The sequence below is a fragment of the Sciurus carolinensis genome, chromosome 12 (genome assembly GCF_902686445.1).
Source record: "Sciurus carolinensis chromosome 12, mSciCar1.2, whole genome shotgun sequence".
Taxonomy (NCBI): Eukaryota; Metazoa; Chordata; class Mammalia; order Rodentia; family Sciuridae; genus Sciurus; species Sciurus carolinensis.
The window spans coordinates 61,930,549-61,995,686 of NC_062224.1; the positions used below are offsets into that span (position 1 = coordinate 61,930,549).

The 65,138-nt window shown below is 43.3% G+C and overlaps 1 protein-coding gene and 1 pseudogene across 1 annotated transcript; both read left to right on the top strand.

Moving 5' to 3' along the window:
• Positions 1-2,438: 2,438 nt before the first annotated feature.
• Parp1 (poly(ADP-ribose) polymerase 1) lies at positions 2,439-50,237 on the top strand. The gene is made up of 23 exons (XM_047521314.1): positions 2,439-2,713; positions 6,389-6,554; positions 23,269-23,384; positions 24,861-25,075; positions 26,556-26,655; positions 28,593-28,709; positions 29,416-29,592; positions 31,828-31,975; positions 33,411-33,551; positions 34,264-34,506; positions 34,822-34,887; positions 35,126-35,258; positions 36,024-36,219; positions 38,056-38,184; positions 41,045-41,128; positions 42,753-42,875; positions 43,459-43,587; positions 45,651-45,749; positions 46,232-46,384; positions 47,366-47,493; positions 48,351-48,412; positions 48,897-49,011; positions 49,388-50,237. The coding sequence occupies exons 1-23, from the start codon at positions 2,594-2,596 to the stop codon at positions 49,467-49,469; spliced, it is 3,042 nt and encodes a 1,013-aa protein (XP_047377270.1). The 5' UTR covers positions 2,439-2,593; the 3' UTR covers positions 49,470-50,237.
• A 1,622-nt stretch (positions 50,238-51,859) lies between these two features.
• LOC124961370 (glyceraldehyde-3-phosphate dehydrogenase-like) lies at positions 51,860-53,300 on the top strand (annotated as a pseudogene).
• Positions 53,301-65,138: the final 11,838 nt, after the last annotated feature.

Consider the following 65,138-nt stretch of genomic DNA (forward strand, 5'->3'; position numbering starts at 1 on the left):
GTGCTTGAGGAACAGCCTGTGAGGCTGCCATAGAACTCTCTATGGCAGAGGGAACCATAGAGAAGGTGCAGCAAAGAAGTGTGAGAAGTGGCCACGGACCAGATTCGAACAAGGGGGAAAACTTGGATTTTATTCTAAATTGTTGAGGAATCTCTGGAGGGTTTCGATCATGGAGGTGACACAGGTTGAGATATACAGTGATTGCACATACTTTCACGGAGAAAAGACCGCAGGAGGGCAGGTATTCAGAAGACCAAGGTGGCTGTGACAGCCGTGCTGATGGATGGTGGTGAGAAACCATCAAAGTCAGGATTTGGTGACTTAAGACAGAAGAGGAAAGGAATGAAGGTGACACCAAGGTGTTTGGCCAAATAATATGGAGAATGGTGGGCCGTTTCCTGAGGTGTGGAGCGGGGGAGAAGGTTTGACTATAATTGAAGCATATAATAAGCCAACCTTCAGAAATACTGATCAGGCAATTGGATAGGATTGATTCTGCTTAGGATTCCAGGGCCAGAATTCTTAAGCATTTGTGTATGTGCACAGGATCCCTTTAGTGGTCTCGGGAGGCCTATGGTCCCCTTTCCAGAATAAATATCAGGTAGGAAATTACCTGAATGCAATGGTATCTTCCAGACACTATCAAGTAAGCTATTCTAGAACCTTAAAACAGAAAGCCTCACAAATCAAATTACAATGCTGGAATTGAGGGTTTTTGAATTAGTTTGGAACATCTGATTTAAACTACTTTTAAAAAGGGAACTTGTAAGGATAAATTAACACACACAGGATAAGGTTCAGGTAGGTAGAGGGAACATTTGTTCATCTATGTGGCAACAGCCTGTCCCACTTATGGTGAGGTTAGAGAACCACACTAAGGATGCTCTTGGTGGCTCAACAGAAGGTACTGTTACAAGAGTCCTAAGCCAGTGGAAGAATTAAGTCTGACCACTTTCCCCATAAAACCAAATGAGGCAGAAATGGGAAAGGAAGCTTAATAGATATGGCCACATTGGGAAGGCAAAGTGAGATCAAACATCTCAGTCTTAATTTCAGGGTACTTACATCAACTTCAGGTTGAAATAGAGGAAGAACGGGGGAGGGGCTAGATATAAGCATAATTTAACAGTCTTGGTCAAATTGTGGTCTGGTTCATCATTATCTCAGTTCTGATTCTATGAAGTAGCTCCACAGAAATCCTTATCACTGAGGACAATCTCCAGTTGCCACTCAGATGTTTATCAATCCAATCTGTGATCCTGGAAAGGGGTGCAATTTGGTTCCCAGGAGAAGCTTGCTCCTGCTTAGTAGGCAGTCTCATCATGCCTGCAATGCTCTGCTACTCCTAGAAGGTATAGGACAATAATTGGAGTTATCTTCGCCCTGCCCCAAAAAGTCTGGAGGAGGAGACTTTAAAAACTGGCAGCTAAATGTCCTTGTAAGTCTTGAAAATAGTTACTCTTATCTTGGTGTCCTTACTCTTAAAGGGGGACAAGATACATTAGGTAAAAATAGGGCAAATAAACCTTGTATTACCAGTTTTTAGAAGTACACTTGGCCAACAGCTGTAGCTTGCCAACCAGCCTATTGAACTGCCATAGATTTTATCTGCATTTTGGAGGCAGCTCATATAGATGACAGAAAGGAATCATTGGGTAGCCATTTAGAGATGACGGAATGAACATGTCTTTTGGCTACTCTCTAAATAAAACTCTTACTTGTTCCATCATATATGCCACTTATTCCATTTACCTTCAACATAGCGAACAGGTTACTAACTTTTAGGATTAAACAGGTGTCTCCCAACCTACTTGCCTACTCAACATCTGTATCTCTTGAACTACATGCTTCTTTCTTCAATACTTCTTATAAGTTGCATTCATCCTGTTTGTTTTTCTTGTTCTCCAGAGCAGAACTGCACAATCTTAAATATAGCACGCTCACCATACAATGTATTAAAATGAAAAAAACAAAAGATATAGAACTGAAAAAAGAAACACGTCATATTTAAAAATAAATTTCTACATTAAATAACGAGTTCCAGTAGTAGCAGGTCTAGCAATTATCACAATTTCAAGCAGTGATTATCTTAATAATTTGGGTTCTCTCCAACTCTAAAGTGGTATGAAAACATCTGTGACGTGCAGGCGTGGTGGTGCACACCTGAAGTTCCAGCTACCAGGGAGGCTAAAGTGGAAGAATCGCTGGAGCGCAAGAGTTCAATGCGACTCAACAGAAAAAATACAAGAAAAATCCGCGATGACTGACTGCAGCTTCTGCAGCTACCAGTCGAGCTTAGAGACACTGAGACCCGCACACGCGCAGGACACGTCTCCCCTCCCGGCCGGCAGGGGGCGCGCACGCCGCCGACCCCGCCCCTGAGCGCGGGCGCTGGGGGCGTTCCCGCCGCCAGACATCAGTAATCTATCCCGGAGCGGCGGTGGTCGGCGTGGCGTGCTCGGCAGCAGTTCTGGACGCCTGAGTGCTTGCAGAGAGCGGACCGCCGCGGGCAGAGTGGGAGGCAGCTGCATCCGCGGTGTGGGTCGGAGTTGCGGCGTCTGGTTCCCAGAGCCGCAGCGGCACGAACGAAAGGATGGCCGAGTCCTCGGATAAGCTCTACCGAGTCGAGTACGCCAAAAGCGGGCGCGCCTCTTGTAAGAAATGCAGCGAGAGCATCCCCAAGGACTCGCTCCGGATGGCCATCATGGTGCAGGTGCGGGGGTTGGGGGGAGGGACGGAGCCCGGCGCTCGGCGCAGCCCGGGCGTCCGGGGCTGCTATGTGGGCGGCGGGATGGGGCGCGTGGCCCTGCCTGGTTAACTGTGTCGGGGCAGGAGGGCGGAGGACCGTCCCGGAGCGAGCCGGGCCTGTGGTGCTGCCGCCGCCCCCCGTGGCCCGCCCGATCGACCCTTCCGGGAGATTTGGGAGATTTTGCTGATCTTGCAGGAAAAGCCCGGGAAATAAGAGTTTTCAGCTGGTGGTACCATTCGTTCTGTAAAAACAAGAAACCGCTTATATCTGGGTGGCAGAGAACTTGGTTTATTGCCATTCGCCTCGGGGAAGAAAAATATGTGTGCTGCTCTGATTATGACCTACCTTGTTCTGGAAGATTTTTGTCCTACATGGGTGGTGGCTACTGGCATGTGAGGATTTTTTTTTTTTTTTCTTAAACCTATTTTTGACTCTCATTTCAACACCCACTCGCTCTCCTTTTTTATTTTAATTATGCAAAACTGCAAGGCAGTTTCATTTCCACATAGTGCATTCGCTTTGGGCCTAATTTGTGATTGAAAACATTTTCCTCCAACTTTGCAGGTTCACAAACTCCTCCATGCTTTGCAGCTGCCTGGTTTGAGGAAGAGTGGCGCCTGGGACTTCTCATCTAGGTTCTTTGAAAGATTGGGGGTCCCCTCCCAACCCCTAAGGCTTGGGAATGTAGTTAGGGAAGTGACCAGGTGCTACAGTGAAGTGAGCTAGAAGGCCTTTGCCAGTGCCAGAAGTTCCTGCCTCAGGTTTCCAGTTTTCTGATGTCTGCCTTTAAAATTTTGGTTCTCTACTGTCTCATTCCTCCCATTCCAACCTACACACTATTACCCAAGCTCAATGCTAATGGTCAAGGTAATTGATTTCCCTCTCTGCCCTGTACTGTAATGTGTTTCAGGAATGACCTGAGAGCCCTCAATGGATTTTTCTGTACTTGGGTAGAGGGCAGGAAGACGTTTATCCAGTGGGTACCAAGGGCCCGCTGTACTGTTATTTCACAGTATGGACTGAGGCTCTCATGGTATCTTCAGGACCTTCCTGTCTCAGTACCTGGTACACAGGACTTATTCATTCTGTTGACACGTGCCTAGTAAGCTCCAGGCACTGTTAGTTAACTAATACCCATAATTACTGTTGGCGACAAAAATCAGGCACTGCTAACACCTTTTGCTTTGCTTCTGACATTCAAGATAGAAAGAAAAAAAATTTTAACTTAGAAGTTAGGGAAGACAGATGTAAATTTTTTTACATCAGAGAATCCTTCTGAGTTTGGTAAACATCGCTGTACAAGGTGGGTGGACTTGGGCACCAACCAAGTGTGGGAGCTTAAGAGTTCTTATTCACAGAAATGGGGTAGAAAAATGAGACTGGAGAAGTAGACAGGACCTAAGATTTGAAGAGTGTGTCTCTTTCCTAGGGTCTTTGATCGTTACCCTGAATGTATAGGCCCCATCTTAATTTCCCCTAGTGCAGGGGATCTTAACCTGGGTCTGTGGGTGATTGAATAGAACTCAAGAGCTCCCCAAGTTTAGGCAAGAAATAATTCACATCTCGTCTTTACTCATCTCTAGATTAAGTTCATTATTTCCTCCAGTCATGAATGTAAGCAGCAACAAAGCAATGATGTATTGCCTGACATTTTTGTCACCAACAACACATTTCCATATCACTTTACACCTGGGGATTGCTCAAATAACATACATACTCCTTGACTACTTCAGAATTACAGTAGTTACAAGAGTGATTACTAGTAAAGCTCATAGGTTAATGTACCCCAAAAGCGCTTTTTTAATGTTTTGATAATTATTTCAATGTAGTTTCCTGTGTTTATTATGTATTAAAGGGACATTCATAGGCCTCACCCACCATTCAGCCAGATGATCCTCTTAGTGGGAAGGACAGGCAGAAACCCAAGTATAATCAGTGTGTTGAGAAAGAAAGGAGGAGGCTGGGGATTCCAGGAAGACTCCTGAGAGGAACCTGCAACTGATAAAATTTAGCATTCTGGACCCTCCTTCCATTTATTTGATAGTGAAAGAAATTCTTTATTATTCAAAGTAAGCTTGATTTTTCTGTAGTTGTAATTGGAGGTTTTAATTCAGAATTTAAAGTTGGTCCTATAGGCTGAGCTGTGAAAGCCAGAAAGAAAGAAGCCTTTCTTCTTTGTGCTCGAATTTAAATACCTTCTTTTACATTTGTATGGGGGGATTGTTCTCCCCTCAACCAATACCTGATACTTTAGCTTCAGGCAGTCTTAGAGGGAGGAGCTGGGCCCTCGGGTATTTCCACTGGGAGGGTTGGTGGTGGGCCTGTGAGTTCTCCGCCCTGAGAGGGTTTGAGTATTCTTGGCACACAGCATGGTCACTCTGTCTGTGTGTAGGCAGGCAGGTGGTGTGGCCTTATTACACAGAAGAAAATGTTAGTTTGGGAGCTCCTGGTTGGGTGAGGACTCAGATCTATGATGTATGCCCAGTAAGTGCACAACCAGCATATTTGCTTGAATTTGACTTGTCAGATCATTCCCAGTCCTAAGGTCTTAGTCAAAGCCTTGCTTCAGTCAAGGGTTTTTTTTTTGCTGAAGGATAGGGTTCTTTAAGTTTGTACTGTGAGTAGTTCCTTGGGCAGCACTCTCAGATGCCCAGTACTCAACACAGCACCCAGATCAAGGAACAGAAGGTATGAGGCCCCAGCAAAGCCAGAAAGAAATGCCACAGGCATGTGCCCTTTTTTGCACGAGGGTAGTCTGAGCATTGCAGAGGAAGGATAGACCAGGGGTGCCAGGGCAGGCAGAGCCAGGTTGAGGCCACTCACTGTAGGTGTCCTTACTTGACAGCCAGATATTTGGGGATCTGCATGAACTTCCTGGTGAGATCAGGTGGAGTGTTTGACAGCCAGAACATGAGTTTGCTCTCAGGAATGCCATTTGTCATCTAGTTTGGGGGGCCCATCTTTTCTCTTTTCCTCCCTCCAAATTTAGGGGAGGAAATGATCTTTCTTTTCCTGAAGCAAGATAATTCAGTCTCAGGGGGCCCTCTAGCCTGCTGCCCTCAACTGTTCTTGATGGAGCTTCCCTCACAGAAGCTAATTCATTCCATTTATCTGCCTGACTGCTGCAAACTTGACACTTTTTTCTGACACATTTTCTCTGCCCTGTTCATTATCTGGTTCTTGTTCCTCATTATTGTTAACTACAGAGGCATTTAAAGAGCCCTTTCTGGGCTGCCTAGGCCCTTTGAGTCCAGAGGTGGCTGGTGTGGCTGTCTGGCTTTTCCCAGCAGATGCAATGGGGCCAGGACACTGAAAGGGTGCCTTGTGCACATTTCACTAGGCTCTGCAGCAAATCGCTAATGTGGAATGGCACAGGGCTAAAAGGCAGAGATCTGTTGTAGAACACTACCACTCCGTGGCAATAGCCAGCCACAACAGCCTCTCTAAGCTGTTGGAAAAGATTTTGACAAAGAACATGGGATAGAAGTGCTTTGTGGGACATGTGGGGGACGTAGGCCGGGTCATTTATAGAGAAGGAAACAGATTGACTATGTTGACCCACACTGAGAGCTGGGGTGGTCTGGCAAGCCCGATTGGGGGTTGACTGCCCACTTACCTGCTGATTCCCCTGCCTTTCAGTCACCCATGTTTGATGGAAAAGTCCCACACTGGTACCACTTCTCCTGCTTCTGGAAGGTGGGCCACTCTATCCGGCAGCCTGATGTCGAGGTGGATGGGTTTTCTGAGCTGCGCTGGGATGACCAGCAGAAAGTCAAGAAGACTGCAGAGGCTGGAGGAGTGACTGGTAGGTACACAAAGGGAGGGCATGGATGTGTGTCCCCCATCCCAAAGCTTCCAGAGGGTCTTTTCTGAGGGAGCAAAGAAAATGTCACCCATCTTTCCCTCTGTGTCTCAGGTAGCTCAGGAACACCTTGCCAGTGTGTTATAGCAACAGCTCCTCAGCCTGCCTTGCCTAGGGCATGTTTGGCCTTTCACTTTTTACATGCTTGAGATGTAGCCCTCAATGACTATTTAGTTTTTTTTTTTTTTTAAGACTTTGTTTTTGGGACTAGGGAGATAGCTCAGCTGGCCCTGAGTTCGATTCCCCAGTACCGCAAAAAAAAAGAAAGAAAAGAAAATTCACAAAGACTTTGTTTTCTAAGAGCAGCTTTAGTTTTACAGCAAAATTGAGGAAAATACAAAAGTAGAGTTCCCATGTACCCTCAACATCCCCCACCTCAGTAGTACATGTATTATAGTCAGTGAACCTGCATTGAGACATTATTATTCAGCATTTGTAAATTCACTGCCTTAAAAATCCTCTGTGCAAGACCGGGGATGTGGCTCAGTGGTAGAGCACTTGCCTGGAGTGCATGAGCCCCTGGATTTCATCCCCAACACCACAGAAAAAAAGAGAGGGGGAAAAAAACCCTCTGTGCTGTGCCTTTTCATCCCTTCCTACCCACTAAGCCCTGGAAACCACCGATCTTTTTACTGTCTCCATAGTTTCTTCTGATGTCTTAGCCTGTGTCATGTCAGGTTACATAGGAAACAGCATAAAGCAAAGCAATTAAATGCCTTATTAGGAGATGAAATACTGAGGCAGCAAGAGAGAAGATAGAGGGGGAAAGAATAAGGTGATATCCATGGTATAATCAAGGGATTGGTTCCAGGACCACAGAGGCTCATGACCCTTATGTAAAACGGTGTAGTATTTGCATACAACCTGCACACATACTCCTATATACCTGAAGTCATCTCTAGTTTACTCACAATACCTAATAAAATGTAAGAGCTATGCACATGGTTATTACACTGTAGTATTTAAGGATAACGACAAGGAAAAAGGTGTTCATGTTTGATTAGACATGACCTGCTCCTTATCCCTTGCCCAAACATTTTTTTATTACAGTTGATTGAATTCGTAGATAGAAAATCCACAAATGGCCAGCTGTGTATGGCAGTATGTCAGACTGACCACAGCTTCATAAGAAACAACCAGTTGCTTGGTCATGCAAGATCCCTCCAGACAGGTCTTCACCACCAAACTTCAGGAAGGCCCCTTGAGGAGGAAGGAGGAAGTGTTATCACCCCTGTTGATCCAAGCTCCCCCGAGTGCAGTTGTTTTCCACGTGGAGTATGGTTCTCAGCCTCTTGGGTAGTCAGATCTCGAATTAGAGTCTTCTGAGTTTATTTTTGTGGTGATTGTTGTTTTGATTTTGGGGGGTATATACTTGTTGTGGTTTTTATTTTGTATCAGAAATTGAACCCAGGGTCACTCTACCGCTGAGCTCCAGCTCCAGCACTTTTTTCATTTTTGAGACAGGGTCTCGCTAAGTTGCTTAGAGCCTCACTAAGTTACTGAGGCTGGCTTTAAACTTGCAATCTTCCTGCCTCAGCCTTCCATATCACTGGGATTACAGGCATGCACCCCCTTGCCCAGCAACTCCCTAGGTTTGATGGAGTTGACCTATTTATCAGTACTGTAACCTGGCCCTTACCCTGAGATAGTGGCAGTGTTAAGGAACAAGACTGTGGCCCCAGTAGCCATGGCCTCCATAGAGTAAGTAGCCCAGGTCTGGGAAGGGGAGTGAGCCCAAGGAAGTAGACGAATTGGGCCAGGACATGTAGTTTTATGGTTTCTTCTTTTTTTCACTTAAACATTTAATCTATTTGGAATCTGCTGGTGTGGTGTGAGGCACACCTCCTATTTTACTTTTTCTAGGTGGCAGCCAAGTTTTTCCAATTCCATTTAGTGAATAATTCTCCATCTTCCCCACTGATTTAAGGGGATTTTTTATTTACATAAATCTGTTTTGGGGTCCTTTTTAAACCCCTTGCTCAGTCCTCCATAGCCCTCCCCTCTGTCAACAGCCCATACCAGAGTGGTACACTTATTACAATCTGCGAACCTACTTTGCACATCATTATTACCCAGAATTCATAGTTTACATTAGTGTTCACAGTCTGTGGGGTTCTTTTTTTTAGTTGTTGATGGACCTTTATTTTATTCATGTATTTGAATACTTGACTGTGCTGAGAATTGAGTCCAGTGCACACATGTGAGGCCAGTACTCTACCACTGAGCTACAACCCCAGCTCCATTCTGTGGGTTTTGTTTTGTTTTGTTTTTTTTTTGGTACCCAAGATTGAACTCAGGAACACAACCACTGAGCCACATCCCAGCCCTATTTCGTATATTATTTAAAGAAAGGGTCTCACTGAGTTGCTTAGCATCTTGCCATTTCTGAGGCTGGCATTGAACTCACGATCCTTCCTCAGCCTCCTGAGCTGCTGGGATTATAGGCGTGCGCCAGCCACTGCACCCAATTATACCTTGGGTTTTGATGAATGTATTTTGAATGTGTCTACCCTTATAGTGTCGTAGATTGATTTCACTGCTCTGAAAATCCCCTGTGCTCTGCCTATTCATTACTCCCTCCTCCTCCTTAACCCATGGCCATCACTGATCTTTTTAACCATCTCTCTCATTTTGCCTTTTCCTAAATGAAATTTAGTTGGAATCTTATTGCTAGACTTCTTGCACTCGGAATAGACATTGAAGATTCCTCTGGATGATAGCTTGTTTCTTTTTAGTGCTAAGTAATACTCAATGGATGTACCTTATTTTATCTGTTTACCCACTGAAGGAGATGTTGATTACTTCTGAATATGGGCAGTTAAGAACAAAGCTGCTATAAATATCTATGCAGATTTTCATGTTGATTTGTTTTTGACTCCTTTGTGTAGATGCCAAGGAGTGTGATTGCTAGATCTTAAGGTAAGAGTATATTTAGTTTGGTAAGAAACTGCCAAACTGTCTTAAAAAATGGCTGACCCATTTTACATTACCAGTAGTTGAATGAGATTTTCTGTCACTCCACATTTCTGCTGGTATTGGTGACATCCATGTTTTGAATTTTGACCATTCAAGTAGGTATGTAGTATTTTATTATTGCTTTATGTTTTCCTAGTGCTATAATGATTTTTTATGTGCTTATTTGTCATCTGTATGTCTTCTTTGGTTTAGATCTTCAACCCATTTTCAACTGAGTTGTTTTCTTACCACTAAGCTTTGAATTCTTTTTGTTTTTAGGGGCAGGGCTTGTGGCTCACTGGTAAAGTACTTGCCTGGTTCTATTTTCGGTGGGAGGTTGGTGGGGAGTTATTCTGTGTACTTTTGGTAATGGTCACTTATCAGATAATGTCTTTTGCAAATATTTTTTCTCAGTCTACAACTGATCTTTTTTCTCAATGTCTTTCACAGTATAGAAGTTTTTTAATTTTAATGAAGTCATGCTTATCAGTTACTTTCATGGATTGTATTTTGAGAGTTTATCTAAAATACCAGCACCAGATCAGAGTCATCCAGGTTTTCTTCTGTTATCTTCTAATTTTATAGTTTTGTGTTTTACGTTTAGATCTATGATCCATTTCGAGTTATCTTTCATGAATTTAGTTTATTTGGGGTTTGGGGGGTTTTTTTTGTTGATGGTTTTTGCCTGGGGGTTGTTTGTTTTGTTTTGTTTTGCTTTGTTTTGTTTTGTTTTGTTTGTATGTGGATGTCCATCTCTGCACCACTGGTGAAAAGATTCTTTTCTCCATTATTGCCTCTACTTCTTTGTCAAAGATCAGTGGGCTGTATTTATGGGGGTCTATTTCCAGGCTATCTGTTCTGTTACCTGTTTATGCTTTAGCCACCCTATCTTGATTGCAGTAGCTAACTTTTAACGCCTTCAAGTGGGGGTAGTGTCAGTCTTCCATCATTGTTCCTCTTCAGTATTTTCTTGGTTGTTCTCAACCTTTTTCCTTTCCTTGTAAACTTCAGAAATTGGTTTCAGTGTCCACAAACTAACTTGACTTTAAATTTTTATTTTTATTTTTACAATTTTTTTGCTATGCTGGGAATTAAACCCAGGGCCTCAAGCATGCAGACAAGCACTCTACCATTGACCTACATGCCCAGCCCCATCTTTAAATGTTAAGTCACTTTTCATCTGAGGAAATCATCTGAGACTGTGTTCTCACTTCCTCCCTTCCTAAATTGGCCCAGTTTCACCTGTTCTCATGACTCCAGGATGTTGCTCCTTTCTTCCCTAGGGAACTGTTTGTATCTGTGCTAAAGTGTGCCTTCTCTCCCTGCTCCTTCTTCCAGTTGTTAATTTTATAATATGAAAAGACATATTACTTTTGTTGTAAATGTATGTTTTGTGAAACCATCATAACTAAAATTAAGATACTACATACTAATTGCCCAGGGATGATTTGTGGGGGGATGGGATGTTGTTGTTGTTTGTTGTTGTTTTGCCTAGGAATTTTTAACCCAAAAGACTTAACTTGCTATTTTTAATGAAAAGTTTAATAATGAAAAGTTTAATTCATCCTAGAGCCTATAATTTAGATTAATATTATGAGGTGTCTTCTTTATAAAATATTTATTGTGCCTGTTATGTTTTAATATTCATTTTCCTGTCATTTTGGGGTTTTGGGTTTTTGTTTGTTTGTTTGGGGTTCTTTTTGTTTTGATTTTTGTAAAATGTAGATAACACAAAATTTTGTCATTTTAACCGCTTTAAAGTGCACAATTAATGACATTAAATATGTTCACCACCATCCATCTTTAGAACCTTTTTGGCTTTCCACACTGAAACTCAGTACCCATTAAATAACAGCCCCTCATTCTTCACTCTCCTCAGCCCCTGATAACCACTCTTCTTTCTGTCTGAATTCTAGATACCTCATATGAGTGGAATCATGCAATATTTGTCCTTTTGTGACTGGTATTCTCCAGGTTTATCCATGTTGTAATGTGTCAGAATTTCCTTCCTTAGTAATAATATTCCATTTGTTGTATGTATGTACCACATTTTGTTTATCTGTTTGCATGTCAGTGAAAATTTGGGTTGGTTTCCACATTTGACTGTTGTAAATAATGCTGCCATGAACAGGTGTGTACAGATATTAGAGACCCTGCTTTCACTTCTCTGCTGTGTATACCCAGAAGTGAAATCACTGGGTCATATAGTAATTCTGCTTAGGTTTTTTTGGTTTTGTTTTTTGGTTTTGTTTTGTTTTGTTTTTGTTTTTGTTTTTGTTTTTTGGAACCTCCATACTGTTTTCCATAAGAGTTATATCATTTTACATTCCCGCCAGTGGTATGCAAGGGTTCCAAGTTCTCCTCATTCTTAACCAACCATTTTATTTATTTATTTAAAATAGCCATCCTGGTGTGTGTGAAGTGATAATCTCATTGTGGTTTTGATCTGCAGTTCCCTAATGATTGATGATGTTAACTTCTATGTTACTTTTACATTTTGATATTTTAAGAAATAGGTAGGATTCAATTATTCAGGTCATGCTAAATTTTACTCACCATTCCAGGCATTTAATATCTATTCGTTTCATTCAGCCCTTGCATTAGGTCTCAAGGCATTGAGGAGTCTAAGGCACAGAGACGTTAGATAGATAGGCAGCACTAGTTAATACTGGTGGTAAGTCCTAAACCAGGATTCATGCCCAGGCTGTGCTTAATTTGAAATCAGAATGATTACCTTTTAGCTAAATTGAAAATAGAGCTGCTGTAAACGTCTTATATATCTTAGGCATCTGGCCAGTTGTTCCTTCAATCTCAAGAAGTAGAATTACTGCTCAGAGGCTTGAACAGATTTAAGACCTTCTCATGTACAAACCAAATTGCCTTCCAGAAAGATCGCATCATTTGTGCTTGTATTAGCAATATATAATGTACCTATTTCTCTACTTCTGTGCCATCTTTTTCTTTCTCTTTTTATTTGGGGGGGTGGTGTGTATGTGTGTATGTAGTGTTTTGTTGTTGTCATATCCAAAGTATTTTTACCTTTTTTATTTCATTCCTAGCGAGGTGGAACATTTTGTCATGTTTACTAGCTTTTTTTATATTTTAACAATTTGCATTATAGTCAACCTTTCATGTCCCACATCCACTAAGACAAACTTAACATGGGAAAATGTTTGAGAAAACATTTCTATACTGAGCATGTATAGAATTTTTTTCCTTGTTATTATTCATTCCCTAAACAGTACAGTATAGCAACTATTTGCATGGCATTTACATTGTATTATGTATTTTAGTTATCTGGAGATAGTTAAAGTATACATAAGAATCCACATAGGTTTATGTGCAGATGCCATTTTGTAGAAGGGATTTGAACATCCTTGGATTAGTATCCTTGTGGGCCTAGGAACTGATCTGTCCCGGATACTGAGGGATGACAGGTTGTGTCCTTGCCTCACCTCATTTTTTCTTTTTTTTTTGGTAGGTGGACACAATACCTTATTTTTATGTGGTGCTGAGGATTGAACCCAGGGCCTCACACGTGCTAGGCGAGTGCTCTACCACTGAGCCACAACCCCAGCCCCTCTTTTTGTTAATGAAATATAGAAGATGCTCTTTGTCATAACATCTTGCAAATAATTTCCCAGTTTAATATTTTTCTTTTTAACTATCTAATATATATTTTGCCACATCAGAATTTTTTATTAAGATTCATGTAGCCATACCTGTGTCTTTGGTATTGATTGTATTTGATATTTTAAAAATAATTTACATGTAGTTATATGTACAAATCACAAGTGTACTGGTCAATTTTTTTTTCAACTCAATTAGTTTTGACAGATGAACACACACATATCTAATACATACCCCATCGAATTATAGAACATTTACCACTAAGAAACAATGTTTGAAGAACATCATTTTAGCTTTTTTAATTTTTCCATCTATGTTGTTGAAAATGTCAGGGTTTCATTCATTTTTTCATGACTGAATGGTATTCTCTTGTGCATATGTGAAAATCCACATTTTCTTTGTGGATTTATCAATTGATGGACACTTGGGTTGTTTACATTTCTTGGCTATTTTGAATGGTGCTGCAATGAACATGTAAGTACAGAGTTTTCAGAAATATGTTTAACTTGATTTAAACATGCAATGTATACATGTTTCAAAGGTTACATGGCACCTCATTAACATGTACATGTACATCTTCCGTGTTTTTATGTATCAGTTAAATTTTTTTTAATTTTGAAATAAAAGTTGGAAGAGGGTTTCTTGTTTGAATAAAAAAAAATTTGTAGAACATTTCTGTTGCACCAGAAATTTTCATGCGTGCCCTTTTCTGATCATCCTTCCTCCACCCAGGAAACCCCCATTTAATTTCTAACCCCATAGATTAATTTTGATATGAATATCGTTTTTTTGTTTTGTTTTTGTTTTTTGGTTTTTCTTTTTGTACCAGGGATTGAATCAAGGGACATTCAGCCATTGAGTACATTCCCCAGTCCTGTTCCTTTTTATTTTTTATTTTGGAACAGAGTCTCACTAAGTTGCTCAGAGCCTCACTAAATTGCTGAGGCTGGCTTTGAACTTTGATCCTCCTGCCTCCCTCTCTCTAAGGCTGTGGGATTACAGACATGCACCACCACACCCAGCCACTTAGATTGGTTTTAAGCTGTACTTCTCTTTATTAATGAATTTATAATGAATTATAATTAATGTATTATAAGAATGAATTAAATAATTCTCTTTATTATGAATTCTTGGTATATTTATTCTGGATGCACATATTGTGAATATCCTCTCAGTAACTTTTCTTTTTGGTTTAATTATTGATACTTTTTAAATAGGAGTTTTTGATTCTCATGAAATCAAATGTGTTGATTTTTTTTTATTAGCATTTATTGCCTCAAATCTTTGCCTATTCTAAAATCAAAGATACACTTCTTTATTTTCTTCTAAAAGTTTTGTGGGTTTAGCTTTCACATTTATTTAGGTTTGTAATCTATCTTCAATGCAAGGAAGAGATCATTTGGGGTTTTTCCCTGTGCAGATAGTCTATCCTAGTGCCATTTGTTGGAAAGGCTTGGTTCCCTCATTGAATTGTTGGATCTATGTTTGGATTCTCTTTATTTCTGTTGATTTATCTGCTGGTACCACAGTGTCTTAATTACTGTAACTTTTTAATAAGTCATGTAATCATGTAGTGTAATTCCTCCAACTTTGTTCTTTTTCAATTTTGTTTTGGCATTTCTAGGTGCTTTGCAGTTCCTTGTACACTTAAGCTTATCAATTTCTTCCCCCAAAAAAGCCAGCTAGAAACTTGATTGACATCATATTAATTCTGTGGACCAATTTTGAGATAGTTGACGTCTTAACAAATTTATCTTTGCAATCCATGAACGTGATATATTTCTCCTTTTATTTAGACCTTCTTTAATTTCCAGTTTTCAGTGTAGTGTATTTGCATATCTTTTGTTAAATTTCTCTCAAGTATTTTGTGTATTTTAGTGCTCTTTAAGTAGCTGTGTGCTCTAATCTTTTTCAGTGTTTATTTCTTTTATATAGAAATATCATATATTTGTATATTGATCTTGTGTCCTTTCGAGTTGCTAAATTTAATAGTCCTGATAGCTTTTTTATATATTCCTATGGATATCCCAAAAGTGCAGTCATGTCATCTACAAACAGATGACTTTGCTTATTTTTTTTTAAACTTAACACCTTTCATTTCTTTTTCTTGATCTAACTGTACTAGAACCACTATTGCACTTTTAAGTAGAAGTACCGAGAGGACAGCCTTGTCTGATTCTTCATCTTAGGAGAGATGTACAGCCTTAGATTTTTTTTTTTTTTTTTTTTTATTGTAAACAAATGGGATACATGTTGTTTCTCTGTCTGTACATGGCGTAAAGGCATACCATTTGTGTAATCTAAATTTACATAGGGTAATGTTGTTTGATTCATTCTGCCATTTTTTTCCCTTCCCCCCCTCCCCTCCCACCCCTCCCCTCCATCTATATAGTCCTTCCTTCCTCCATTCCTGCCCCCTCCCTAAACCCAACTCCAACCCCAACACTAACCCTTCCCACCCCCCATTATGTGTCATCATCCACTTATTAGCGATATCATTCTTTGGTTTTTTGAGATTGGCTTATCTCACTTAGCATGATATTCTCCACTTTCGTCCATTTGCCTGCAAATGCCATAATTTTATCATTCTTTATGGCAGAGTAATATTCCATTGTATATATATACCACATTTTCTTTATCCATTCATCAATTGAAGGACATCTAGGTTGGTTCCACAATCTGGCTATTGTGAACTGAGCAGCTATGAACATTGATGTGGCTGTATCTCTGTAATATGCTGATTTTAAGTCCTTTGGGTATAGGCCAAGGAGTGGGATAGCTGGGTCAAATGGTGGTTCCATTCCAAGTTTTCTAAGGAATCTCCACACTGCTTTCCAGAGTGGCTGCACTAATTTGCAGCCCCACCAGCAATGTATGAGTGTACCTTTCTCCCCACATCCTCGCCAACACCTGTTGTTGCTTGTATTCTTGATAATCGCCATTCTAATTGGGGTGAGATGGAATCTTAGGGTAGTTTTGATTTGCATTTCTCTTATTACTAGAGATGTTGAACATTTTTCCATATGTTTGTTGATTGCTTGTATATCTTCTTCTGTGAAGTGTCTATTCATTTCTTTAGCCCATTTGTCAATTGGATTATTTACATTCTTGGTGTAGAGTTTTTTGAGTTCTTTATAGATTCTGGAGATTAGCACTCTATCTGAAGTATGATTGGCAAAGATTTTCTCCCACTCTGTAGGCTCTTTCTTTGCATTGCTGATAGTTTCCTTTGCTGAGAGAAAGCTTTTTAGTTTGAATCTATCCCAGTTATTAATTCTTGCTTTTATTTCTTGTGCTATGGGAGTCCTGTTGAGGAAGTCTGGTCCTAAGCCGACATGTTGAAGCTCTGGACCTACTTTTTCTTCTATAAGATGCAAGGTCTCTGGTCTGATTCCGAGATCCTTAATCCATTTTGAGTTTAGTTTCGTGCATGGTGAGAGATATGGGTTTAGTTTCATTCTGTTGCATATGGATTTCCAATTCTCCCAGCACCATTTGTTGAAGAGGCTATCTTTTCTCCATTGCATATTTTTGGCCCCTTTGTCTAGTATGAGAAAATTGTATTTATTTGGGTTTGTGTCTGTGTCTTCTATTCTGTACCATTGATCCACCTTTCTATTTTGGTACCAATACCATGCCATTTTTGTTACTATTGCTTTGTAGTAGAGTTGAAGATCTGGTATTGCGATACCCCCTGCTTCACTCTTTCTGCCAAGGATTGCTTTAGCTATTCTGGGTTTTTTATTCTTCCAGATGAATTTCATAATTGCTTGCTCTATTTCTGTAAGGTACATCATTGGGATTTTAATTGGAATTGCATTGAATCTGTATAGCACTTTTGGTAGTATGGCCATTTTGACAATATTAATTCTTCCTATCCAAGAACATGGGAGATCTTTCCATCTTCTGAGGCTTTCTTTAATTTCTTTCTTTAGTGTTCTGTAGTTCTCGTTGTAGAGGTCTTTCACCTCTTTGGTGAGATTGGTCCCCAAATACTTTATTTTTTTCGAAGCTATTGTGAATGGGGTAGTTTTCCTAATTTCTCTTTCTGAAGATTCATCGCTTATGTATAAAAATGCCTTAGATTTATGTGCATTGATCTTATATCCCGCTATTTTACTGAATTCACTTATGAGATCTAAAAGTTTTCTGGTGGAATTTCCTGGTTCCTCTAAGTATACCATCATATCATCAGCAAATAGGGATAGTTTGAGTTCTTCTTTTCCTATTCATATCCCTTTAATTTCTTTGGTCTGTCTAATTGCTCTGGCTAGAGTTTCAAGGACGATATTGAATAGAAGTGGTGAAAGAGGGCATCCCTGCCTTGTTCCAGTTTTTAGAGGGAATGCTTTCAGTTTTTCACCATTTAGAATGATATTAGCCATGGGTTTAGCGTAGATGGCCTTTACAATGTTAAGGAATGTTCCCACTATCCCTATTTTTTCTAGTGTTTTGAGCATGAAGGGGTGCTGTATTTTATCAAATGCTTTTTCTGCATCTATGGAAATAATCATGTGATTCTTGACTTTAAGTCTATTGATATGGTGAATGACATTTATTGATTTCCTGATGTTGAACCAACCTTGCATCCCTGGGATGAAACCCACTTGATCATGGTGCACTACCTTTTTAATATGTTTTTGTATGCGATTTGCTAAAATTTTGTTTAGAATTTTTGTGTCGATGTTCATTAAGGATATTGGTCTGAAATTTTCTTTCCTTGATGTGTCTCTGTCTGGTTTAGGAATCAGGGTAATATTGGCTTCATAGAATGAGTTTGGGAGAGTTCCCTCCTCTTCTATTTTCTGGAATACTTTGAGAAGTATTGGAATGAGCTCTTCTTTAAAAGTTTTGTAGAACTCGGCTGAGAACCCATCTGGTCCTGGACTTTTCTTTGTTGGAAGGCTTTTGATGACTTCTTCTATTTCATTACTTGAAATTGGTCTATTTAAATTGTGTATGTCCTCCTCGTTCAGTTTAGGCAATTCATATGTCTCTAGAAACCTGTTGATGTCTTCGAAATTTTCTATTTTGTTGGAGTATAGATTTTCAAAATGGCTTCTAATTATGTTTTGTATTTCAGTCGTGTCTGTTGTGATATTTCCTTGTTCATTCTGAATTTTAGTGATTTGGGTTTTCTCTCGTCTTCTCTTTGTTAGTGTGGCTAAAGGTTTATCGATTTTGTTTATTTTTTCGAAGAACCAACTATTTATTTTGTCAATTTTTTGTATTGTTTCTTTCGTTTCAATTTCGTTGATTTCAGCTCTGAGTTTAACTATTTCCTGTCTTCTACTACTTTTGGTGTTGGTCTGTTCTTCTTTTTCTAGGGCTTTGAGCTGTAGTGTTAGGTCATTTATTTTTTGAGTTTTACTTCTTTTATTAAATGCGCTCCATGAAATAAATCTTCCTCTAAGTACTGCTTTCATAGTGTCCCAGAGATTTTGATATGATGTTTCTTTGTTCTTGTTTACCTCTAAGAATTTTTTAATTTCCTTCCTAATATCTTCTGTTATCCATTCATCATATAGTAGCATATTGTTTAATCTCCAGGTGTTGGAGTAGTTTCTGTTTTTTACTCTTTCATTAATTTGTAACTTCAATCCATTATGATCTGATAGAATACAAGGTAGTGTCTCTATCTTCTTGTATTTGCTGACATTGGCTTTGTGGCATAATATATGGTCTATTTTAGAGAAGGATCCATGTGCTGCTGAGAAGAAAGTGTATTCGCTCTTGGTTGGATGGTATATTCTATAAATGTCTGTTAAGTCTAAATTATTGATTGTGTTATTGAGATCTATGGTTTCTTTGTTCAATTTTTGTTTGGAAGATCTGTCCAGTGGTGAGAGAGGCGTGTTAAAATCACCAAGTATTATTGTGTTATGGTCTATTTGGTTTCTAAAATTGATAAGGATTTGTTTAACATACATGGATGAGCCACTGTTTGGAGCATAGATGTTTATGATTGTTATATCTTGCTGATTTATGGTTCCCTTAAGCAGTATGAAATGTCCTTCTTTATCCCTTCTGACTAACATTGGCTTGAAGTCCACATTATCTGAAATGAGGATGGATACTCCAGCTTTTTTGCTGAGTCCATGTGCATGGTATGTTTTTCCCCATCCTTTCACCTTTAGTCTATAGGTATCTCTTTCTATGAGGTGAGTCTCTTGCAGGCAACATATTGTTGGATCTTTCTTTTTAATCTAATCTGCCAATGTCTTTTGGTTGATGAATTCAGGCCATTAACATTCAGGGTTATTATTGAGATATGATTTGTATTCCCAGTCATTTGGTTCATATTTAAAATTTTTGACACATCTTGGTTCCTCCTTTATTTGACAGTTCCTTTAGGATAATTCCTCCCTTTGATGATTTGCTTCTTTGTTTTTTATCTCTTCCTCATGAAATATTTTGCTGAGAATATTTGCTGGCTTTCTTTTTGTAAATTCTTTTAGCTTTTGTTTATCATGGAATGATTTTATTTCATCGTCAAATTTGAAGGTAAGTTTTGCTGGGTATAAGATTCTTGGTTGGCATCCATTTTCTTTCAGAGCTTGAAAAATGTTCCAGGCCCTTCTAGCTTTTAGGGTCTGGATTGAAAAATTCTGCTGATATCCGTATTGGTTTCCCCCTGAATGTAATTTGGTTCTTTTCTCTCACAGCCTTTAAAATTCTGTCTTTATTTTGTATGTTAGGTATTTTCATTATAATGTGCCTTGGTGTGGGTCTGTTGTAATTTTGTGTATTTGGAGTCCTATAAGCCTCTTGGACTTGATTTTCCATTTCATTCTTCACATTTGGGAAATTTTCTGATATTATTTCTTCAAATAGATTGTTCATTCCTTTGGTTTGTTTCTCTAAGCCTTCCTCAATCCCAATAATTCTCAAATTTGGCCTTTTCATGATATCCCATAGTTCTTGGAGATTCTGTTCATGATTTCTCACCATCTTCTCTGTTTGTTCAACTTTGTTTTCGAGGTTAAATATTTTGTCTTCAATATCTGAAGTTCTGTCTTCCAGCTGTTCTATCCTATTGGTTATGCTTTCTATGGAGTTCTTAATTTGGTTTATTGTTTCCTTCATTTCAAGGATTTCTGTTTGGTTTTTTTTCAATATCTCTAACTCTTTATTGAAATGATCTTTTGCTTCCTGAATTTGCTCTGTTAACTGTCGATTGGTGCGATCGTTCAATGCCTGCATTTGCTCTTTCATCTCATCGTTTGCTTCCCTAATCATTTTAATTATGTACATTCTGAACTCTCTTTCTGTCATTTCTTCTGCCATGCTGTCGTTGGATTTTATTGATGTAACATCTAGATTTGTTTGGGGCATTTTCTTCCCTTGTTTTCTCATATTGTTCAGGAATCAGTGGGTCATTAAGATATTGCAGATTTCCTCTATCAACTTATAATGTCCCTGAAGATTGCTAGTATATCCCCTCTTATCCTTCAGTAGCCTGAAGTCTTGGAGGAGGTTGATAATGAAGAGCTCCACAAAGAAGCTGCCTCTCTAGGGGTGGTGACCCTCAGGTGGCGTATATTCCCTGCTAGTGGGCAGAGTTGCCTCCACTTGTTGACCAATGGTCATCCAGTGGGGAACTAGACTGCGGGCTGAGGCAAGGCCTATTTGTGCCTGTGTCTCTGGTTTTACCGTCCCTGTGGGAAAACCTCCCCCGGCCGGGAAGACTCACTCGGTGGGGACGTCTCGCTGGTCAGTTGCCCTCCTAGAGGTTCCCCTCAATCTACAACTACCACCTGGGCTGGGCTGTCTTCCTCTGCAACGATCCCAGGGGCCCGGACCTATGTCCTGGGCCTGGGAGCCTCACCCTTCGCAGGCGAGTCTCCTTAGGCTGCCTCTCCCAGAGAATCTGCCCGCCGCCCTGGAAACTTCGCTCCGCCCCTAGGCGTGTCTCTGTGCGGCTCTTCCAGCAAGAAGCCACCTAGCTCCTGGGACCCTGCTCTGCACCAATCACCTGGCTATGCAGCCCCTCCTCTGAGCCACCACCTGGAGCCCCGTACAATAGCTCCAAGACCCAGAGACCCGCCACACACCTCCTCCTCCTCTGGACAGCCGCCGGGTTTCCGACACAGTCACTAGGAGTCCAAACAACTCACTTCGGGTCTCCTCCTCCCGCCAACCACCCGTAGCCCTAGGCAGTCACTCCAAGTCCAAGTGACCCGCCCTGTTCCTCCTCCTCCTCCTTGGCGTAGCCCCCCGGGTGTTCAGGAGCGGTGGCTCCGAGACCAAGTGACTCACCACGCTCCTCCTCCAGGCAGGCCACCGGTGTTCAGGAGCGGTCGCTTTGAGTGCAATCAACTCACCACTCGCCTCCTCCTCTGGCAACCACCTGTGACTCTGATGCAGTCACTCCTAGACCAAGCGTCCCACCGCTCTCCTCCTCCAGGCAGGCCACCAGTGTTCTGGAGCAGTTGTTCTGAGTTCAAACAGCTCGCCACGCAGCTCCTCCTCTGGCATCTGCCTGTGGCTCTGATGCCATCACTCCTAGGTCAAGCAACTCGCTGCGCTCCTCCTCTTCCTCCGGGCAGTCCCCCGGTGTTCAGGAGCGCTCGCTCTGAGTTCAAACAGCTCACCACGCAGCTCCTCCTCTGGCCACCGCCTGTGGCTCTGATGCAGTCACTCCTAGACCAAGCGACCCACCGGGCTTCTCCTCTTCCTCCGGGCAACCCCCCGGTGTTCAGAAGCGGTCGTTCTGGGTCTAAATAGCTCCCCACGCAGCTCCTCCTCAGGCAGCTGCCCGGAGCCCCAGTGGTTGCTCGAGTCCAAGCGCTGTGCTGAGCCGCCTCCTCTACGATGATCCCAGTTGTCCGTGTTTACCGCTCCAGCGCGGGGAGGGGCGTCTCGCCGAGCAACTCCACTTCACAAATTCCCTGCGTTCCGGGGCTACCGCCCCATCCGGGACGCCTCCCCAACAGGAGAGACTCACCCGGCGGCTTTGAGTTGGTCCCAAGTCTCTCACTATCTCCTCTTTTGAATCTTGCGTCCTGGAGCAACGTGAAATGCATTCGCCCTCTAGTCTGCCATCTTGGCCCCTAGATTTTTTTTTTTTTTTTTTTTTTGTGTGTGTGTGTGTGTGTGTGTGGATAAACACAATGCCTTTATTTTATTTATTTATTTTTATGTGGTGCTGAGGATCAAACCCAGGATCACACATGCTAGGCTAGCATTCTCCCACTAAGCCACAATCCCAGCCCTGGAATTTACTTTTATATAAGAAAAGAATCTAGCTTTTGTCCCAAATGGTTGTCCAGTTATGCCCAAATCCTTTATTGAATGATTAAATCTTTTACACCAATTTAAAATGATACCTTTATCGTGTATTGAATTCTTTTTTAAAAATTTTTTAATTTTGTTTTTATTTTTACAGACTACATTTTGATTCATTGTACACAAATGGGGTACAACTTTTCCTATGGTTGTACACAATGTAGATTTACTCCATTCGTGTAATCTTACATGTACGTAGGGTAATAATGTCTATCTCAGTCCACTATCTTTCCTTCCCCCACCCCCTTTAAATATTTTTATTAGTTGTTGATGAACCTTTATTTTATTTGCTTATTTATATGCAGTGCTGAGAATTGAGCCCAGTGCCTCACACATGCTAGGCAAGCACTCTACCACTGAGCCACAAGCCCAGCCCTCTTGTATTTATTTATTATGTATCTTTATGTTTGATCTGTATCAAGATATTCCCTTTAACTCAACATTTAATTTTGATAAATAAAAGTGTAAAGGAAATTAGAAGGCTGAGTAAGAATATTGTTCCAGGATTTTAAGGTACACACTTAATCAGTACTTTCCAAAGCCTGGGAGGGAACTCCAGAGTAAATGAAGAATGGTAGAAAGCCAACATGATGCTATTACTGAGAGCTTGTCTGAGAAAGGTCACATTATTACAAAAAAAGAAGCTCTATTAAGCAGCCATAGTAAACAGAGATGAAATAGATGAATTGTAGTCACCCAAATCACAAAGGTATCTTGGGGGGAGGTTTGGGGAACTGTACTGTGATACTGTTGACATGAGCATTGCCATGTGTTGCTTGTTCAGGCAAAGGCCAGGATGGAGTTGCCAGCAAGGCAGAGAAGACACTGGGTGACTTTGCAGCAGAGTATGCCAAGTCCAACAGAAGCACATGCAAGGGGTGTATGGAGAAAATAGAAAAGGTGAGCACCTGAGGACTCAAATGTCTGCACTTTATGGAATGCTTGCATTGGATAATTTAGGAATAAAAAAAGCAGCAGGCTTTAGGTGCTAGCTAAATAGTAGTGACTGAAAATATAGTGAAGATCCTAGTAGAGACTGGAGATGGCAATGACTTCTTCCAGACGGGTGTGGCCCTGCTTACTCACAGTCCAGTTCTCATATGCATAGTGCCTTAACTCTTAGACATCTGGGAGAGTTTGGAAAGCATTAACACAGGAGGTCTACCCTGGACTGGGATGGGATGAGGGTCTTGCTTTGTGACAGATTTAAGTTTAAGGAATATTTTCACTGTGAGGAGCCTCCAGCTTTCTTCTACTTAATCAGAAAACTTTGTTAATCAGTCTTCCCTACCATTTCCAGTCACTAAAGACTAACAGCCAATCCAATAAAATAGATGGCTGACTGTATAGCTGTGGATGGGATGAAAGGAAGGTCTGTGCTCTCCAGTATTCTCTCCCTTCTCTGATGTTACATATACTTACTCATTGATTCATTTAAGATATTAATTCAAGGTTTCTGCCCCCTCAAGGTATTATAGTTTGGTTAGTTAACTTTGTGTTACTGTGACAAAATATCTGAGATAACCAGCTTACAAGTAGGGAAATACTTATTATGCATTACTGTTTCAGACGTTTCAGTGCATAACTGATGGGACCTGTGTCCACACAGTACATCATGGTGATGGGAACACACGCAAGAGGTGCTTGTTTACCTCGCGGTGATCATGAACCAAAGACAGAGACAGGAAAGATCTTCCATATCTTCTCTGGGGTGTTCCTCCAATGACCTAACTTCTATGAGGGCTCACTTCCCAGTAATGCCACCAAGCCATCAATATATGTGCTCTTGGGGGACACTTGGGATCCAAACTACATCATATAGGAAATTGATGAAAATATGGACCTTCTAGATCTTTTCCAATTCCTTCAGCCACCAAAAATTAGAGGCAAAAATGAAGGTCCTCTTCATTTCAAGGAATGCCAGATGCTACGTGCTATTGAGTTTTGCTTGGCCTGAAATGGAATTCTGTGTTTCTTACTGTTCATGTGTGAAAACCAAAAAGTACATGAGCAGGTGGGAGGGGAAAAATAATTTCTGTTGGGACAGGGAGCTGCGCTGGGTACCAGCCAGATACTGTGTGAGACCCAGGCTGTGCCCAGCACAACACATCAGGTATTCTCATGCCTGCCTCAGGTCAGCATCCTCAGAAATGTTCTGTCCCTTACTTGTCCCCATTTAAAATGGGGATGCAGAGCCTTGCAGGTAACATAATCTTTGGTGACATAAAGAGCCAAAACTTCTCAAGTAGTCTTTGAGTTGCCAACCAGGCTTGGCCTGGCCCCTAGGCCTGTCACCAGTTGGAGCACAGGCTGTCCTCCTGCATGTTCACTGCCCTGCTTTGTCACTCCCTGTTCCACATATGGTTTTTCCTACAGGGCCAGATGCGCCTGTCCAAGAAGATGCTGGACCCAGAGAAGCCACAGCTGGGCATGATCGACCGCTGGTACCACCCAAACTGCTTTGTCAAGAACAGGGAGGAACTGGGCTTCCGGCCCGAGTACAGCGCCAGCCAGCTCAAGGGCTTCAGCCTCCTTGCAGCAGAGGATAAGGAAGCTCTGAAGAAGCAGCTCCCAGGAATTAAGAGTGAAGGGTGGGTGGAGCATGGTTGCTAGGTGGGGGCGCTTAAGGGAGGCCTGAAGACCTTATAGATTCTATACTGCTTGTTTCTCTTGACTGACTGGCAGAAATCCAAGGAAATATGGACTAAGGCATGGTGATGGCAGAGTTGTGGGAGCAGAACCCAGAGAGAGAACTGCTGGGAGCCCTAAGGAATGTTCTATAGCACCAGCCCCACCCAGAACCTGCTGCCCCTGAGCTATGCATTCTTGGGGTGTAGTCCCCTTGCAGAATATGGTTTCCCACATTGAGTAGAGCAGGCTCAGTCTACTTTCTCATATAGTTCTCTAGATGTAAAGACCATCACCCTGCACTGCTGAGTATTCCCCTTGCCCAGGTCAATGCCACATTTCCTCTGACCCCCTTGCTACCCACCTTCATGTCTGCTTAGTGTCCCGGAGGTGTGTGTGCTGATGTGTTCCTGTGTATCTGGGTCTCAGGGAATGGTGCTGAGAGAATCATGACCATTTGTCAATAGGGACAGGCAGTCGGTAGTGAACTCCCCATCTTACCTTGAGTCGGTAGGCAGCACCTCTCCTTCCTTTTGATTCTGCTAGCCCCTCAGCCCCAGACTAAAGAGTGGCTTGTTAATGAGCACAGTGAAGACAGTGTGGCAGTGCTGGTGCATCATGCTCCTGGGACAGCATCTGGGCCATCATCATCAAGCAGCCTTCATGTATTATTTCAGTTCACAACACACAAGCTCATTACACTGGCATGTGTGACTCTGGAATGTGTAAGAAAACCAGCAAACCAGGCCCATAGATGAAGTCCTCAGGGTGTTGCATACGTGGTATGGATGTACGGATTCACTGGCCACATTTATGCATAATACCAGAGGGTTACACATTGGGTTTATCAGGCACTGCAATCCTCTGTAATTGGGCTGTTTTATCTTATTATCACCAGGGCATTCTTTCCCCTAGTTTGTGGCCAGAACAGACTGGTTAGCAGGGCCTCCACTGTCACTTCTTTGGGTTCTGAGCAGAACCCCACCTCTGGTTATAGCCTCCTGGCCTTAGGAGCACCCTGTGTTTTAGCTCCAGAGGCTCAGTTATGGCACTCATGTTTGTCTGTGATCCTTGCCCATTATCTGTGGCTTATCTCCAGCATCGTCCCCACCAGAACTTTCCTGGTGATTTTGTACCTGGGGTTTTGAAATTAAATGGGGCCTGAGCTCTGAATCCTGTACACCCCAGAACAAATTCCAGCCCACCTCCTTGGTTGGCAGAGTGTGTTGTGAAATGGATAGTCTCCTGCCTTCTTTCTTGGTTGTAAATACTGCCTGAGTAGACCAGAAGTTCCTAAGAGCACTGAGTGGGACACATTGCAGGTGAGTGGCAAGTGTACATAGGACCTAACATTAGGAGTTAAAATGACATTGAGTAGTGCCACTACAAATCATTGGGTGTCAGTTTCAATGACTGGTTCTTTCTATCCCTTGTCTCCTTCAGAAAGAGAAAAGGTGATGAGGTGGATGGAGTAAATGAAATTGCCAAGAAGAAATCTAAAAAAGACAAAGACAAGGACAGTAAGCTTGAAAAGGCCCTCAAGGTGAGTTCTGAGCTTTGTCTCCTTTCATCGTCTGTCTAAATTCTCCTCATTCTGGGAAGAAAATTCAAATCCACTTACTAGGATAGTATCTTTAAGAATTCTCAAATTGATAGCCTTTGTTGAACAACCTGGCTTTCTTCCCAGCTAGATTTCCTCCTCCCAATGATGGGATTTTCATTTAGAGGAGAACCTACAGTTGGGCCATAGGTTCCAACTCTGCTCCAGGCTCACCAAACTCACTGGGGAGGGAGAATCATGCTTCAGCCCAATTGGGCGTTGCTGTACATCCTGCACCTTTGCGGTAACTTGCAAACATAAGAAGCCAAGTCTTAAATTCAAGGATGCCAGAGGTTCATAGCAGAGGTGCTGGGTGTTTGGGAAATTAAAACAGTTATTCACTTCTTGGAACATGGTTTGTGTGAGCCATCTGTTTGGGTCTCTTGTTTGAGTGTTCATATTTTGCTGGTGAGATAAAAATTAGAGCTGGGTGCAGTGGTGCACACCTGTGATCCCAGCAAGAGGCAGGAGGATCAAAAGTTCAAAGCCAGCCTCAGAAATTTAGTGAAGCCCTTAGCAACTTACCAAGACCCTGTCTCAGAATAAATAAATTTAAATAATTGGAAGCAATTTTAATCTGATAACAGTTTCTTAGTAAGAATCAAAAATTGGTCATTGTCTTAGTAAAAAGCATCTGTTGTGTGCCTTCTGAATTTGCCCTTCATCAGTTTGGTGTTATTCTCTCTTCAATGTTGCCAGAGATGTAAAGAAAGAATAGATTGCTCCCTCAGCCTCCCCACCCCTGGCACCTGTTTCTGCTGGCTCCCCTTCCTTGGCCATGAAGGAAATAGTTCTGCTACTTTCATTTAACCGTGTGCCCACTACACTTTTTCCTCACACCTCCTTATCTCCTTGTCTCCATGCCTCAGCATGTGCCCTGCTATAGAGAGGATGGGAGTGTTGTTGAGAGGCCATAAACTTAGAACTGGGAAGCAGGCTGAGTGTGTGTCTGCAGCTTCAGCAGTGGAGTTCAGATCCTCACTTGGTGCTGATAGCAACCCCATGGGTTAAATTGTGGGGTCTGTGACTGAGATGGTGCATAACGCCTACCCTCCTAGAGAAGAAGGCTCATCCTGGCCTTGACTCCAAAATGAAGAGGCTGATACTTGACTCAGCAAGGTGGTTTTGAGAATAAATGAGAAGATATGTGCAAGTGTCCCACAAAGGACATAAATTAAAATCAAGATTTGGCCAGGCATGGTGGCATACACCTATAATCCCAGCAACTCGGGAAACTCAGGCAAGAAGATCACAATTTTAAGGCCAGCTTGGTTGACTTGGGGAAACCCTGTCACAAAAAATAAAAACTTCTTGGAATGTAGCTCCATGGTAGAATGCCCCAGGTTCAGTCCCCAGTATTGCAATACAGATTGTATAAAGTTAAGACTAAAATTCCATTTCCAGAAGAGCTTAAATATATTCCTACATGATTCTGAATGTAGTATACTATTAAGGGAACTGGTGCTTAGGAATCAATGGAAGAAAAGCCATATTTCACCTCCTTTAATGCTGGATTTTGAGGAGTTAAATGTGGACCCTGGGCCCAGCCTAAAACTTCCAGGCTCTACCCTGCATCACCTGGTATTAATTTATTAGGGATTGGTTGCAGGGCCTCTGAGGACTTGGCTTTGGCCTTCCCCACATCCCAAGTAGTCTCTACTCCCCACCTTCTAGTGTATTCTTAGAGGGACTGCACTCCAGTTCTAATGTAATATCCACAGAAGTGTGACTGGGAGCAAAAATTGTCTAGCCGAGCTTTGCAGAGGCAACACAGTTGATTCACAAGTGTATAGTTGGAGCAAGGCTGCAGGTAGACTCTTCTTCATTTGGCCTCCTCTCTGAAAAGAGCTGGTCTGTGAACTGCTGGGTCTTGTCCGTAGGCCCAGAATGACCTGATCTGGAACATCAAGGATGAGCTAAAGAAAGCATGTTCAACAAACGACTTAAAAGAATTGCTCATCTTCAACAAGCAGCAAGTGCCTTCCGGAGAGTCGGCGGTGAGCTGCCTTTGGTGTTAAGTGGGACATGCGTGTGAGATCGACCCGGTCGATGTGGAGTGACTGTCCTAATGGAGTATGGGAGGCCCTCCATTTGAACACCTACTGGTATTAACTGAGAGGAGTAAAACTTATGTGGTTGTGTTGCACGGTCATCACTGCCATTGGGTCACCATTTCCCTGGGACAGATAAGAGTGGACTTTCTCAGGCCAAACCAAACATTGCCATGTGTCATTCTTAGAATTTTGGTGAGGACTATCATGGGCCGTGTATTTACCTTGTGTGTTTATACCACGTGCTTTGCTCTCTTCTGCCTCTGCCCAAACTCCCCAAGTCTGCCAAACCTGTGGAAGGCATAGACGCTTCTGCAAGGTGGCATGCCCACTTCCCCTTCCCTGCTATTGTGCTGCGGAACCATGCTTGGCACAGCAACCTATGCAGTACCAGTGGGTGCTCTGGACTCTGTTCTGCTTTCTAAGTCCCTGGGGAGTGGTGGGGTGTGTGTGCAGAAACTTGGAGATAAGGTCTCTGAAAGTTTGAGAACCCACACTCCATTGTAAAGCAGCTGCCCAGGGCTGCTGTGGGGCCCTGTGGCAGGCCTCTGCAGTGAGTGAGGTCTGCGCAAGGTCTTCCATCACACATTAGTAACTGTCCTTTCCTGGATTCCCTCCTTTCCTCTCTGACATGTTTCTTCACTGGCTTCAGATCCTGGACCGAGTTGCTGATGGCATTGCATTTGGGGCCCTGCTTCCCTGTGAGGAGTGCTCTGGCCAGCTGGTCTTCAAGAGTGATGCTTATTACTGTACGGGGGACGTCACTGCCTGGACCAAGTGCATGGTCAAGACACAGACACCAAACCGAAAGGAATGGGTAACCCCAAAGGTAAGTGATTGAGAGTGTCCTGGGATCTGTTGGGAAAACATCTCTGCCTCTGGCCTTGCCTACCCATGTTCTAGTTCTCATGTCATTAGACTTTACAGCTGTGCCATCCTCATCTGAATACAGAATAAAATTTTATTTTTAGTTCTATATGTTAGCAAACTACACAGATTTGGAACCAAAGCACCTGTAAGTGTAAAGTTTGAGATTTGTCTAACTAGTGTCAAATTTTGCTTGCAGAGACCATGAATTATTTTTATTTCTATTCTCATGTGCCGGGCAAAAGGGATACAGGGTGAATAAACAGTCAGTAATTCCTGCCTTTTTGATTCGAGAGTTTTTCTCAAGAGCATATCCTTGCCTTAGTGCTAAAGAATTGGGTCTCGAGTTCACATGGCTTCTCAGATACTCAGTACACAGAAAGCCTCAGTTGGAAAGCCTTCTTTGGAACCCTACTGGTGGGGATCTGGCGGTATCTTTTGGGATATCTGCTGGCAGGACCTCACCTGTTGGCTCAGACTCAGATCACCCTATTCCCTGCACCTGTAGAACATTTAGAACAGTGGCATGTAGTACGCTCTTAAGCACCAACTGTTCCACACCTAGAACTGAACTTCTAGTTTGGGGTTGTTTTTTTGTTTGGGTGGGGGGGTTGTTTTGTTTTTTGTTTTTTTGTGGTTGTTTTGTTTATTTTTTTGTCTTGGATTGTTTTTTTGTGGTGCTGGGAATAGAACCCAAGGCCTTGTACATGCTAGGCAAGCAGTCTACCACTGAGCTACACCGCAGCCCTCTACCTCCATGTTCCCCCTCGCCCTCGGCTCACTTGTTTTTTGCCTCTCTTGTTCACTGCAGTAATTTTCTCCCTCCCAGTCTTTCTTTGTGCTTGTACCTGAGTGATCACTGTAGGGCACTTCTGACCCTGGCACTTTCCCAGTCCTTAAAATCTGAGCAGTGATTCCTCAACTTTCCCAGTTTTTCTGATACATAAGTCTTATAGATTCTTATATTTGTGTTCCTTTCAACTATATTCAGTGGATAAAATAATAAGATGGCAATAAGCAGAAGGAAGTACTTTGTATTAGACATGCCAATTATAGAGCATCTATGTACATTTTTAAAAGGTATGTACATATGCAAGACATTTCCTTCTGGCAGCGTTTGCAGCCTACACGGATTTTCTAACAGAATTGAGATCAGCTCCTTCATGTCCCCCAGAACTCTCATAATCTGGCCTATGACCCCTCTGCGGCCTTTCTTTGTGCCTCCCTTCTCCCATGCCCCTCTCCCACCCCTCTACAAACACACCCCTCCCATCTCAGTCTCTTTTTTATACTCCTGTCACTCTGGTACCCCTTTCTAGGCAGTCCCCTGCTTTTTCATATCCTAGCAGTCTCATAAGTGCTCTCCCAGAATCCCCAGTCGCCCTCACCTTAGCTTGTCAAGAATTAAGCACCTGTGATAAAGTATGCTTTTCTATATCTGATTCCTAGTCCAGACTAAGCTGATTTTTCAAGGTTGGAAACTCTATCTTTTTAATCTCTCTATGGTATGTGGTGTTCACTAGGTTACTCAGTGTACATCAGAAGCTGACCATTATCTCACCTGGCTTTTCACTGGCATGGACTTAGCTGGTAGTTGGATAAAGGCTTAGGAGCATAGGAACGGGGATCTTTCCCCAGAGCTTCCTGTTTTTGACATTTACCCACTGAGAGCAAGGCCCATTGTATATCACCTGGATAAAAAATGACATGCCAGATGAAGAATGACAGCAGCATTTGTGGTGAATGCTATAGGGCTGTCTGCATCTATTTGTTTGCCTTCTAAGAAAGGAAGGGACTTGCCGGATTTCCTGGTGTGTGCAGTCTTATGAGGCTTTTAATCTTGGGATGGGCATGTCACTCCAGAGAAGCCTGGTAATAAGAGGAGCAATTCAAGAATAGGGCTGGGGAGATTGTAAGTATAGGTCCCTGTGGCTGTTCCCCTGGCCTGATTGTCAGAAGATTTGTATCTTAAAGCAGTCAGATTGATGCCAGCTTTATCATGGACATAGAAGTACTGGAAATAAGTATCAAAGCAGCAATAATGGTGTCTTTCATACTAGCAGTTGCACATTTTCCTATTTTTATGTTCTTTATTGTAAGAAGAAGAAAAATTACATAGACCAAATCTCCTTTGGTATCAGGTGATTGTTTCCAAAGATAGCTGGTTTCCTAAAAAACTAAAATTTATATTCTTTAGGAATTCCGAGAAATCTCTTACCTCAAAAAATTGAAGGTCAAAAAGCAGGACCGGATATTTCCCCCTGAGACCAGCGCTCCAGTGTCAGTGGCACCCCCTCCCTCCTCAGCCTCAACACCTGTTACTGTGAACTCCTCTGCTCCAGCAGGTACAGCTCTGGCAACAACTTTGGGCCAAACCTGACCTTAGCTACTCAAGGAGAGGAGTTGGCCTCAATGCTGCAGGGACGTGGAGTTGGTGGATAGGGTTTCCTGGTGGGGGGGGTGGTCTCTGTTTGCTGATATGTGGGGAAGCCCCTCACTGCCTGCCATGGGTGCCCTCCTTTACCTGGGACCACTCCAGTGGGTGGGAGGCATTAAGGACATAAAATCCTGAAAAGAAAATGACATTCTTATTCTGGAAGGCGTGCAGAGGGTCTCCTGGGCTGTATTCCCTGCAGTGGTGTTCCATGTGTCCTGCTTCCTTCCAGGTCTCTTTCCAGGCCTCAGTTCCCACCCTATACCCACCAGCACCCTGTACCTGGTGATCGACTTGATGTCTGTCTACAGAGTTAGAGAAAGTTACTGATCAGTATTAGACTTACTTTTAAGCCTAGAAGGACAGTGAGATGAATGGCAGAAGAGATGCTCTGCTTATTTACTCAGGGATTCATTCAAATGGAAGGCCACAGTATGGCAGATGGAGGATGAGTTTCCATCCCAGAATACTGGTCACTGTAGAGTGCCACCCTGCTGCTCGTAGCCTGGGTCCATGTGCACATGTGGGAAGAGTGTTCTGGTCCCTCTTCTCAGGGTCCCCTCCTCTGCTTTCCTCTTACTTCTAGTTTACATCCAAATTGATGATTTCGTTCTCTGTGGAGACCTTGGTCAGTTTCGGTGAAGTTCTGTCAGTCTCTAATGTCTGCCTTCTGAGAGAGAGCAGGAAGGATCTCTCCCTATAATAGCTGTGGTCCTGCCACTTTGTCACAACACCATGTTCCTATCTGCAGCAAAAAGAAGGCAGCTCCTATCCAGCCCATCTAGCCTGGACACTTCAACACCAGCCTACTTCTTTTTGCCTAGAGTGATTTTGCTCAGTTTGATTGTGCTGACGAAAATCTTGAGCAGTTGTCACAAACATAATCTAATTTTTAAATAAGAATTTCAGTTTGTTAAAAAAGGAGGTGGGAAGAGAAGAATCAAAGAAGGAATTGGGAGCTCCCATGACCTATTCTTGCCCACTTCACTCTAACCCCATCCTCCCCAAATGCAGTCTTCTACCCTCAGAGCAGACCAAGTGTACCCACTAGCCACTCCAGATCACAGCATTTCATGGATTGTCCCTGGCCCTTCCTGTCCATATTTAGGGATATATGTGGGTTCTCAATTGGCAGTTTGCTACCCTGTCCTATGCTTTCCCTCTGGTCCTTCTGTTTTTCATGGGTTTTTCCCCCTGTTAAGAAAAACTGGTAAAAGAGGGACGCAGAGACTGGCCAGGGTTCCTGCAGCCTGACTTTTCCCTGGACGCTCGCTGCTTGGTTTTCTGCTCTTCTTCCTCTCTTCTAGGGAGCGGCCCAAAGTGATGATTCTGTTCTCTTATCCCAGATAAGCCCCTGTCCAACATGAAGATCCTGACACTTGGGAAACTCTCCCGGAACAAGGATGAAGTGAAGGCCACAATCGAGAAACTCGGAGGCAAGTTGACAGGGACAGCCAACAAGGCCTCCCTATGCATCAGTTCCAAAAGTAAGTTTAAAGATTAACTTGTAAAGCAGAATAGTGCTTCTGTCTCTTGAGACTGATGAAGGTTCGGTGCAGAAATGTGTGACAGACATCACTCAAAAGCTCATCATCATCTCTCATGTTCTTTACAAAGGGAAACCGCTATTTGCACTTTTTTGCTGCTCTATATTGTAGCATATATTTTGTGTCTTTTTTTTCCCAACCAACTATAAACTATTCTCAGCTATGTTTCATTATTTTGCAACACATGGGCGGTGTGCTATAAAACAGAAGTTCACAACTCAAGTAGGTTTTAGAAAATGCAGAGATAAACAGGATTCTTTATAAGTTGTTGTTGTTAGTGGTACTGGGGGATTGAACCCAGGGCCTCATGCATGCTGGGCAAGTACTCTACCACTGAGCTAGCTACACCCTAGCCAAATCCTTTACGGGAAAATTGTGCTTGTGTGGTTGACCTAGATCTGTTTTCTGTGGCACCTACTGATATCTCATTCTATAGAATGGTTTGGAGAAGGCTGTCCTCAACTTATCACACCATAAAAAAACTTGCCAATATGACAGTTGTTGGGATACAGCCAGACCTGTGAGCCTTAGACTTGGAAGGCAAGGAGAGCTGTGGGTGACGAGGGTGGGGAAGTACAACTCTAGTCATTGGCTGCTTGGATTTAGTTTTAAACTTACTGCTTAGGGCTTTTTTCCCCTCCATTATGAACAGAGGAGATAGAAAAAATGAATAAGAAGATGGAGGAAGTGAAAGAAGCCAACGTTCGCGTTGTGTCTGAAGATTTCCTTCAGGATGTCTCTGGCTCGACCAAGAGCCTTCAGGAGCTGTTCTCAGCACACATCTTGTCCCCCTGGGGCACGGAGGTGAAGGCCAAGCCTGTTGAAGTAGTGGCCCCAAAGGGGAAGTCGGGGGCTGCACTCTCCAAGAAGAGTAAGGGCTCCACAAAGGAGGAAGGTGAGGGCCCCTAATTGCTCCTTCTTGGGGTGAAGAGCTAGGGAGATGAGTGGCCTCATCCTGCCATGGTTCAGAGACTGCCCATGGTGGCAGGTCTGCCTGCACAGGGCCTCTCCATCTGTGTCCCTTAAGTGATTGGTTGAATGCTGCCCAAAGCAATGTTCTCATTTCAGTTTTCAGCAGCCCCTTTGGCCAGTGGGAGGCAATGCAAAGATGCCATGCTTGGCAAATCATGCATATGAAAAATACTCATTTGCCTTCCATCTTCCCCTTTCTGTTATAATTTTGGTTTACATTTCTGTGTCTGCTACCAAGGTATCAAGTCTGAAAAGAGAATGAAATTAACTCTTAAAGGAGGAGCAGCTGTTGATCCTGACTCAGGTAAGCAAGTAGGAGTGGCAACAGAGCAGGCCACATTCACCCTAGCTAGTAAGGAAGTGTACTTGAGCGCCCAGGGCCTCCCTCTGGGGAGCAGGGCATACCTTTGCCCTCAGGCCCTCCCTGCTGAGGACAATGTGATACATTCAACTAAGTGGTCCTCTAGGCTCCTAAGACTTATCTGCCTGAGCGCACTAGCCCTTGTCGGAGTGAGAATTGTAGAAGCTCTACCTCTGGACAGGTCTGGAACACTCTGCACATGTCCTGGAAAAAGCTGGGAAGGTCTTCAGCGCCACCCTCGGCCTGGTGGACATAGTGAAAGGGACCAACTCCTATTACAAGCTGCAACTTCTCGAGGATGATAAGGAGAGCAGGTGAGCCTGGGATCAGAGTGCCTGTCCAGGGGTGGACCTGTCCCTTGGCTTGGTGCTGTGCTGTCCACCTTGTCAAGACTAGGGCCTGAGATCTAATCACAAAGAACCAAAATGTCTAAGATCTTTTTATAAGATGGGGAGGGAGACATTGCTACCAGTTGTGTGACTGTCCTTGAGCCCAGCTGTCTCAGGGTATGGCTTCACATATTTTCCAAAACTGGCTTTTGTTTTAGTCACTTACAGAATCAAGATTCAAGATTTTCTCATTGTACATGTGTTTTTAAGTTCTTGAAGCATACAAAGTTTGGTGAGCTCTGAACTTTTTTATCAATTGTGGCATTGGGAATTAGATCCAGGGCTTTGTACATGCTGTGCAAGTTATCTACCATTGAGTTACATCCCTGAATTTACTCTTTAATGTAACTTTAAACTCCTTAATTATTAAAATGATCATGATCATTTTTCATTGTTTAAAGTTCTTCCTTGGTGGGCTGGGGATATAGCTCAGTTGGTAGAGTGCTTGCCTTGCAAGCACAAGGCCTGGGTTCAATCCCCAGTACTATAAATAAATAAATAAATAAATAAATAAATAAATAAATAAATAAATAAATATTAAAAATTTCTTCCTTGGTTCTGGAGATGTAGCTCACTTAGCATACACAAGGCCCTGGGTTCTGTCCTTACCACCCCAAAAAAATAAAAGTTCTCCCTCACAAGGTGGAAGCTCATCCTGGTATCTGACCCCCTCCTTAATCCATTCCGTAGGTACTGGATATTCAGGTCCTGGGGCCGTGTGGGCACGGTGATTGGTAGTAATAAATTGGAACAGATGCCATCCAAGGAGGATGCTATTGACCACTTCATGAAATTATATGAAGAAAAAACTGGGAATGCCTGGCACTCCAAAAACTTCACAAAGTATCCCAAAAAATTCTACCCTCTGGAGATTGACTATGGCCAGGTAATCAATCACTTAATGTTCCTACACTATCTACTCCTATTAAAAGGATGGGATGCCTTATTCTTTAACAACCACATCATGAATCAGATAGTGTCATTAGTGAATATTACCAGATATTCAGAGAACTAAATCCAGTGCTTCACAAATTCTTGGTCAAAAAAAGAAAAACCTTTTTATCTACTATGAAAGACATCAAAAGAAAACTCTGGAACAATATCTATGAATATAGAAGACTTTTTGTCTGAACCCAAGATTCATCAGATCACATGAGACAAGCTGAAGCATTGGGATAGAAATACAGTAACCAAGCTCTGCCACACATAAGTCACTTTTTAATCCCAAATTATTCTTAATAGCTTTATTATATAGTTTGAGAGTGTTCCTATATATGTCACCTGACAGCATTTAGTTTTCTTTTCATTGTTACTTTCGTGTTCCTTCAAGAGATATGGGGAACAAAGTACTGAGGTTTTTAAAATAAGAATCTGTTCTCGACTATAGTCCCAGCAACTCAGGAGGCTGAGGCAGAAAGATCACAAGTTCCAGGCCAGCCTCAGCAACTTAGACCCTGTCTCAAAAGAACAAGACTAGAGATGTAGTTCAGTGGTAAACACCCCTGGATTCGATCCCCAGTACCCCACCCCCTCACTCCACTCTCCCTCAAGAGTCTTAATGGGGGAGACACATTAAATTTTATAGAAGGAAATGTAGATGGGTACAGATTTTAATTTCAAATCTTTGGGACCTGGGATGCCTCCAGGGTAATCTTTTCCTTCATAGGAGGTATCATGATCTCTCACATTATAAGTAGGATTTGCCTTTTTTATTATATGGTATTGAGGTTGAGACCTTGGACTTGAAGGCAGAGACTTGGTCTGACTCATTAGTGCCCCCTACCGAATTAAAAACTTGTTTTAGAAATTTTTGAGAAATAAAAAGATACAAAAGAACCACCCAGAATTAGCCACAGTTAAAATCATGACATATATATCAGTCTGATTTCACTTCACTTGTCTTTTTCCCACCATAGAATTGGATTTTTTCCCTTATGTGTTATGTTGCAACCACCCACATTCTGTCCTAAGGCACCAGGAGCTCTTCCTTATGTCTTCTAGAACACCACTGTCCAACAGAACCAGAACATGAACCACATGAATACTTTTAAAGTTTTTCATAGCCACAGTTTAGAAAGCAAAAGGAAAGCAGTGAAGTTAATATTAGTAATTCATTTAACCCAGTATATGCAAACTACTCAGGAGGCAGGGATAAAGTCACATGTAGTATATTGAGGCAGTGTGATTCCAGAGAGCAAGGCTGACCAGTGGGGAACTAAAGTAGAGAGAGAGAGAGAGGGAAGGCGAATGCTAGGATGTGCTTTTACACTGTCAAGCTGACTTGCAGGAAATGCTAGATCTATTGGGACTGTAGAAGTTTGTAGAAACTTGGTCTTGCAACTGGCCCTGAGTCCCATGTCCTACCTTGGTCTAAGGTTCACCCTCACAACTACTCAGCACTCCAGGTTGGTCCTGAGAGGGCACTGGAGGTTCCCTCATAGGGTAACAGCAAGCCCAAGAAGAGTCAGCCCATGGAGATTCTTCCATGGCAGCTGGAATAAGGATCTGGAGCAGCCAGGAGTACATTGGAGTGCCCAGGAATTATGTGCCTATGTGCAAAGCCACATGCACTCCTGACACTATTGCCCAAAACAAGCCAGCTCTCAGCTTTTTTTGCTGATGCCACTTGATTCTGTGTCCTAGTTGCCATGTCCCCCAGCAGCATCACCATTTTGCCTGGCTCTTGGTTTGGTTCTCTTCCTGATTTTCTTTCTTCTTGAAGGATGAAGAAGCTGTGAAGAAGCTGACAGTAAATCCTGGCACCAAGTCCAAGCTACCCAAACCAGTGCAGGAGCTCATCAGGATGATCTTCGATGTAGAAAGTATGAAGAAAGCCATGGTGGAGTATGAGGTTGGTATCTTTGATGATTTTATCTGTGAGCATTTGCAGAGGGCAGTGATTGGTTGCTGAGCTGATGAGCTCTTTAGCTGTTCTGTTTTCTTTTATGCATTTATCAAAAACAGAAAAAACAGGATGCCAGTTTCTCATACCTTCCTTTCTTTCTCAGTGTGAGTGTGGAGTCCTGCAGCGCTTGCCCTTTTGCCAAAGATCATTTGATTTGTTGTGGAACTAGCTGTTTTTAAGAAAGGGGTGGTATAGTGGTTGGTAGAGTCCAGGGCTGTAGGTGGAAGCCAAGCATTTCCTGTGCATTCTGCACCTTGCCTCTACTCCTCCCCAGAAGACAAGTGCAGAATGGCTTCTCATCTTCACTGCCACCTGCCTGACAAACACAGCCTCTCACTCCCCCAGCCACTGAGCCCAGAGGCTTCAGGCTGCTCTGGAAAACAAGCAGCTACAGTGGGTATGTTCTTCCTGTGCCCTGGGCTCCTAGGAACTCGATGCAGAAGGTGAGATTCTTGGATTAACTGGCCATTCCACTCCTCCAAGAGTCTGCTCATTTCACCCTCATGTTCTGTGACTTCCCATGTCCTGCAATCCTAGAGCCACTGGTCAGTCTCAGGAGCAAGAACAAGGACTCAAACCCACTCAAACCACCAGCAACCTTTCCTCCTTCAACCCCATTTACCCCTAGCAGGAGCTTCACCTGATGGGACTGCTCTGACCCCACTGCTATTACAGAGCAGCATTGAATTATATCCTCTGACAAGTTTGGGAAAGACCAGGGCCCATTTGCACAGAAACATAACATGACTTAAGGTATACCAAGAGTGTGGGTGTGTGAAAGAAGAGAGGAGTTGCTGGGGTAAGGGGAGGAGAAAGGGGTTTCTGTCTCCTGCATGTTTTAAGGTCCACACATCATTTCTAGCCTTTTGTACTCTGGTTTGTCTATGACATATAGTTGTTCTCAGCTAGCCTCAGACCCAAGTCTTTTCCTTCAAAATGCGTTTTTATGTGTGTTGTTTTTGTTTTGTTTTGTTTTGTTTTTGTTGTTGTTTTTGTAGGCAGTTAGCTAGATAGCAGGAAGAGAAAATCCAGGGCCTCTGCTACTGAGACACAGGCAACCTGTGGGAAGCGTGGGGAAAGCAGATGCCCACCTCTAACCTGAGGGAGCCCACATGGAATCGAGGTAGATAAGCAGACATGGTGATACTGGGGTCTTCATTCCCAGCAGCACAGGGACCTGGCACTTCTGTGAGGAGGGGAATCCTGAGCCCGCAGCTGTGGCTCCAGGGTTCTTACCCCCCAGGCATTGCTCCTACTTCTCCCTTTCTCCCTAAACTGCGCTGCTGTGGAGCCGCACTCCCAGCACCATGTCCAATGCTGTGCCTGGGTTTCTTTTCCAGGATTGGGGATGGGGGTGTATTTTTTGAGGCCTTCATCCTGCTGACCTGTGTGTGCATTTTCAGGAGTATAAAGTTAGGGCAACCAGGCTTTTTTGTTTTGTTTTGTTTTACATAAACACCAGAATTACACGATTTGGGCAGTGTTTGCCCCTCCTGGGTGTCTGCTCAACCACACTGTGCTTGATGAAAACATCTCTTAGAGTTCCTTCTTTAGAACTACTTTTGAAGCCAATTGCTCTTCTATTGTACCTTGTTCTTGGAGAAATAAATTCTCCACTCTCTTCCCCAGACTTGGCTTAACTATTTAACCCTTGGCAAAAATCAGATCTTCCCTCTCCAGATGGAAGGTATTTGTATTGCAAGTTCAGAGAAACATGCATGCCGGGGCTTGTGCTGTTGAACTAACTGTTGTCACTGGCCCCTGGTTGCTACCCAGTGAGCTGAGCACCTCTAACATCCTCTAATTTAATTTTATCACCGTAGCAATCACATTTCTAAAATTCCTGTTCAGCCCTGTCTTTGTTCCAGGGTGCTATGAGAGGTGCTGGACGACCAAAGATGGTGAAGACACATTCTCAATTCCCCAGAGCTCTGCCCTCTTGTCAGGGTCTGTTGGGAAAGGCCAGGTGACAAATAGCTTGGGACATAGAGTATGGAGTCTACTGGTACCTAAAAGTCTCAACCTGGGGACCAAATGACCAACATAGGCAGGGTCTCACCAGATAGAGTTGAGTTTGTGTCTTTTGAGGAAGGTGGCCCATTTTACAGATGGGGAACCAAGGTTAGTTGAAAGCAGCTGCCTTCCTAGCTAACGTGATAACTCAGGCCTTCTGTCTGCAAGTCTCATGGTTTTCTACTCTAGCATGCAGCCTCCCTCCTTAAGGATCACACCTAAGGTGGTGTGAACAGTGGCAATATTGTTGGAACCAGTGTCTAACTTTTTGGGGTGAATGATCTGAATGAGGCAGCATTGATTAAAATACAAATACATAAACTCAAATATGTGTTCTTAAAAAAAGCAAAAACAAAAAACCTAGCACTTGAAAATTCTTATCCTTTTCTACAGAAGGATAAGAGCCCAGGGAGCGATACGCTACTGCTACCTTGGCTCAGGGATCCTTGGAAAGTGGCCTGAGGTGGGGAGCCATGACCAGTGGGCCTTCATCCTCGCTTTGGAACTGGATGGAAATTATAATCTCTTCCAGAATTGTTGGACTTTTTGAGCAAAGGATGGGGGCACTGGCTTATCCCAGCTATAAGTGAAGTAAGCAGGAAATCTTCCAAACAAACCCTGACCCCCAAGGTGGGGAGGGGCTGTGCCCTCTGTTGAGTTGGGTCGCTAGGTCTTCTCAGGAAAGCCAGGCAGGCCTCTGACTGCCTGCAGCAGGTAGATGCTCAGTCTAACCCTCCTGTCATCACACTGTGGTATGCTCAGCTTTCACAGGGCACCCACCCTATCTCCTCAGATTGACCTTCAGAAGATGCCCTTGGGGAAGCTGAGCAAAAGGCAGATCCAGGCTGCATACTCCATCCTCAGTGAAGTCCAGCAGGTGAGCAGGGGGCTGCCTGGGCATGTCTTCTGGCCGATCCTCCTTGGCCAGCTTCTCTTCTGGGGGGTGGCACAGCAACATCTATTCATTTTAACATTTTCCATTCTAGTTTTAACAAAATTGAAGTACCAAACCACAATTCATGAGGATTTTAATTTTTTTTCAATTCAACAGCTATTTTAAGAGCCTGCCACTGACCAAAGGTCATCATAAAACTTAGGAATTGCACTTTTCAGATATGTAATAAACTTCCTGTATACTTGCTGCAGATTTTTGTTCTCTTATCTCTTAAAAACACTGATTTTATTTTATGTTTCTGTAAGAGTTAGGCTGAGTTTGCTTTGCAGTCATCAAATAGAAAACTAATTTTCTTTCACTCATGTTTATTCAGGATTTATTTAGTATGTACCAAGGTCCTCCAGTCCTCAGAACCTTCAGGCTACATCCTAGAGAATTTGGAAGCTTCTTATTTGGGAATAGGGTATAGGCTGGCTTGTGAAGGATCAGAAATTACCAGTAAGCTGAAGTGGTGGTCCCAGGAAAGGGACTTCCTGACTGTTGCCAAAGAAAAGCCCTGAAACAGAGCTATTCAATCCAGTCACGACCAGACATGATGGGGTATGCCTATAATCTCATTTACTCAGGCTGAGGCAGGAGGATCACAAGTTCAAGGCCAGCCTCAGCAACTTAGATCCTGTCTCAAAAAGGGCTAGGGATATGGCTTAGTGGTTAAGAATTCCTGGGTTCCATCCCTGGTACCCCTCAAAAAAATCCAGATACAGCTGGCCCAGAGCAATCAGCTCTTCCCTTGTTATCCACTAACTAGCTGACTTTTCTCAGTACAATCTTTCCCTGTTCCAAAAGCACCAATGTGAGGACTGGGATAGCCTTCTTCCCTATTACACAGAGCAAGCCTCCAGAACATAGAAGTTTTACAGCCTGGAAAAGTTCACACCAGAGTGAGAAGTAGACCTGCAGGGTGCTAGTGTGTTACTCCATGACCATCCTATGATCACATAGATTGTTTGCCAAATATGTAGTATCCTAGTGGTCCAGCTTTTCACGGATTTATTGAGCATCCTTTGCATATGGGCACTAAGTGACATTATGTCAGTAGATATTGCTTGGCCTCTCTATGCCTGGCCATCTGTACCTTTAGGTGCAATAAATTCCTCGCCTCAAAGATAGGGTCTATGGATAAAAGAAGACTTGGATGAATTTTATAACAATGGGAAACTCCCAACTTGATTGAAAAAACTTCAAAGTTGAAGAAATTTTTACAGCAGTAGCTATGAGCCCACCACCTAGATTTTACAATTGATATTTTACATTGTGGGGGGGAGGTCCAGTTATATAATAGCATAACTTTTTTTTTTGTACAAAATGAATTGTCACATGAGAAGCCCATCCTGTTGAGCTATGCTGTTAAAAAGTAGGAGATCCTACCCTGCTCAGTGGTGTCACACCAGCAGGAACATGGTCTTCTGATCACTTCCCCACATGTCCTGGCTCAGTCATTCATGCATGTAGCAGACTACCTATGGAGGAGAAAGTCTGGCCAGATGCTGGGATTTGGAACTGCTGGCTCTCAGTCTTACATTTTTTTTCCTCCCCTCTCCTATAGGCGGTGTCCCAGGGTAGCAGTGACTCCCAGATCCTGGATCTTTCAAATCGCTTCTATACCCTGATCCCCCACGACTTTGGAATGAAGAAGCCCCCACTCCTGAACAATGCAGACAGTGTGCAGGTAGTGCTGAGGCATGGGAGGAAGCCCAGGCTACTGGGGTAGGCTTGCTCCCTTGGCAGCTACCCACCTCCTCATGGCCCCTGGGGGCGCAGAACCACTTCCAAAACCTCATTTTGAAATGAAGTGTCTAACCACATTGGTGGAAACAGCCGCGGGGCATGAGTGATTGTTTTTCTTGCCTTTGCTCTACCAAGTCAATTTGGGAAGAGCCTCTGGGCAAGGAGATCCTTCCTTTACTTGCTCATAAGGAGCCCATGAGAATTCCTGAGTTATAACTCGTAGCATCCTTAATATAATTGCTCACCTACCATCAGTAGAATTGAAAGGTGGTTCTTTCGTCCATTTAACTCCTCCAGGCAGTAAGGCCTCATTGGTACTCCAGGAAACGCTGTGAGTGACAGATGGTGGGCTGACCCTGACCAGGAGGGAGGTCTCCCCTTCACTGTTTTGGACACTGTCTGCACTCAGAATTCTGTGCCAAGGTGGAGTGAATCTGTCTCCCTCAACTTGGCACTTAACTCTGGATCTGTCTTTTGACACCCCCCCCCCCCCCCCCCCCCCGCCTCCCCCCCCCCCCCCCCAGGCCAAGGTGGAAATGTTGGACAACCTCTTGGATATTGAGGTGGCCTACAGTTTGCTTAGGGGTGGATCTGATGACAGTAGCAAGGACCCCATTGATGTCAACTATGAGAAGCTCAAAACTGACATTAAGGTAAGAGGGGCAACCCTTCCCCAAACATCTTATCCCAAGAGCAGTGGTCCAAAACTTTAATAAGCTCTCCTGGAGAACTTATTAAAACACAGATTGCTATAAATTTTCTTGATGTCACTGGTGGTCTCTTTGAGACATTTAAGCTGTAGACAGGCACCTAGTTTGCAAGACAGGCTTCCAAGCTAGCACCTTGGCTTGGTATGGAGACTCATTTTTGAGAGCTCTTGTTAAAAGTTCTCTGTTCTCTCTCTTTCTCTTCTTCCCTCTCTCCCTATTTCCTTTCTTCTCCTTCAAAGCAAACCAGAGGGTGGCATGAACTTGTAATTTCCAGTGTCCCACTTAGAAGTGAAATGCTCAATGACAGCTCTAAGGAAATTAGAGTTTTTCCCTGGAGCTGGCTTATTTTTCCCTGGAGCTGAACAACCTGAATTGGCACACACATTGTCCTTCAATGTGAATGTGTTGGACACTCACACAGAAACCATCCTGCCTGAGCCAACCAGAGGAAGGATCTGTGCCTCAGCTTCTAACTGTCCTGAACTTGGCTTCATCACCTATGTGCCTGGATTTCTTTAGCTGATGCTTCCCTCCTTGTGGTGTAGCATGGTCTAAAGTACACCAGAGTGTTGAGCCAGAGCCAGTGTTCCTCACTTAGGACAAAGCCCCGGTCTGGGTTCCAAACAGGACAAGACACCAGATGTCTCTTCTTTTACCTTCTTGATGGGAGAGCTGTGGATTCTTGGTGAAAGGGTTCTTATTATTTCTGTTTATAATTTTGAAGATTTTAGTTACGAGGCCGCCGGAGCCAAGCACAGTGGCTCACACCAGGAATCCCAGTGACTCCAGAGACCGAGGCAAAAGGATCACAAGTTTGAAGCCAGTCTAGAGAGCTTAATGAGACCCTATCTAAAAAAGCTAAAAGGAGTTGGGTGCTGTGGCACACACCTATAATCCCAGCAACTTCATTAGGCAGAGACAGGGATCACAAGTTCAAGGATGCCTCAGCACCTTGGCAAGACCCTGTCTCAGATTTTTTAAAAAAGTAAAAATAAGAAGGGCTGGGAATGTAGTTCAGTGGTAAAGTGCCCCAGGTTCAATCCCCAGTATCACAAAAACAAACAAACAAAAGGCATTGAGAAAGACCAGAATTCCTATATTTTCCAAACTTTAAATAAGAGTGTAGAAACATAAGACACATATAGCCTCCTCCATGATAGATTCAGGTTTATTTAATCTAGATTACATTATTATACATGAGCCAGCCATAATGGTGGCTCTGAAGATTCAAGAGACTGAGCATTCTTCCTTAAAACCCCAAGAGTTGATCAGGTTCTTGCCACTTTTTTTTTAAGGGTTCCACAATTGTTAGCTATTTTTGTTGTTGTTGTTGTTCTAATTAGTTTTATATATAACAGTAGAATGCACTTTGACACATCAAACATAAATGGAGTATAATTTCTGGTTGTACATGATATAGAATCACACAGTCATGTAGTCATATATATGTGTACGTAGGGTAATAATGGCTGATTCATTCTACTGTCCTTCCTAACCCCATACCTACTCCCCTCCTTTCATTCCCCTCTACCTAATCTAAAGTTACTCAGTTCTTCTCTAGCACCCGCCTTATTGTGAATTAGCATCCACATATCAGAGAAAACATTCAGTCTTCAGTTTTTTGGGATTGGCTTATTTCACTTAGCATGATATTCTCCTTCTCCATCTATTTGCCGCCTTGCCACTTATAATTGCATGGCATCATCTTAATCAGTGTGCTAGACTGCTACTTCCTGAGAATTGATTCCTCTTCTAGGTTTCCCCAGTTCACTGACATTGAGCCCCATATTTATAGCTTTACCAAATGCACAGGATTTTAAGGGAACCCTGAAATCCTCTCTCTGTCCAACTAGGTGAAGGGGTGAATGCTCAGGGAGCTGGCACTGTACAGCTTTGAACATAGGCACTTGATCCTGATGTCTGTTGAGTTTGTGTGTTATCTTCCTGCCTCCCTGTGGCTTTCCTAGGGTCTCCCTTGCTCAAATCCCAAAATGTCTGTCTTCCAGGTAGTTGACAAAGACTCCGAAGAAGCAGAAATCATCAGGAAGTACGTTAAGAACACCCATGCAACCACGCACAATGCCTATGACCTCGAAGTCATGGATGTAAGAACTCTTCTCTCTGCTCACTTTTGTCCTGCCAGTTTCCCTGCCCACTCCTCCAACCTGGACCTGGGTAAAAAAACATCAGTCTGCTTGCCTTTAAATTACCAGAGAAAGTGATTCATTTGAGCAAAAAAATTCGTAGTCTTATAGTTTGGGGTGGGTTTTTATTTTGTTTTTAAAGAACATTTCCATTCCCCAAACCTGATTTTAGAGTCAAAAAGTATGGTTGGCAGAGGTTAAAGGTAAGGCCTTTCAGGTGTTTATCTGCTGCACTGCAGTGCTAGTTTTCATAGATAGTCCTTGCTGAGTGGGATCTTGATGAGTTGTGTTACTCTGTTGAACCTGGTGGAAAGCATCTTCCATACTGCAACCTTTTAATTTCTAGCTGTAGCAACAAGTGGTCAGTGCTTTGGCAGCAGATCTTTCGTTTAACCAGATTAACATCTGTTTTTGTTTCTCCCTCTTGTTGAATACCCACCCAGATCTTTAAGATAGAGCGTGAAGGGGAGAGCCAACGCTACAAACCCTTTAAACAGCTTCACAATCGAAGGTTGCTGTGGCACGGGTCCAGGACCACCAACTTTGCTGGGATCCTGTCCCAAGGTCTGCGGATAGCCCCGCCTGAAGCACCTGTGGTATGTGCCTCACCTGGGGAGGTGTGGGGAGCACAGGGTAAGTGACACCTGTTCCCATAGGCATCTCCTCAAAGAATTTGCAGGTTCTTTGGTTAGAGTGCATGTGTCCCTTGTGAACAGGACCTTTATTTAAAGATGTCTTGGCTCAGCTCTGGCTGTTCAAGTAGACTCTTTTAGACATCCTTTTGCCTCAAGTAGTGCCTTCACCTTCATCCCCCAGGTCCCAGCCCTGTCAAAGGTGCAGCTGCACAGGCATCAAACATAGTTTCTGGAACAAAAGCAGTAAAGTGTCGAGGCCAGGGATGCTGTGAATGCTAATTGGGTGTGTTGACAGGCTAAGAATGGGCTTTAACCACAGGCCAGCCTGAGTCCAGATCTGCCTCTACCACCTCCCAGCTGGCAGCCTCCATGAACTTATCTTTTATCATCAATAAGGTGGATAATAATTGAGTAAATCCTTACCCAGACACAAGGGATCTGGGTTATAGAAGGGACCAGCTGGACAGGACCTTAAATGGCCTTGCAGGCCTTGCTTTACCATTGTAGAGAGTCAGGCATGAAGAGGTTTATTGACTTACTAGTGTTGTGTAGTAGTCTGTGACTGGGCCAATGACCCAAACTCAAAACCTTGTGGTTCACTTATATAAAAGGGAATAAGTAGCCAGCATTTTTGGGTGTGTACATGTGCCTGGCACTAATCTAAGCTAAAGTTTATTATTGCATTTATCTTTACATTAGCCCCACATGAGATTATTTTCCCCAATGAAGGAAAGAGGAAAATGGAATCTGAGGTTAAGTAACTTCTTGCAGCCCTTTAGTATCCAGCCCATATTGGCCCGACAAGCCCAGGTAGTCTGTGGGCTCCAGCTTGTTAGAAGTAATGGATCGCAGCCCTTAGCTGGGTGCCAGGCTAAAGTCAGCACTTGGTACCTGGCTTAACTTCCCAGAAGGTTTTCAGCTGTTCCTTTTCCATTCTTGCAGACAGGCTACATGTTTGGCAAAGGGATCTATTTTGCTGACATGGTCTCAAAGAGTGCCAACTACTGCCACACGTCTCAGGGAGACCCAATAGGCTTAATCCTGTTGGGAGAAGTTGCCCTTGGAAACATGTAAGTATACCTGGCTTTAAGACCAGAGGCACTTAACGGGAACAGATGGAGTAGGCTAAGGGAAGGAGAATTCCTTTGGCTGGGAAATTCCCTACCAGTTAGGCCTCTTTGGTTAAAAGAATCAGAAACCAGTTCAAAGCAAGGGAACAAGGGAGATAGATTCCTCAGAAAATGCAATGACAGGGACTGGGGAGATAGCTCAGTTGGTAGAGTGCTTGCCTTGTAAGCACAAGGCCCTGAGTTCGATCCCCAGCACCCCCCAAAAAAAAAAAGAAAGAAAGAAAGAAAATGCAAGGACAGGAATACAACCAGGACTTAGGACCGAGCAGTATCTGTTCTCCCTGTGGGCTGGGAAGCAGGTTAAATCACACAAAAGGTGATCACCCTATAACTCCCTTCTGCCACACAGAATTTAGATTTTCTGGGATCAGCAGGGATGGAACTAGAGTCTTAATCTCAGTTCTAAATTCTCCACAGAGTACATCTGATTAGTCTGCCTTGGTTCAGGCATCTACCCTGATCCTATCAGGTATAACCCAAAGAGGAAGGTCATGTAATAGGCCAGAGGTCCAGGGATTGTAGCTCAGATAAAAACCTCCAGAGCTGCTGGCCACAGCCCCAAACAGGACCTTTCCTTGAAATTGGCTCCCTAGCAGGGATCATTAAACAACTGTTCAGGAGGAGTTGCACCTGCAGGTTCTGGAGTAGTGCCAGCAACTTGGGAGGGAGTTCCCTGCAGTGAAGATGGACTGGGATCTCTAGGCCTTTAGCTCATCTAACCTTGTTCTGGTGATTAATCTATTGATTTTGAGAGCCAATGTCTTGGGGGATCTCTTGAGACTGTCTGTCTTAAATAGGTATGAACTGAAGCATGCTTCACATATCAGCAAGTTACCCAAGGGCAAGCACAGTGTCAAAGGTAATGTATTGCCAGAGCTCAGTTTCCCTCTCTGTGGCTACAGCTAGTATCACAAATGCCATAAGTTATTCTCAGTGTGAGCACCAGTAACCAGGGGCATTCTCTGGCTTTGGGTCTTAACCTAATTCTCCTAGCTGTAGCAGGCAAGAAGGGGCCTCAGGTGACGGTGGCACCTGCAGCACCTTTGATTACTGGAGTTGGTGGCATATGATGATTCAGATCCCTGAACTGTGAGGTGTGACTGCTATGCAGTTCTGTTCATCAGTGTGACCTTATAGGGGTCAGCTCTCATTCTTGTCACTCAGACCCAGTTAAGATCAATACTATAATATTATCTTTAATTTACAGACTCCTGTCAAAGGATAGGGTATGGAATTTGTTTGCTTAAAATGAGAACCTGTACCCAGCCTAAAGTAACCCTCACATCCCCAGACATTTTTAGATCCATTCTCAATTCCTATCACTTGAACTTCCTGTTTTGCAGGTTTGGGCAAAACTACCCCTGATCCTTCTGCTAGTATTACTCTGGAGGGTGTGGAGGTTCCGCTCGGGACCGGGATCTCATCAGGTGTTAACGACACCTGCCTACTATATAACGAGTATCCTTTCATGAATGTGCCGTGTGCACAGGGGAATATTCTGGAGTCATAACCTGCCTTACATGCGTGCAGATCACCTAGGGCAGACTGTGATTAGATGTCCTATAGTGGATCTTATGGTGACTATGACACCTGCATGGTCTTCCTGTATGGAATGAAAGGTCTGACTCTCCACCTGTAGAACTAAACCTGGTTCACAGGGCACAAGCCTTTCCCCATTTTCAGAGGATTGGCTCTTTGTTTGCCTAGGGGGCCCCCACTCAGCCCTACAGAGAAGCCCCAAGGGTGACTTGCTTATATCTCTGAGCATCCTGCCTTTCCTGAGGAAAGGGCAAGACAAACTGCACTGTTGGCTCCTTGACATACTTCCCTCCAGGTACATTGTCTACGATATTGCTCAGGTAAATCTGAAGTATCTGCTGAAACTGAAGTTCAACTTTAAGACATCCCTGTGGTAAATTGGGAGATGTGATTCGCACCTGGTGGCTCTGGTATGAATGAATTCACCAAGTGTGCTCTTGCACCAACACACCCAGCGGAAACCTCAACTAAGATGCTAACGGATGTTACCTTTGTTAAATCTCCTTAGAAAGGGGTTTTATATGAACAGTTTAAAAGGTTTTTCCCAACTTTTCAAATCCCTTGTTTTGTGTTGCATTGGGGGGTTTCAGGGTTTTATCCAGCTAGGCACAACCCACATAGATACAGCTGACACTAGAGGGAAAGTTGGAGAGGTTTTTGTTTTGTTTGCTTAGACTAGTCCTATGGAAAAAAACAAGCCACGTTACAGCACCTGCCTTACTGGTTTCCCAAGGGACAGAAACAGTGTGTTTCCACCCTTTTTTCTAAGTGTTCATCTTTAGTTTTAATTTTGGCAAAATTTGTGAAGCATTTATTTTGAGCTAAAAATAAAAACTAATTTCATACTATTTAGATTTTCTTTTTTATCTTGTTATTCTTATTTTAAGTTTTTGTGTTATTTTGATTTTTGTTGATGGATGTGGGGAGCCCCCAGAACTTTAGTTTCTGTTAGAAACAAAGAGAAATTTTTCTAGAAATACTTGAACATAGAAGATCTCAGAATATGTAGTATAGTAAATTAAAAGTTGCAATTCTTGACTTGCCTATCAGCAATTTTGTCTTCCAAATTAAAACCATCTATAATCACAATATAGCTACTCAAGGGCTAATAGTCATTCTTGATTAAAATGCAAATGGCTTCTGTATTCGTGTGTCTGGTCTCATTCTGACTACGTATATGGTTAATCTTCACAGTACAGGGTCTGCAGAAACTATAGGAATGTTGTTTCGATCCCTATCTCTGAAGCCCCAGAATACCAAGCAGTAAACCAGGCATCTCCCAGTGGGAATACCCCATCTGAGTGGCAGAAAAACCAAACACCAAGCTTAGGAAGGTCTCATTTTTCTTTAGCTTATCAGATACATTGCGGTGAGAAAGCTTGTGTTATTCTGACCTTTGAAGGACTTACATAAACTACATTGCCTCATAGAATTACCTTGTATTTAAGAATGGTACTTATGTTTGCATTTATGTTCTCTGAGAGTCAGGGCTGCATCTTAAATGTCACTTATGACCTTTTACAGAAGGGGAATAGGAAGTGCAGGCAGAAGGTGAAATCACAGGCAAGAGAAAGCAGGAGCCAATAACAGAGAACCCACCCTGGAAGGACTGTAAAGCCCTTCTAGGAACCCTTCCCCACAGAGCAAGGGAGATAAGCTAAGTGGGTGGCTGTCTCAATGTGACCTCTGGGATTTGGGGTGAGAGAAAACAAGGACAGAACTCATTCAGGACAGGAAAAGAAGAAAACCACTGAAGTTTTCTCTGAGTTGAGCTTCTGGTGATTAAACAGGTGTCATTTATGAGCTGCAGCTGTGTCCTACAGGGACCAGGATTGTGACCTCGTGCACTTAAACTTTGAGAGCCATACAAACCATAGCTAAGGTGTTAGATTTCACATAGAGAAAAATAGGTAAGTCAGTTTGATGGCAATTAAGTTCTTACTTTTTTTATTTTTATTTTTTTCTTTTGATGAAAATCCTTAGCACCTTTGACCTGAAACCCTCTCTTCAGATTTTAGCCTTTCAGTCAAACTCCTCAACTCACTGCATTCTGAATGTTCCGTGCTTTTCAGGTTTTTCAACAGCACAGAGAAAAGCAATTCCTTCACGTACCTGAGTAATTTTAGATTGAAATGACTTAATGGGTTCCCTGTAATCAGAACTGATTTCTAAAGAGAGATTCATATTTTGACTCTGTATTTTTATTCTAAGAGAGAACCTACCATATTATGTTGCCGTATTCTTATGCTCCTCTTTAAGCCCTACCTGAGAGTAGCAGTCAAAACAGAATCAGTTGATTTAAAAATTAAAAGCCAGGGCTGGACTTGCATGTAGCTCCAGATAGAGCACATTACCTCGCATGCATGAGGTCCTGGGTTCCATCGTCAGTGCTGCGAAAAAATATATTCAAAACCACTCTAACACAGAGTGCTTCACAAGAGGTGACCTGCCTTCCTGCCTTTGAGCCTGAAAATGAATGCTCTTGGATGGCAATAGCTATTCAACCAGTACTTGGCTCATGTTTCAGACCACACTGCTCCACACAGAGGCACATGTGAGTTTACAGAAGTTCTGAGAAGCATCATTGTTTAAGTATGTCAGCCAATGAATTCTGCATTGGTGGTTCTCTTGCGCCACTTTGGGTCTTGCGTGGTCTGGATGGTAGAAAACAACTCTTTCCACATCCCAGAGCACTTCTATAAAGTTGCTATAGAGATTTGTATGGAACTTCTTGGTGATACAACCCTCATACCCTGTGCTTTTGGGAATGAATTCAAGCCAGATGAAATCCAGTGGTAACGTCCCTGGTATGTGCACAGTATATATTCTGTATTAATTGTTCACATGTCCAGCCTGGAAAGTGCATGATGTTGGCCTTCAGAAACTATCTTCTCACTGTTGGGAGTTGCATGTTAAGAATGATTTTCTTGGACTGGGAATAGAGCTCAGTTGGTAGAGTACTTGCCTTGCAAGCACAAGGCCCTGGGTTCAATCCCCAGCACTGCAAAAAGAAAAAAGAAAAAATGAATGGTTTTCTTGCCTGCTGTGCACCTGTAATCCCAGCAACTTGGAAGGCTAAGGCAGGAGGAGCACAAGTTCAAGTTCAACCCGGGCAACTTAGCAAGACTATCTCAAATTTTTTTTGAAAAAAAGGCTACAAATGTAGCTCTGTGGTAGAGGGCCCCTAGGTTCAATCCCCAGTACCCTGGGTGGGGATGGTGTGTGTGTGGGGGGGGGGGGGTCCTTGGCTCTCTCCCTCCCTGTTCAGCAGACAGCAACAGCATCTCATGCAGTGTCATTCACACCCGCAAGACACTGGTGAAGGTTGGAGTGAATGAACTTAGTCCTGTTGGGCACCTGGTCACCAGGGCTGCTTTCAGCTCTGGCAAAATGGATATTGTTGGCATCAGTAATCCCTTCGTTCACCTCAACTGCAAGGTCTACTTGTTCCACTATGATTTGACCCATGGTGAGTTCATTGGCACAGTCAAGACAGAATGGGAAGTTTGTCATCAACAGAAAGTCCATCTTCATCTCCCAGGAGCAAGATCCCACCAATGTTAAATGGGGTGATGCTGATGATAAATATACTGTGGAATCCATTGGTCTTCACTACCATGGAGATGTCCAGGGCTTATTTGAAAGGTGGCACCATAAAGGGTCCTCTCTGCCTCTTCTGCAGATACCCCCAAGTATGTCATGGATGTGAACCTTGAGAGGTACAGCTCTCAGGATGTCAGCAATGTCTCCACCACCAATGGCTTAGCCCCCATGACAACTCTGGCATTTTGGATGGCCCCTCTGAAAACTGGCATGATGTCCATGGGGCTGCCCAGAACATCCTTGCATCCACTGGCATTGCCAAGGCTGTGGGCAAGGTCAGCACTGAACTGAGGGGACGCTCACTGGCCTGGTCTGTGCCCATCCCCAAGGTGTCAATCATGGTCTGACCTGCCACCAGGAGAAAGCTGCCAAATATGATAACATCAAGAAGGTGGTGAAGCAGACATCAGAGGGTCCCCTCAAGGGCATCCTGAGCTACACTGAGGACCAAGTAAACCTTCTGCACTGCTCTTCCACTATCAATGCTAAGTCCTAGCATTGCCCTCAACAGCTTCTTTGTCATGCTTGTTTCCTGGTATGACAGTGAATTTGGCTAGAGCAACAGGGTGATAGACTTTTTGATTCATATGGCCTCCAAGAAGTAGGAGCTCCTGGACCATTGACCCCAGCAAGAACAGGAGAGGAAGAGCAAGCCCTCAGCTGCTAGGGAGTTCTTGCCACAACTCAGTCCCCTAACACAGAATCTCCTCTCTTCCAGTTTCCATGCCAGACCCCCTGAAGAAGAGAACCCTACAGTTACCATCAAGAAAGTCCACTGTACCCTGTATCCTGTACTTACTTAAAAGAATGGATTTCTTGGGTTGGACAGGTGGCTCAGCAGTAGAACACTTGCCCAGCACTGGTGAGGTCCTGAGTTCTACCCCCAGCATGGCCAAAAAGGAGAAAGTGGTTTCATGATGCTCTAAAGTGCACCCAGATGCTTTAGGATTTTGCATTTCCCTAAATGGTGTTATTTCCTTTCTCCTAAGTTCTGTGCCTCAAAAATTCAGAATCTTTATTTTTAGTTGTAGATGGACACAATGTCTTTCTTTATATGTGGTGCTGAGGCTTGAACCCAGTGCCTCACCTGCTAGGCGAGTGCTCTACCACTGAGCCACAACTTCAGCCCTAGAATCACTTTTTTGAGGTGTGTTTTTCACCACTTCACCCAGCAGGGCCTTTTATACTGAGTCTCACTTGGGGCTACTGGGTTTTAATGAGGTCCAGTCTCATAAGCAGCATCCTACTTCTATCATTCCATCTATCTCCACATGGAAGGTGAGAGCAGCCTCTTGGGCATTTGTTGAATATGCCCATTTGTGTGACTTAAGACCACTGACAGTTTTCTCAGATGACCTAGTTATAAGATACATTTTTTGAGATCCAAGAAAAGCAAAGTGTGAACCGTCAACGTTTATTTCTTGGTAATTGGCCCCTGTGTGAAAAAGGCAGTCTACCACTGGCCCAGTGGACACCCAGGTGGGTGTTTGTCCTGTGCATGTGCCAGTGGACTTGGCATGCTCATCCACTGCCATGGCCTCCTGCAGAACTTTGCTTCTGCTTGATGAACTGACAACAGAGAGAGTACAGTGGTAGGCTCAGTCCTGTGAATCCACCATTTTTGCCATCTACCCCTTCACCCAGAAGGAATCTTAAATTAAAAGGTGGGATGGCTTATAATGGTGCCAGTTGTAGGACAACACCTTGAAGGGATGGGGTTTTGGGTCTTGGAGGACAGAGTAGATGCTTCCGATCAGAGACCAACATGTGCTGCAGTCCCCTACAGCCATAATGCGTGTGTCTGGGAGCCAAGGGCTAGTGTGGGAGTAACTGCTCACTATTACTAAGTCTCATAAATTTTCTGCCCAGAGTTTGTTGTTTTGTTTTTGTTTTGTTACTAGGGATTGAACCCAGAGGTGCTTAACCACTGAACCACATCCCCAGCACTTTATATTTTATTAGAGACTTTATATTTTATTAGGGTCTCTCTGAGTTGCTAAGTGCCTCCCTAAGTTGCTAAGGCTGGCTTTGAATTCACGATTCTCACTGCACCCAGCCACCCAGGATTTTTGTTAGAAGGTCTTAATAGTGGGGCTGGGGCTATAACTCAATTACAGTGCTTGCCTAGCACATGTGAGGCACTGGGTTCGATCCTCAGCCCCACTTAAAAATAAATAAAGGCATTCTGTCCATCTACTACTACCAAAAAAGTTTTTTTTTGTTTGTTTGTTTTTAATTCTTAATAGCCCTTATAGCCCCTGAATTGGAACCTGAGACTGACATCTGACTGTTAGGGGTCCCTTGAGCCATGGAGCCAATATGCAGAGAGCTAGTTCCTTTACTGGCCAGTGGGACTGCTATTTGTAACTAGAGGGAAAGTGGGATGCTACACACTGGAGGCCCAGAGGACTACATCTGGCATCCAGGGAATTCTCAGAAGAGGTTCCTAATATTCCCATGTTTCATGGTAAAGGCCAATGGGAATACAGCAACCAAAAACACCACAACCCAAAAGAGCAATAGGACTATTGAGGACTTACCCTTCAGAAATGAATGTTTAGGTCACTTTAAGCTCAGGTTCTGACTGAGGGCAAAAAAGTATATATGGAAAGGATTGTATAAGTCAGTCACAAAAATATATATGTATATATGACTATGACCAACTATGAAAGCTATGAAAGATTGAGCTACCAATTAGAGAGCCTACGAATAGTGTAGTTGTATGGTTTTGGCTGGTTGTTTTTCCAGTCTGGGGGTCCATCCCAGGGCCTTGTGCATGTTGAGCAAACACTCTACCACTCAGCTACACCCCAGCACAACTGTGCTGTTTTAAGCCAGAGAACAACTCTGACCTGAGTCTAGGATTTCTGATGTGGCTTAATATTAACCTGTAAATACATATTTAATGGGATTCTTGGTTATGAACTATCTATAAATACTTGTGTATGTTACATTTGTATCCCCAATTCCTCACCCCTTAGTTTAATGCGTTCTTAACTCTGAGGAATACTGCCCTTTTCCAAAGATGGGAAATTTAGGGGTCAGGGTCCACAGAAGAGAACCCTTGTATTACTCTCATTGTCTGAGCTATGACTCCTGCCTGTCTGGCACTTTCAACCAGGCCTCTTTGTCATTGACTACACAAAGGAGACATTTAAACTGCCCTAAATCCCTGGAATCAGGAACCTATCAGAGTGGTCTTGGGAATGTGTATGCTAATCTCTGTAAAGTACTTACCATGGCTCCTGACCTGTGATATACACTCAGTAGATATTGGTCATTATTGCTGGAAATCCAGGGAATGGTTCTGCTGGAGTCTGAATGCAAGCTGGAGGCTCTGGGTAAGACAGGAGAAACGAAAGAACAGGACATAGATACAATCCAGTGCTTTTTCAGTCTTCTGTGAAACACTGCCATGACACTGGCCTTTCTTCAGTGTGACTTCCTTCTCCACATCCCTCCTTGTCACCTCCTTGACCATGAAGTGGCCAGCCTTTCTGACACTATTATCCCTAGGTCCAGCCCCATTTCCAGGCAGACTTGCTGGGACTCAGAATAGCCCAGCTGCTGTCTCAGCAGATGGCCAAGCTAATTTTAGCTACGTGGTACTCACCCAGGGACCAGGCTGGGCTTTTTAGATTTGAATAAGCCAGTACGCAACTTTGGTTTACAGCCAATAGCAAAGTGTTAAGTTGTGATCTCTGTGTCTGCCTAGCACTTTTAGAGGAATCCCAGAAATATAATTTTAAAGGATTGTGTTTTTCTGAGCCAACAAGAGCCCAAGCTATGGAACCAGCAGGTGGTCAAGAAGCAGAAGGTAAAAGGTGACTCCAGCACTGCCTCCTTTCCCTGGGGCTAAGCATGGCCCATTCTTAGTATCCTGGGAAATGCTTAACTGCTCCTTGCTCTTGAACCCCAGGGCACTTTACCACTGAGCTACACCCCCAACCCTTTTTATTTAGTTTTTATTTTGAGACAGTCTCGCTAAGCTGTTTAGGGCCCAAGTTAGCCATGCTGGCCTCAAACTTGAAGTCCTCCTTCATCAGCCTCCAGAGTCATTTTGATGACAGGCATGCAACACTGCACCTGGCAGTGGGCTTTATCTTGATGCTGAGGAAGGACTGTGAGCAGGAAGAAACTAACCAGATGCCAACAAACACCTGCTTTGGCACTTTCGTAGGTGGTCCCTCCTGACAACCCAATTGGAAGCTGGCAAATGTGGAAACTGAGGCTCAGGAAGAGATCCTAACACAGGTAGGACTTGAGGAGTCAGGTTGAGAAACTGTATTTTCCAGTGTGATGTTTCTTACTCACCACCCCTCTCCCCATACATGAAGACTGCCTTTCATACTAATTACCCCCAGAAAACTGAGAGTCCACTGTGGCTTGGAATCCTGTATCCCATCTGCCTTTACCTTTCTCAAGAGTGACAACTAGTCACTTAAAGAAGCCAAGGACCAAAGAAGACATCACCAGAATGAGGAAACCAGATTAGTCCCACTTTCTAAACAGGGTCCATGAATGGTCTTCAGAGAACCCATTTGTGTCTACTGAGCTGCTTTCAGCTATCAAAAGAGGAAAGTCCAACTAACACCTGCTTAAACAATATGCACATAACACCATCTCCCTGTTAAGAAGTAGACAGTTACAGAACGGGTTAATTCTGCTTCTCGTGTTTCTCTTCCTTTTCCTGTCATGGTTGCAAGATGGCAAGTGGACTCCTAAGCACTAACATCCAAAGGCACCTTCATCCTTTTCTTCTACCAGAGAGAAAACCCATTCTCCTTTGCTTCCAGCAGACACTCTTCTCATCTCATTGGCCAAAGTTGGGCACACACCTGTGCTCCAGCTGCAGGGAGCTAGACACAGAGTATCTGGCATTTTCAGCCTGTTAGGGGGAACTAGGCTGTCTGCAAGGAATGAAGAATGACAGCTGAGTGCACCCCACACCCTGGAAAATAAATGCAGAAGCTGAGGCACATGCACCCTTCTGGGCAGTGGATCCATAGAGTCCAGATTCTCAGTGTCCATAATCTCAAGGACTTTAGAACCACAGCTGCAGAGCATCCCTAAGGCTCCCTCAGCTGCTCTAACATTCTGTGACTTTGTGAAGAAAGATATAAACCAGTACAGAAATAGAAACAGTTGCCCAGAATAGTTTAAATGGCAGTACTTAATGCTAATCTCTTGGGCTCAGTCGGGCTTTAGTGACACTGCAGAGGTCATTGTCAGACGGCCCTAGAACAATCAAGCTCTCCTCTTCTTGCTTCGCTTTTTGCTGTGAAATCCAGTGTCCTTGCCCAGAGGATGGGCCTGCTCTGCTTGTCTGGGGTCAGATTCCTTCACCTGAACAGCTACTGGATTCCAGTTGTATTAGTAGTGATTCCATTGCCTCTTAGGGTGGATAGTCACAGTGTCCAGGTGATCTGATGATCTGAAAGGAGATTTCCCAGTTGGCATAGCAACTCCCTAAAGACAAGAACCCCATGAGCTGCAGCTCTGAACCCTGGCATTAAACCACAATCTGGTCTCCTTGGGCATCTTCTGCATTATCCTCAGTGCAGGAGCCATCTCAGGCAGGCCCTGGCTTATGACGACACTGAGGAAATACACATAACACCCCTGCGAAATGAACAGACACTTGACAAAAAACACATCTTCCTCTACATTATGTTGACCATGTACAACTTATGATCAAAAGCATTTACTTTTCTCCTAGCGGTCCTTGAAAATAGTTTAGAGAGGAAACCTTGCTCCTGCCACTGGAAGAAAATTCTATATGCCCTGTGACACCTCACTTCTTAGTTCTGCATGGTGACTCTAAGATTCAAACAGTTCAGCTCAGTAATTGGAATGTTCAGACTTAGATAGCAATTAAATCTCTTGATGTAGCATTAACATTTCTCCCTCTCTGGGCTGGACGCCTGTAGTGGAAAAGGGACAAAATTGCTGTGTTCTCTACTTCTCAGCCTCTCCTCTTCACAACTGTATTAGTTAACTTCCTGTCACTATGACAAAATACTCAAGGCAATTAATTTAGGAAAGGTTAATTTGGGCTCAGAGTTCTGGAGTTTCCAGTTCGAGATCAAGTGACCCCATGGCTTTGGGCTTCTGGTGGGGGCAATTATAGTGGGAGTGCATGGCAGAGCCAACCGTTCCCCTCAGAAGCCAAAAAGTGAATAAGAGATGACTGGGAGAGAAAGAGACCATGTCCCACAATCCCCTTTGATACGAGCCCCCAATGATCTAAAACCTCCCACTAGCCCTTCTTAAAAGTTTCCACCGTTGCCCAACAGCCACATGCTGGGGACCAAGTCTTTAACACGTGGACTTTTGCAAAGGGGACATTATATCCATATTCAAAGCACTGAGCTATCCTACTTTCTAGCTGGTTTCAGGGAAAGTGAAGAGAGACAGGTGCTGGAAGGACTTCTCTGCACAGGTACCTGGTAAATGTGGCTCTTGTAGGCACATGACATTGGCTCTTTGGGTGCTTTCATTGACTTTCCAGGGTGTTCCGGCTGGGCCCATAAGATAGTGGCTCTCACTCATATCTGGTGCATGTCTGCTGTGGTTGTCGTCTGTGCAGGTCTTAGTAATCAGGCATTCATCTGCTATTGGCTGCCCACTAGACAGCAGTCAAGAGGACCTCTTGTTGCTCTCACCTGGTCTACAAGAGTGGTATATTTTGAATAAAGGTTTGGTCCCCAATCCTTTAAAAGATTGGCTCTAATTGAAGGAAGTTAGATCACTGGGAGCATGCGCTGGAAGATATATTGGAATTCCAGTCCTTCCTATTTCTCAATCCTTGCTTCCCAGTCACCATGAGGTGAAGTTTCCTCTGCCACATCCTCTTACTATGATGTGCTGCCACACCATAGGCCTAAAAGCAATGGGGCCAAGTGACCATGGACTGAAACCTCTGAAACCAGGAACCAAAGTAAACCTTTCTTCTTTAAGTTGTTTATCTCAGGTATTTTGGTACAGCAATGGAAAGCTGATTAACACATTTTTTTTTTTTTTGGTCTGATCATCTCTAGGATCTTAGCCAACTCCAACACAGCAGTGCTCTCCAACCTCCCTGCAAGGCAGTTACTCCTGTGTCTTTTCCAGAGGATGGGCTCACCCTGGTCTACCATACCCCCTACCGAGGGGTTACAAATCAACTCTCCAAGGAGAAGGAAAGGCTGGCTTCTTGGTTCAGGTTTTCTCTGATAACCTTCTTACAAAATGCTCCTTCCCCTCCACTCTGACCCCTTTTTAGATCCCTCACTTGGTTGAAGGCTTCAATAATCATGGAATTCTTTGCAGACTGCTTCCTTTACACAACTATTTTTGTTTTGTTTGGAGTTTTTGCAGTGCTGGGGATTTTCATATTTTTCCACAATAAGCCTGTATAAGCAGGTTAAAAAAAAATCCTCTTAATGTGATTGGGAGGTCTGTTTTCCTACCATTCACTCACTGTCCCTGCTCTATATGACAGATGAGCACTGGCCTTGGGTCCCCTAAGTCTCTTCTTAGTTTACCCCTTGTTAAGGCCTAGATGCCTTCAACCAGGGGCAAAAGCACTGTGGTTGGAAAGAGGGCACCTCTCTCCAGAGGCAGCATCTTCAGACTCTTCAGGTTCCTTTACACAGGACAGGCTGGAAAGATTGGCTAGCCAGGGCCAGTGCTGGTCACCTCCAGGAAACTCATGGCCTTTACCCCAGAACCCACCCCTGCAAGCCTGCTGCTGGCCTTGGTTTCTAAGGACACTTCCTCCCACCCCCACAAGCCTCGTCCCTGACAAAGTATAATTACTACTGGCAAGAGACAAAGGGCACTCATTTTTCTGCCTGAATCATTTCCAAAGGACTGCCTGTCATTTCTGACTGGGAAGTTGGGTTTTATAAAGGCAAAGTCCACTCCAAGGTGGGGAATGGGTGCACCCAATCAGCTGATTAAAGAGAAGTGGGAGGCCAACTCTATATCAAGGGTCCCTGCTGAAAGAACTCTGTGAGGTTCTGGAACCTTGTGAGCTTGTCCATATTTGCTCTGATTTTCAACAGCTGCCCGCTCCCTGCAGTGATTATCAGGAAAACTCCTGAGTTGAAAAAAAGATCTATTTGTTTGCCTTCCATAACAGCTAGAAATAGGGAAGCAGGGGAGTCAGGGCCCCAACTCCTTAGCCCTTGGGTGGAGGCTGGGCTCAGGGACTCCCACAGGGTGGGGAGAGACCTGGGCCTGAGCAGGGGTAAGTCCAGAATGGAGTTCCCAGGGTAACCCCACTGATATTGCATTAAAATCCTACATCCTAAGTGAACTCCAATTGGCTCATTTAAAACCCAGGACCTCTCCTGTCCTTTCCCCCTTGGATGATACATGGCACCCACATTTCCAGAGCAGTGGGAGTGGTGGGACACAGAGGCTTAATATACAGTGTGGTGAGGGATCCAAAGGGGTATCTGCTTTCCAAGGAGTGTGCTCACTATTCATTCTCCTCAGTGCCTTTGTGCTACACTCACAGTCCTTTTTCACCCTGAGTCAGGGAAGGGAAGCCCTTTGACTGACAGACACCATTAGGCCAGCATTGCTCAATAAAACTTGGATCCCTGAGGAAACAGACAGAAGTGGCTGAGCCTGACTGTCCCCTTCACAGCCTCTGCATGTTCCGAAGGTGATCAAAGGGTGGCAAGTAGTAAATTGGCAGCATTTCCAGGCCAGGAGAAACACCTGGCAGCGTCTCTAAAAGCCCTTTGCTCCATTGGTATTTCACCCCAAGGGCTCAGGGAGACCCAGGAGCATTTGAAGGTAAGGTAAGCAAATAGATTCATTGTTCTATTCCTTTGATCCATCAAATTACTGGATTAAGAAAGCTATTTTATATCCATAAGCTTATAAACAATTCCTTCTCACTGTCGACAATAAAATCCTTATCCGGAAATGATTTTGTAGAAAATTGTGAAAAATATGTAAGTTTAAAAAAAATCAAATGTATCCTGTTGTTTCTTATTTCAAGGAACCCTCATATGACCAAGACCTTGGGGGAAATTGCTCATGTTCAATGGAAAGCAAATACATTAATGGAGTGAAATTAAAGCAGCCGGGATCAGCCACTAACAGATAAGAACCCGAGCACACTGCTTACCCTGGCTTGCTTTGTTTTCCCTGACTAGAGGACAGTGAGAGCTACCAATATTTGCAAGATTATTAGCAGTCCTACCTATTACATCTAAAGGTGAGGGGGAATCTTGAAACCTCAGCCAATCCTTCTCTTGAAATAACTTCTCGATGCTGCCGTATGTTGGTTATTGGTGGTTCAGCCCCTCAGTTCTGTTTCAGAATGAAATACGATGACACAGTAAGGTACAAGGACCTTGAATGGGAAAGCCAAAAGGAGGAAAGGAAGGTATAATGGGAAAGCAGGGGATGGGAGTGGAATCCTGAGATTTTTTTTTTTACTATTTTGTTTTGTGCTGCCAGTTTTTAATCTGTCCTTGAAGATTTTTTGATCCGAAGTTCTTACTAGATCATATCTATAGAACTGAAAAAGTATTTCATTTAGAGATTCCATGAATAAGCTGTGAAATCTGGGACATCTCAAATTTGGTGTGTGAAGTTTTGTTGCGTATGGAGTTGGTGATTTTAAAATATGTCTACAGATTCTTTAATAATTTTCTCCTCAAGGGTGGAAGCTAATTCTCCTACCCTTCAGTGGAAGCTGAACTCAGGAACTTGCTTCTAGAAAACTCATAGAAGTCTTCCTCATTGCCCTCTTTTTTGATAGCTTGCTCTGGGGGACACCAGCTACCCTGACCTCAATGTAAGTGAGCCATCTTGGAACTGGCCTCCAGTCCCAATGCTGTAGTTTGAATATTCCCCCAAAGACCCACATATTGAAGGCTTTGTTGGTAGTTTGTGGCACTATTGGAAGTTGGTGAAACTTTTAGGAGGTGGGGCCTAATGGGAGGAAGTTAGGTCATTGGGATATGCTCTTAAAGGGGAATGTGAGACCCCTCTACATTCTCTCTCTCTCTCTCTCTCTCTCTCTCTCTCTCTATATATATATATATATATATATATATATATATTTCTCTCTCTCTCTCTCTCGCTGTTTCCTGATCTCCATGAAATGAACAGACTTCCACCACAAACTGCTACCATGATATACTGTGCCACCATAGGCCTGAAAGCAATAGGGCTTAGCTACTGTGAACTGGAACCTCTGAAACTATGACTCAAAATAAACCTTCTCCTTTTAAATTGATGATCTTAGGTATTTTATCACAGAAATGGAAAGCTGGCTAACACACCTACTCTTTGAATCCGGGTGTCTCTGCCAACATATGGGGATGGATAATTTTTTCCTGTGGGGAGTTGTCCTGTACTTCAGGAGGTTGAACAGCATCCCTGGTCTCTGCTCATTGGATGTCAGTAATATACCCCTCCACTTGGTGATAATCAAAACTGTTTCTAGATACTGCTGAACATCTCCTGAGGGGGCAAAATCACTCCTAGCTGAGGGCCACTGCATTACTAGTTGTCTACAGCTGTGGGCAATGTCTTAACTTCAACCTCATGAGCCAGAATCATCCAACTAAATGGTTTGGGAATTCTTGACTCACAGGAACTGTAAGATAATAAGCCACTAAGTTCTTGGGGTGATTTTTTATGCAGTAATAAATTACCAGTTCAATGAGTTTGTGAATTTTTCAGAGGAAGAATCCTACCTTACTCCAGATTTTCAGGGGCATCTGACCCTAAAAAGTTTAAGGATCCCAGATCTAGAACAGTTTTCCAGCTAAGCCAAAAAATCTTTTGTACAGCATCTTTGAATGTTGGTCAAACACTGTTGGAATAGTTCCAATAATCCTATTTCATGTGGTCTCTCAGTTTGTTGTGAAATAGAAAAATTTGGTTTTGGTTTTCACTGAGCCAAAATCTGCTACTTGAACTCCCATCTGTGTGGCAAGTAACCTGTGATTTTACAAATTCCCTTTCCAGCTCCCCAATCCCTATCAAAACCTAGCTTTTTACAGGCTAGAGATATAGCTTACAGTTGAGGGAGAGTGCTTGCCTAGCATGCATGAAACCCTGGGTTCAATCCCCAACACTGCAAGCAAAACAAGACAAAACAAAAAACAAAAAAAGTCTAGCTTTTCTCTGCCCTGCTTTTTTATTTTAAACATCCTTGTTAACTGAGTGAAATAATTCTTGCCACTCTGGAAGTATCAGCTTGCAAAATGTAGTTCATGTTCTACCCAGCACTTCTGGAATTAAGAGCATTAAACAAATCTGTTCTATGAGTGGTCCCGGTTATATTCAAGGCTTTAGTCACAGGCAGTGCTTAGGTCATTGGGGGAAATGTCCTCAAAAGAGACTGTGGGCTGTGGTTTGAGATTTAATAGTTTGATCTGCTGTAAGTTCTTGCAGTGATGTGCCAATCTCTCTAGAGGTCCAAATTAATGGGGCTTTCCAATCTTGGATTCAAACCTCCAGAACTGTGAGCCAAAATAATCTTTTTACTTCATAAATGTCTTGTGTCATATATTTTCTTATAGTGACAGAAAGCTGACCAATCATGTGGACAATATTTAGAATTTCCTTCAATTTATTTAGAACTCCCACCAATTATTACTCACCTGGACTATTTCCCTGAAGGTACCTTCCATTTCTGTTAGCATCCAGAATGTTTTTCCTTTGCTTCTTTGATATAGGTTCATCCCTGTTCCTTCTAAAGGCAGCCATTGATGGTCAATACTACTTTCCAAAAACAAACACAAAAAGAGAGATCATAAAGGTATGGAGTTCACCTTTGCAGAACTCAACCAAGGATAGTACATAGGATACTGATTGAGAGGTTATGCAGTAGAAAGGGCTTATGTCACGGTGATCAGCACAGCCTGCTCTCATTGGCTAGTGGTACTCTCAGAACAAGGGAAAGAAAGTCATTGAAGTACTGTGAAAGGCTGGGGATGTAGCTCAAAGGGAGAGAACTCACTTAGCATGCACAAGGCCCTGGGTTTCTTCCCCAGCACCACAAAACAAATTAAGTTCTATAAAGAATTTTATTTTTTCAAGAAAAATATTTTGAGACATACATTACTGCTATTCAGGTTGCCTTTATATTAGGGTATGCATACTTTCATTCATTCTTCTTGTTAGAAAACAGAATAACAAAATAAAAGTATTTCCTGAAAAAACATAAAAAGTAATATAATGTAGAACTTCAGATGATTTATACTGTCTTTGATTACCCCAAGATGGGTCTTTTTTTCATTTTATATTTATACATTTAAATTCTAATTAGTTATACATGACAGTAGAATGCATTTTGACATATCATGTATACATGGAATATAACTTCTCATTCTTCTGGTTGCAGGATGGATCTTAAACGAACAAAAGCAGTTGGTATGTTTATCTCTGTGTCCTTCTTTCAGACTGAGGTCCTGAGAGGCAGG

What these genes read in the sequence shown, in the direction of transcription:
- Parp1 (XM_047521314.1), top strand. Translation starts at nt 2,594, where the DNA reads ATGGCCGAGTCCTCGGATAAGCTCTACCGAGTCGAGTACGCCAAAAGC. An exon ending in GGGCTCCACAAAGGAGGAAG is followed by an intron (nt 34,507 to 34,821) that starts GTGAGGGCCCCT and finishes TCTGCTACCAAG; the next exon opens with GTATCAAGTCTGAAAAGAGA. An exon ending in ACCTGCCTACTATATAACGA is followed by an intron (nt 49,012 to 49,387) that starts GTATCCTTTCAT and finishes ACTTCCCTCCAG; the next exon opens with GTACATTGTCTACGATATTG.